Source organism: Prunus persica, chromosome G3 (assembly GCF_000346465.2).
Source record: "Prunus persica cultivar Lovell chromosome G3, Prunus_persica_NCBIv2, whole genome shotgun sequence".
Classification (NCBI taxonomy): domain Eukaryota; kingdom Viridiplantae; phylum Streptophyta; class Magnoliopsida; order Rosales; family Rosaceae; genus Prunus; species Prunus persica.
The window spans coordinates 1,313,868-1,384,285 of NC_034011.1; the positions used below are offsets into that span (position 1 = coordinate 1,313,868).

Consider the following 70,418-nt stretch of genomic DNA (forward strand, 5'->3'; position numbering starts at 1 on the left):
ATCATTATTTATGCATTCTTGGTCGAGAAAAATGGTGGTTGTCTATATTTATTATTTATTTAGAAAGCAAGGTTTGTTTCATACTTTTTCTTTTAGGATCTATCTATTTCTATCAGAAGCACATGGATAATGCCACTCCAACCACCTACAGTCGTCACTCTAATTTTTCCTTTTACAAATAAAACACAAAAAGTCGGGCCTTATGGTCAATAAAATATGAAAGCAGTGTTGCACTTTGGTGTATCACATGGAGGCAAAAAATGGAAACTAAAGTTTATGTTACAACTCTTATTTTGATATTTAATAATTATTTTAAAAAAGTTAGAATAGTTTAGATTATTACGTGTATAAAAAAAAATATTTATAATTAACAATTTTATCACAGTAATATCAGCGTATATTGTTATATATTTAATGTTCTTATTTTCCTATCTTTATTGATCTCATTCATTATAAGGATCTACATTTATTTGAAAATGTTTACTTTTTTAATCAATCAAATATGTTATGTTATTTGATAGTGAATCCGAAGTATTGATGAGTGAGATCACATTTGAAAATATGATAAAAACTGATGATCTGAGTAAACAAACAAAAATGCCAAGAACATTACTTTGGGAGGAATTTTCAGTATTAAATTTGGGCACTTCAATTTTTTTAATTTTTTTTTTCCCAAGTACCCAAAAAAGAAAAGAAAAACGGAAGCCCAAAAAGAAAAGAGAAAAAAAGGAGAAAGGAAAATGAGGAGTTGTAAGATTTAGGCAAGGTGTCATTATCTCAAGGAAAGTGTCGGTGCTGTAAGAAGGAAGACTTACAAAGCAGAGAGCATAATGAATTCTGAGTAACATATGATAGATATATGGCGTTGTATATCTGCGCTGGACAAATGTCTTTTGTCCACCTTTAAAGTTTTCTAATTTAACTTCAGAACGCAATCCCTCTCCTTCCCATCCCAACTATTTATTACCCAAGTACTTTGCTTGATTTTCTAGCAACACCGGTCACTAGGGTTCATTCCTCATCTCTCACTTTCCTGATTTTTTTTCTCTTCCTTGTAGGGGAGAGAGAGAGAGAGAGAGAGAGAGAGAGAGAGAGTGTGTGTGTGTGTGTGTGTGTGTGTGTGTTTGTGTGTTTTGTAGTAAGTAAGTAGGAACTCAGAGTGGAAAAGAGAGTTTTTTTGTTCAAAAGGAGAGATGGGTGTGGATTTGAGGCAGGTAGTGGCAGGTATTTTGACACTGGCAATGTTTGTGATGCTTGGGAACATGATTAAGAGAGACCATTTTGATTCTGTTGAAGTAAGTCCACCAAATCCCAGCATCACACACTCTCCACAATACTAAAGTTCATCACTTCATCGGATCTGTTTTACTGTTTCTTGTTTGATCTCTCTCTCTCTCTCTCTCTCTCTCTCTCTCTCATTTTGCAGAATAATCACATAAATGTCTTGTGAAATAGCAATATCTCTGTTTCTGGATTTTCTGTTTCATTTGATTTGTAATCTTTGATGGTTTGTGATTGATTTGTTGAAATTGAAGTGGAATAAGAACAAAAAGCATTGCTGAGAGGTTCCGTGTCTAATTCTTTTGGTTACTACAGATATGTTGCTTTAGATTTAGACCATTTTCTGTTAAGTTTAACAGTATCCTTCACCATCCTTTGTTTGTTCGAAACTGAGAAGCAAAATGGATTCAGAATTTGAGTTCTCTAATAGTTCAAGAAATATTTCTGGTCAACTAAGTCAAAATGGATTCAGTGACATTGATTGGATTCAGGACTCCTGTTTCTTTTCTCTATTGAATTCAGTGGTTTTAATTTCTCTACATTTTTCTTGGCACCCAAAAAGCGTTTCTATAGAAATTTTGTTTCCCCTCTCACCCATTTCCTTTTACGGGTACTTTTCACTTATCACTCTACAAATGTTGTATAGAGTTGTAATGGAGAGCTCATGTAATTTTATTTATTTATTTATGAAGTTTACATTGTTTATTTACGACAAATGAATTTGAGCTAGCACTGATTAACTGGGTTATTCTCTGCATTTTATTCTCTTCTGCTTACATAGGAGAAATTTCCGGGCAGCGAAAGGGATACCTTGGAAAATGCCAAGATTTCAAAGGAGGGCCTCAGCAAGAAGAATAGCGGGCCTTGGAAAGATGATGGTCAGGAGCTAAAACCATGTTGGTCTAAGCCATCTGGTAAGTTTTCTTTACATTTTGAAATCTTTGGTTATTTCATATGTTGTTTATTGCAATGATGCGTTGCCTAATTCCTTTTTATAAATTCTTACCTTGGTAGCAGATGATGTAGAGCAGACGGAGGGGTATGTCCTTTTCTCGTTAACAAATGGCCCTGAATACCATGTTTCACAGGTATTTAATCAACAGTTGATTTGGGTGAAAGAGTTATTTGTTCGGATCCTATAATTGATGTCAAATTCCCTTAATATAATTTATCAAAATATCTATAAATTCAGTCCTTTCATCCTTTTATCATTTTTCAGAGCATGCTACATTACGTGTGCATCTGTGTTTTCTCCTATGTCCACTTCATGGAAATGTTTGGCATTGATTCTCTAACATTCTTTTCAATACATCATGGGTGATCTTATGGTTACTTGTAGAGTATTCATATACACCAAACTTATGCCTGGGCATGTTTTAGCTACTTTATAATGTTGGATATCTTGTCAACTTCTGTAAAAGGTTTTCTATTGTACTTCTTAAATTAGCCATTTATTTTGCAATCCAATTCTTTTTCTCTCTGTAATTTGTTCCCTGTTATTCTTCAGATTGCGGATGCCGTTGTCGTGGCAAGGTATCTAGGGGCAACTCTTGTACTTCCTGACATTAGAGGGACCAAACCAGGGGATGAGAGGTTAGTCAGTTGCTAATGCTCTATTAAAAGCCAGCTTTCCCGTGATTATTTATAGTTTCAGACTTAGTAATACTCTTTCCTGTGTTGCTGCTGTCGTTGTGCTTGTGTTTGTTGCTGGTTGTAAAATAGCATACTGGTATACTTTATCTGCGTGAACGAGCCTTATGATGAAACTTTGCGATTATCTTTTCCAGTACGACCATAAAAGAAATTATTTGGTTGGATTTAAATAAAGTTTTTGGCAGGCCACTAATATAACTGAATTCCAGGAACTTTGAAGAGATTTACGATGTTGAGAAGTTTATAAGTAGCTTGGATGGCGTGGTTAGAGTAGCAAAAGAACGACCTGGTAAATTGTCAACAAAGAATCTTGCTGCTGTTAAGGTCCCTAATCGGGTTACAGAAGATTACATTGTAGAACACGTGGAACCGATTTATAGATCGAAGGGCAACATAAGGCTGGCAACTTACTTTCCTTCAGTTAATATGAAGAGGATAGAAAGAAAGAGTTCTAGTGATTCAGTTGCATGTTTGGCAATGTTTGGAACTCTAGAGTTGCAACCAGAGATTAACGAAGTGGTCGACTCAATGGTTGAGCGACTGAGAACTTTGAGTCGCAAGTCAAATGGCCAATTTGTAGCAGTGGATTTGAGGGTTGAGATATTGGAGCAGAATGGTTGCCAAGGAGGAGACGAATCCGGAACAAAAAGTTGCTATAATGCACAAGAGGTTGCTTTATTTCTGAGGAAAGTTGGATTTGGAAAGGGTACCACAATCTATTTGACTGAATCAAAATGGGACAGCAGCCTTGATGCTCTGAAAGACATCTTCCCAAAAACTTATATAAAGGTGCAGGCTTCCTCTGTTCTAGCTTGAATTTTTACTTTATTTATTATTTTATTTATGTTTGGCTGGCCATATTTCATTTTAATTTAGGATAACTACCTACCTTGGATCTCTTTAAAATCTTTGGTGTGCTTTCTGGTTATTCTTATAGAATGTTTGTGTTTTTCCAAGTAGAAACCACTAGCGTTGCTATTTCAGTTGTATATTTTGTACTTAATGCCTCTGGAATTTATTGCAGGATGGCATTATCCCTGCTGACAAGAAGTCAAAGTTCCTGGATTCAGAGGGTTCTGAATTTGAGAAGATCATTGACTTCTACGTATGTTCGCAGAGTGATGTTTTCGTACCAGCCATCTCTGGCTTGTTCTATGCAAATGTGGCGGGTAAGAGAATTGCTTCCAGTAAAACTCAAATACTTGTCCCAACCGACATCTCCGATTCCTCTGCATCTGCCTCCAATTTCATTACACATTATGTCTCAAAGAAGAACCATTTGGCGTATTCATGCCTTTGCTAGTGCCCGTGAGAAGAAACCCGGAAAAAGAAAAGCGTGACAGATGTATTGAAGCCTTCAAAGAGGGTGTTAGCTTTCCCTTAATTGAGCTTGATGCGGTTAAGCAGATGGACATGATAGCTTGTATAATGTATATTTTAAGCTGGCTTACAAGAACCCTAAACATAAGTTTTTCTGTTAAAATGATCTTTTAAGACACTCTTTGATAGGGCAGGAAGTTTTGAACCTATAACGGTTCATCTGTCGTTTGTTATATTTCAAAACATTTTTCCTATATTCTTTCCAATCACCTTGTCACATTTTCCGAATCTGGTTGCGCAGAAGGATTATTGTAGTACAACTATACATGCTATCCCTTGTTCAGAATACTCTCTCTCTCTCTCTCTCTCTCTCTCTCTCTCTCTCTCTCTCTCTCTCTCTCTCTCTCTCTCTCTCAATGTGTGACTGGTATAAAGATTCATTTTCTGGTATAAAGATTCATCTATATGCATGCAAGATGGCAGATGAAACAAATCTCATATGGGACTTATTGGGTTTGGATCTTAGAACCAGAAGAAAATAAGGAAATTTAAATATAAAAAAAAGAGTTGGATCAAGATCCAAGGTTGTTTTGTCTATAGTACTTCTGACACAATTAACGTATACAACTCTAGGTCATTTAGAAAGATATTAAAAAGAAACATTGATGTTTATAAGAATAATGGGATCTGATCTGTGTCACGTTTTTCTCTCACTTAGTCTTTTGTCTTTGACAGAGTGGTGTGGTGCCCTACTCCCACAAGCTACCTCAGAAACTTGTCTATAATTTCAGCTGTAATTCTAAACCCCTTCACAAAATCAATATCTGATAGATAGTGTTGAGCCAATGGTATTGCAGAACAAGAAATATGCCATCTTATTTGGCAGCCATTATTTTTCTCTTGCTATGATGTGGTGCTGTGCTGCTAATAACTTAGTTGGTGAAGTATACAGATCTATCTAACGGACGGTTGATATTGGCCAAACTGAGTTTCAACAGTTACTATGTGGTGCACCAAGATAGAATTCAGATTTTTGAGAGTGGGGGGGTGGCTAGGAGAAAATGTAACATTTGGTTGGTTCATGCAAACACCAACTTTTATCATGTATATTAGTTTTATAGTCGTGTATAATTTTACTTTTCGTACATCAATTGCAAAGCAAAGGATATGCAAGAAAAGAAGCGTATAAATAAAATAAAAAGATGGATCATGTCAAGTAGCCGTCTTAGCTCAGCTGGTAGAGCGCGTGGCTTTTAACCACGTGGTCGTGGGTTCGATTCCCACAGACGGCGTCCAATTGTTTCTATATTAATTTTTGCTTAACTCGCCTTGATTGGGATTTTTTATATTATATATATTTATTTATAGAGAAACCTTGATAGAGAAATTGATGGTCATGAGTTGGATATGTGCTTATCTTGCTATGATATTACATTTTAATGTTTTCAACTATAAAATTCTGTATCTATTTGCAATTCATAATCAAAGTATAGAAATCGTGTTCACCGGTTTTTATTTATTTATGTTGAACTGAAATCTGCACGCCATGCATATGCATTCACTCTTTTTGTTTCATCTAATCCAACTACTATATTGTGTGTAATATTTGTTTCCTCCTGCTAACTGCATAGTTGTATACTTTTCCCTTTTCTTTATATCTCGTCTTGCCTCAAACTTTTCATTGCTTTGGCAAACTTTTCATTGCTTTGGCAAACTTTTCATTGCTTATATTTGTGAGATCGATTATAAAGGTAATTAAAGATTATAAACTTGTTAGTGTAATGCTGTGTAAGTTGACTTTAGAATTGTTTTAGTGATGACATTATTAACTGTTGTCTTTTGTAGATTGCTGAGACTCCACCACAAGGAAACGTTGAGGAATTCATATCCATCAACGAGCACAATTTCCCAGCATTTTCACTAAATAACTATTAAGTTGGGGCGGGAGGGAGTAGTTAGTTTTGATTTGTGTATATGTAATTTAATTATTTTAATTATTTCAAGATATGAGTTTGTAACATGTACCAATTTGAAACGAAACCAAAAATTTGGGGTTTTCAATTCTAATATATTTTTAAGAATAATCATATAATCATAATCCTAGAAAGCACAAATGTCAAAGGCCCGTTGTAAAATCAGAGCATTGTACATATTATAATCATAATCATATAATCATACTATGAGAGACCATTGTACATACTTCCCTCGCCCAAATGACAATTTTACCAAAACTGCAACCACATTATATTATTAGGGCATAATGAACTCAAGTAGCAACAACATGTAAGGGCCTGGAAACTCATTCACGCTACGCTGGTAACAAACATCACCTCTCAGCATACAAAGGATCATTTGTCAGCATGTCATGGCTCATCCGAGATTCCATTAATAAGATCAGATTGACGCCCTCTAAATTTGGCCAAAACTGCAAAGTGGAAAGCCGATAAATTTCAAGAAGCCCAAAAAGATGAAATAGACAGAGAGAAGAGAACGAAGCATACCATTTATCAATCATCCAGGTAATAATAGGACCCTGCAGCTTTTTGTTCCCTATCCTTGGTTGACTCCAATTTGTTGATTCTTGGGCGGTAGTTGGTGGGGTCGCGTCTAAATGTGATATCAAGATGCTGCATGCATTATTTTGAAAAGTCAATCAAAATATTCGTGGAGAGAGAGAGAGAGTTCTCCCCCTCTGCATAGCTGAAGGCCAAAATAATTGAGTGAAATGAAGAAGTTGCAAGGCTTACAGATAGGAAGAGATTCATCCCAGTCAACAATGACTGGGGAGCATTTGCAGTACAATCAATCGAGGGCTTGCCCTCATAGACAATAACTCTATCTGCCAAGTAGGTAGCCATGATAAAGTCATGTTCAACCACAAATGCAGTTTTCTTAGCATGTAGGATAAACCTCTTTATCACTTTTGACGCAACAATACGCTGCTCAGAATCGAGATATGCACTTGGTTCATCTATAAGATAAATGTCTGCAGGCTGCATTAAGTAAATATAAGACAGAATAGAATGTGTCAGTCATAGGCAAAACTATAATTCATCGCCTTCCCAGCGTCAAACAATGGAAAGAAAAATGAATGAATCCATGTTTGTGAACATATAATCACATCTATATTTACATTGTTTACTTTGCAGGCAGAGCCCAGCAAGATTTCTACACGAGAAAAATCTATTTTACATCCCGGTAGATATAAGACTTTTATACTGAGAACACATGCTTATTCCTCAACAATTATATGCAGACCAAACATGAAAACCATAAACAATTGCTATCTACAAGAAAAAGTATATCTTCAATAGTAGCAAAAGAATCTGATGTGAAAAATCAGAATGAAGAAAAACATAGAACTATTAAGCCCTCAAGTCAATATCAAAGAACAATGTCTGGAGGCTCAGAACTTAGAACTCCTAGTGATCACAATATAATGCTCTTATCCTCTTGAGTGTCATGTCCATCAAGGCAAGAAACATGACCCGCGTCAGCAGATCTCATAACAATGGATCCACCATAGAACTGAAGCAACCCAGCATAAGAACACTTCAATGAAGATTAGAGCAACCGTGCAATGAAGGCCCATTTTATAAATTCAATCAACATCTATACTTGCACGGCTAAAAATATGAAAAAACCAACACTACTTCGGATTTTCCAAAAACAGAAATATATCATTCAACTAAACTACTAAACCAACTTGTTCTCCTTTTGTTGAAAGTCAAGAACCTACGAAACTGATAATAATGAATGCTTATTGAAGATTTTCAGGCGTCCAAAATTCATAACCAAGATATATGAAAAAGCTTAACCAATGATTTGTGAGAAGATAAATGAAAATAATTTACCCTCCCGAGGCATAGGCATAATGCAACCCTTTGCAGCTCTCCACCAGAGAGATTCACAACCTCTTGATCCATTAATTGTTCAATAAGAAGAGGCTTCATCACATCTGACATGAACTGGGGATGAGTATATGAATCACGGATTTTTGAATGTAACAAGTGTCTCACAGTGGACGCAAACTTTGGACTGATTTTCTGGGGCTTGTAAGAAACATTGAATTCGGGTATTTCGACATCAGAATCTTCTACAGTATCAGGTTTCAACAGGCCAGCCTGCAAATTGGACAAACATATGCTAACTCAACGTCTCAACCTGCAGTGCGATTATGATTGAAGAAATATAAAATGAAAAGGAAAGAATACCAGCATACGGATAAATGTTGTCTTCCCTGTTCCATTCTCCCCCAGCATTACAATAATCTGAGAATCAGTAAATTCACCCTCAACCACACGAATCCTGAAGTTTCCTTGAGTTTTAGTCATCGATGGGTATCTATATCGTGCATATGACTCAATTTCCTCGGCACTTTCCTGTGGAGTCTCAGCAACCTAGTAAAGGCAACAAAGTAAATCACAAAGTAATGATAAGTCAAAAGCGCATTTCACAGACAAAATTTATAATCTTGCCTTGAAGGTCAGAGATTCATCTCGGAACCTAAGATTTTCTGTAGGAACAAATCCGGCCAAGAAGATGTTGATTCCTTCTCTAACTGAGAAAGGAAGAGTTACAACTCCATATGCACCTGGTTTCCCATATAAGCAGCAAATGAAGTCTGATAAGTAATCCAAGACACTAAGATCATGCTCCACAACAATTACATAGCTGAAAATACAATGAAATATAATTATTAGCAAAACATACAGGAAGACAACCAACAAAAGGAACCCAACAAATCTGCATTGAAAATTTGAGGGAAGAAGATAAATATACAAAAATAAACCTATTAGCCCTGAGCAAAGATCGGACAACTTGGGCTGCTTTAAGCCTCTGTTTCACATCAAGATAACTTGAAGGTTCATCAAACATATATATCTCTGCATTCTGTATGGCAACGACGGCAATGGCAAATCTTTGAAGCTCCCCGCCTGATAAATCCCCTACATTACGCTCTATAACCTGATTTAGATCAAGATCAGCGCATAGTTTTTCCTTCATATCCCTCTCATCTTTCTGGTTGAGCACCTCACCAACATTCCCTTGAACTGCTTTTGGAATGTGATCAACGTACTGGGGCTTTATAATGGCCTGTTAAATACAAAAAATTACAAGTATGCATTTAGCAGGAAGAAAACTTTTTAAATGTCCAAAACCTAACCTAACTCAGCAGCTATAAAATAAACCTAGGACATAACGGACAAAATTTTATTAGTCTAGAAGCTAAACTCATTCCATATAAGTAAGAAAGGTTACAAGCATCAAAATCAAATGGTACCTTCAAATTATCTTCCAGGATACGGGTAAAATAATTCTGCAGCTCCGATCCTCGAAAGTGGGTTAAGATTTCCTGCCAATCTGGAGGATTCTGAAAGAAAAAAAGCCCGTCGAGATAAGAAAATCAAACAATGCACCAAAACGAGTTTGAAAAAATTATACACTTATCAGAGGAGGGGGAAGTTTTGTACGGAGTATTACATTGAAACGACCTAAATTTGGTTTCAACTTTCCCGCCAAAACTTTGAGGGCAGTTGACTTCCCAATGCCATTAGTTCCAACCAAACCAAGAACTTGACCTGGCCTTGGGACTGGTAACCTGAAATTGTAAATCTATGTTATCCCAAACCACATAAATGCTAAAGGGACCACTTGCTAATAATGTGGTTAGGAGCTAACCTGTGTAGTTTGAAAGTGTTAGGCCCATAGCGATGAGTCGTATCTCTGTCTAAATCCTTTGGCAAGTTGATGATTTGGATTGCTTCAAATGGGCATTTCTGCATCATCAGACAGGTTCAGAGTCCAAAGAATGCCTTTAAAAAACAACTACTGTAGAGAAGAAGAAAAATTACAGTAACAACACTTTTTACAGACCTTAACACAGATACCACACCCAATGCACAATTCTTCTGAGATATAAGCAATCTTGGATGCCGGGGTAACCTCGATACATAGTCTACCTTCAGATTGATTGATAAGTAAGACAGTGTATATTTGTAGCAATACAGTACAACCATATATATATATATATATATATATATACATATAAAGTCTGGTTCAAGAGAAGATAACACAAAAAACAGCTCATTTACGTAAAAGTAGTCATAGTCGCAATGATAATACATATCAGGAACTCACCAATACAGAAACATTAAACCTGTTTGGAGCTGCCTCACTATATGCAGGAGCTCATGCCTGTATTAGTAACCTTTATTAGAAGCTTTCCTTGCTTTTATATACCATGTCATCCCTTTGATTGACTAGCTTCGAGCTTAATAAAGTTTCTGGGTGTTTCTCCTCAAAAGAGGCATTCAATTTTCTTTAATTCCTTTCAGTTACTTGTCAAAATCATCAAGCCATGACCATTTGAACACAAATAATACATTTTATGATTAATAACAGTTCACATGATAAACAATCAGCTGAGGATTCCAAGTAATCAAGAATTTTGCATCAGACAAACCCTAAAGAAACATAAAAGCAAGATCATAATTCAAGAAACAAGAAAATGATTATCTTGAGTAAATCAACAAATCCTGATATTTTATTTTCTTTATGAACAGCAACAGATATATATATACATACACATACATATAAATATTATATAAAAAGGATAAGGGAATAATAAAAGGGGGGTAACTATATTATACCAGTCATGACAACAGGACAGCTCTTCTTGCATTCCTGGCGGCACTTCTTGGGTTTGCATCTGTCGGAGCTCACTATTGCTATACGGGTCAACCGGTCTGCCATCTCCTAATCTTCTTCTATCGACATAAAATCCATGGATCAAATTAAGCAAAGGATTAAATGCACACGGGCAGAGCTAGAATTTAGAGGCATCTGCTCTCTTTCTTTGTCTATATTTGCTAATGCATGTAGTGCACATGCACCTACAGTTTCCTTCTCTTCCTCAATTGAATGGATCAAACTAGGGTTGTTGATGGGCCCAAAGCTTTTAAATTTGGGCAAAACTAAATCCAATCCATGTTGGTCAGTTTGTTAAGTTTGCAATCCAATCCAACCTTAGATTGCATGGAAACTTTTTACACAAAGAATTAAAACGAGAAACCATTGTATTTGAACATACATCTCGCAAAAATTGATGTATTTGGAGACGTAAAATAATTTGGTGCAGTTTAAAAGTGCTCATTTCATTCATCCCCCAAAGGCTTGAAGAGAACATATTAATATGCTACGGAAACACAAATAAACTATAAAATATCGCGGAACTGAAAGTAAACAGAAAACCGGCAATTTATCAGAAAGCTAAAATTGATCCATATCCACACCACAAATGAGTTTCTGCCGTGCCAATTTTGAATTAAGACTAACAATCTTACTGAATTTCAAACAATAATCAAAACCCTTTTCAGCTATTCTTTGTTCTCGGAGAGAGATAATTTTCAATTTTTCACGAACCCAGATAACACAAGAAGAAAGTACATACAGTAAACACTTACTGAGAAAAAAGAAGCAGCAGATGAAATCGTAGTGGTGAGGGAGATTGAGAGGAAGGGAGCGCAGAGCAGCTGAGACTGAAAATACAAGCTAGAGATAAAGGGGCGCAGAGCAGAGAAGAGAAGATACTGAATGACTGTTGAGTATAGGGAGGGGGGTGTGGAGTTGCACGGGAGTATTGGACGGTGGAGGGGAGACGACTAGTTGACAAAATTAAACAAAAACCTTTTGTGAGAGGAGACCACTTGTGATTATATAAAGAAGTGATTCTTCATAAAAGTATTTTTATGCGTATTCAAAATCATTCTCAAACAAGTCTATAATATGGATGATAATTTGTTGTGTTTGTGTCGTATCATTCTCTTCGTGCTAAAAATTAGTTCATCTTATAAGTGAAATTGGCTAAAATAATCATTTTTCACAACTTCTATTCTAAAATAGCTCCTTTTGCACTAAAGAGTTCTATTAAAAAGGCGCTCTAGGGATAAATAAAAGGGAACTATATGAGCAATTATAAAATAAAAGTTGTGAAAAATGACTATTTTATTACAAACCCCAATTAAGACTTTGAGTCGTGTCGGTTCATTTGACAGTTTGAGTCGTATAATGTTTCACAGTTCGAGTTACTCAAGAGTTGTAAACGTAAAATTTTGTCTTTGAGATTAAAATTTGAATGGTAATTATCTTTTATATTTATAATTAATGAAGTATCAATTAAGCTCAATTTATGTTTTGTTCAGTTACGTGTGAAAGCTAGAGTACTTCAGAAATCATGTTTTTACAGTTTTGTACTAATTACCAAAACAAAAGGCATTTGGGCAAATACAATATTAGGCTATGTTAAATTAACTTCATTCATTAGGTCCCCGCATATGTGCCCGACAGTACCTTGGAGGATTAGGCCTGGGCCATGCCTGGGGATACCTTGGGAAACCAAAAAATAAATAAATTTAACTTCATTCATTCGAGTAGGGATTAATCCCACCCTTTAGGTGTGGGACACCTCATGGTATTTACCAAAAAAAAAAAACTTCATTCATTCCTCAAATAGCATTCTAGTCAAACACAAAAACAAAGCACTTAGTCAAAATACAATATTTGATGCCATGAGAGGCCACAAAACATAGAGGGAAAATGTACTGAATTTGGTCACATGGGCTGAACAACACTCATTCAAGTCCCAAAAAAAAAAAAACCGATCTCTTCACCAGGCAAAGGACTCTCTCCAATCATTTGTGAGTATGCTGGTAACTCAGCCTTGATGCTATATCAATGTCCTCTAAAAAGTTAGCAAAACTGCAATAAATATCAAGATGATTTCATAAGTATATAACATAAACAGAGGAATATTCGACATTGTTGGAATGAGTAGTGAACCATATATACCTTCTAGGATTATTATTGATATTGACTAGAGTGTATCTATCAATGCCCTGTCCTCTGAAAACTTGCAGAACTGCAAAGTACAAATGCAGCGAAGATCAAAATGTCATAAATACACAACATAAACAGATGAATTTTGGGCATTGTCGGAATGAGTGTACCCTACCTTTCCCGTTTGGTGGCTGGGGCTTAGTCGAGTCCTGTCCCATAGAGTCCAGCCCTTGGAGAGGGCACTTGTTGTCTTGAATATGTTGGACTGTGTTCCAGTTTAGTCGTCCAAGTAATAATAGGACCCAGCAGCTTTTTGCTCCCTATCCTTGATTGAGTTCAATTTGTTGATTCTTGGGCGATAGTTTGTAGGGTCACGTCTAAATGTGATATCCAGTTGCTGCAATGCCACATTGGAAAAACACAGAGAGAATCAGATCCTAGAACTTCAAAAATTACTTTCAATTGGAGGCCGAAGTATATGCAAGGGGTGACTTGAAAAAGTTGCAATACTTACAGATAAGAAGAGATTCATCCCACCCAGCAATGATTGTGGAGAATTTGCAATACAATCAACTGAAGGTTTTCCTTCATAGACAATAACTTTGTCTGCCAAGTAAGTAGCCATAATGAAATCATGCTCAACCACGAATGCGGTTTTCTTAGCATGGAGGATGAACCTCTTTATAACTTTTGCTGCAACAATTCGCTGCTCCGAATCAAGATATGCACTTGGTTCATCTACCAGATATATGTCTGCCGGCTGCAACATCAAGCAAAAATAAAGAGACATACGTTATTAGGCTGCATGACTTCAAAGCAGATGCATCATAAACATAAAGTAAAGTCAGTAACCTGTCCAAGGCATAGGCATAAAGCAACCCTTTGCTGCTCTCCACCAGAAAGATTTGTGACTTCGCGGTCCTTCAATTCTTCAATTTGAAGAGGCTTCATCACGTCTGTCACAAACTGAGGATGAGTACAGGAATCACGAATTTTCATATGAAGGCAGTCTCCGACAGTTGATGCAGGCAATCTAATTTTCTGAGCCTTGTACGAAACATGAAGCTTAGGTATCTCCACATTAGAATTATGTTTGAAGTGATTGGCCTACAATTTGAACCAATATATATCGTGACTCCACATATCAGCATTTTGAAAATATGATTGAACAAAAACAAAGTGGGAAATAAAGACATACCAGCATTTTGATAAACGTGGTCTTTCCTGTTCCATTCTCACCCAACATCACAATAATCTGAGAATCTGTAAACTCACCGTCAATCACTTGAAGCTTGAACTTTCCCAAAGTTCTAGCCATTGATGGGTATCTATACCGTGCGTACATCCCGATTTCGTCACCACTTTCTTGTGGAGTCTCAACAACCTAGACAAGGCAACAACACAATCAGAAAATACTGATCGAGTAAAAAACAGCATTTTCAATGACAAAATTTATAATCTTAAATACCTTGAAAGTCAGAGAGTCATCCCGGAACCGTAGATTTTCTGTAGGAATAAATCCAGACAAGAAGATGTTGATTCCTTCTCTAACTGAGAAAGGTAGAGTTACAACTCCATATGCGCGCGGTTTCCCATATAAACAACAAATGTGATCTGATAAGTAATCTAGAACGCTCAAATCATGCTCCACAACAATCACATAGCTGAAGAAACATAAAGAAATATACCTATGTAAGAAAGAAATGATCCAAAAAACATAAGCAATGGAAAATTGAAGCAAGAGGAGAGAGATGGAAACAAACCTATCAGGCCTGATCAAAGATCGGATAACTTTGGCTGCTTTAAGCCTTTGCTTCACATCAAGAAAACTTGAAGGTTCGTCAAAGATATATATATCTGCATTCTGCATTGCAAGAACAGCAATGGCAAATCTCTGAAGCTCTCCACCGGATAAATAGCCTATATTACTGTCCAGTACATTGTTCAGCTCGAGATCAACACACAGTTCTTCCTTCATCCCCTTCTCATCGATCTGTTCGAGCACCTCCCTTACTGATTTTCCATCATATTGTCTTTGGATGTCTTCGACGTCTTGGGGTTTGATAATTGCCTGTTGAAGCAAAAGAAATGCATGTAAGACAAGTATGCACTTAGCAAGAAGAAAAGGCACTAAACAAGTACATGAAGGAGAAATTTTAACATCATATGCTATTAAGGACATGAGCATCAAAATCAAAGTGTACCTTCAATTTATCTTCCAGGAGATGAATAAAATAACTCTGCAGCTCAGATCCTCGAAAGTAAGCCAAGATTTCCGGCCAAGCTGGAGGTTTCTGCAAAACAAGCATCCAGATATACAGTCATAAAAAAAATAATGCATCAAATAACAAAGCTTGAGAAAGTGATCACATAGTAATTAGCAAAGGGGGGAAAATGTTAATTAGAGGATTGAGATATAGGGAAAGAGTGTTACATTGAAACGACCCAAATTCGGTTTCAGCTGGCCAGCCAAAATTTTGAGGGCAGTTGACTTCCCAATGCCATTAGTCCCAACCAAACCAAGAACTTCCCCTGGCCTAGGGACTGGTAACCTGTAATTATGTACAATTTAATTGATATTAACTTCAAAACACTAAAACCTGAAACTGATCAAAGATCACAACAACGTGGTGAGGAATTAACTGACCTGTGTAATTTAAAAGAGTTCAAACCGTAACGATGGGTTGTATATTTGTCCAATGACTTTGGCAAGTTGATGATTTCAATTGCTCCAAATGGGCATTTCTGCAATATCACATCACATGATAGCCAGAGTCAAAAGAATGGCTCCCCTCAAAAACAACTTGAGTAGATAAAACACAGGAAATTTAAACCAAACCAAATACAATCTTCACTCACCTTAACACATATACCACAACCAATGCACAACTCTTCGGAGATACGAGCATCCTTGGACGTAGGTAAGACCTCAATGCATAATTTACCTGCACATTTATGGTTAGTAAGTAAGAAAGCATTTTCTTAAACAATGTAGGGAATCGAACCTTGACCGAGAGCTTAAGAAAGCAATTTCTGGTTTTGTTCAAGTTAGTTAAGAAGCAAAATCTTATAATATGAGAGGTGCGTAATAGACCAAATTTTGGTTACCAATTGACGTGACAATTTCTTATTTATGTATAATGTATATAAGCAATCATAGATGTAAACGTACAAATAGAAAGAAAGAAAAAAAAGTAACATAACATACCAGTACGTACAACTGGACAACTCCTTTTGCGTTCCTGCTTACATTTGTTAGGCTTGCACTTGTCAGGATTCAATATCGCTATGCCAGTCGACCGATTTTCCATCTGAAAGGTGAAAAGAATGTTTATGAACCCCACATACATACCTAAAGCAAATAATACTTACAAGGAAACTGCACCTGATCTAGTATAACACAATTGTGCGAAACTTTCAATGCCAAAAATGTAAGAGCAAATAAAATCCTCAATTCTATGATCAATTCAAGCAGAAACCAAAAAGCTCAGTCATTCATATTCAGTAAAAATTTATAATGTTTACCAGTTGGCTACACCATGAACGGTAAATGATTATATAAAGAAATTTAGCAGTGTGTTTAATTCAACTCAGTATATGATTATTATGGGAAGAATAAAAAAATAACTATATGATTTTCCAAAACAGAGAACGAGTTAAAACACTAAGAAGAAGCAGAGATAAGGATTGAAGAGGAGCTTACCGTGTGTTACTGCGGATGAAGATAGCTTTGGTAGCAGAGATTCAATGGCAGGCAGCAGATCAGATGGGAAGAGAGAGAGAGAGAGAGAGAGAGAGAGAGAGAGAGTTACAAATTACAAGTTTCTGTCTTCGTTTTTTATTTCTAACGTGTCAAACAAGTTGTCTTCTGTTTGGATTTCAAAATAAAGTTGGAAACTGATTGGGTTACCTGCATGCATGCACCTACACAAACTAGGAAAGCAAATGAAGAACAAACTAGGTTAATTAGTAAGTGTTAACAGGGATATAAACCCCAACAATCGAAGCTTTATTAATAAAATTACCAATACAATGGTAAATTAACAAGTTTTATTTGACCCGAGTACATATGCTAAAATAAAAACAAAAACAAAACGTTCACGTTTTTGTCCTACTAGGGTACAAATTGTAACACGCGTGATCAGAAACTGGTGTGTGTTGAGAGATTATTATAATTTGTTTGTTTTGGCCAAAGGATGATTTCTGAGAAAGATAAAAGAAATTTCCAAGAAAGACAAAGCCGCCCACATTTAATCTAAGTTTGCCAACTCAACATTTTGGTTTTTGGCGGCGCCATGATCCTGGTTTTTTTTTTTTTTTAAATAATAAAAAATAAGAATTTTTTTATATATATATTACTTCTTTTAATATAACTCATATGGAAAACTTCAAAATGATTGAATTTGTGCTTCCATTGCCTTCAATCAAATCTTTCCTAAAATGTGTGAAACTTTGACCAAAAGAAACTAGCCGTTGTGTTGTTTCCAATATTAGGCCTAATTATCTCCCTAAGAATTTGTGATTGTGTTCAATATATTCAAACGGATCCATGATCACCTAATCTATATATAAGGAACAAAATCTTTGACACATAACAAAATCATTCACACAAATTTGATTTCCTAGAAAATTTAGAGAAACAATCTTTGCGTAGATTCTAAAGTATCTGCTATAATCTAATGGCCAATCCAACAAGATGTGCAGGTTGCAAATTTTTGAGAAGAAAATGCGCTCAAGATTGTGTTCTGGCACCCTATTTCCCCTCATCCAATCCAGAGAGATTTGCTTGTGTTCATAAGATCTTCGGTGCCGGCAACATTACCAAAATGCTACAGGTAACAATTAATTAGGATGCACTGTCAAAAAACATCTTTCTTTTGAAAGCAAATATACTCAGAAATGTTTTGTTTTCTATCTACATTTGTATATCCTAGTTGGTAAGGTAACTGCTTAAGTATTGTTCATCATTTGGCTACACACAACTCAAACGAAACTAACATTTTTTTTTTTATACAAATGATAGTCTAAACTACTTTAAACTAATCTAATATACGGAAAGGGGGATTTGAACTTGGGTGCATGAAGGCGAGCTCATTGCCTTGGCCAGCTCGCCTAACTCACGTCTGCAATCCAAACCAACTTTGGAAGCATTACAAATGGCCACTAATAATGTAGATGTTTTTTTTTTATCCCTATGAATTTTTTTTTTGTTACTACTTTAACCCCAAATGTTTTTATTTTTTTATTTTTATAAATACATAAATAAATAAAAACAAAGAGAAATAGTTGAAAGCCTTGTTTGTGTTTGAAGATATTATGGAATTTACTGAATCTGCTAATGATTTTTAATCATGTAATTATATGTGAATTGCAGCAACTTCCAGTCCATGTAAGAGAAGCAGCAGCAGACTGCATGTTTTATGAAGCATCAATACGTGTTGAAGATCCAATATATGGGTGTGTCAAAATAATTTCTCAATTGCAACAAGATTTATTTCAGGCTCAATCTGAGATGGCCAAGACAAAAGCTCAAATAGCGTTCTACAATGCACAACAGCAACTAAATCAGCAGCAGCAAAATATGGTTGATGGTGTTGATGATAATTACCAACAAGACCAACACAGGGAATCTTCAAGGCTCGGTTTAGATGATCACTTTTACAGCTTGGGTTGATGTGACAAATCATCAAGTTTAACCCAATTGCTTTGATTTAAATTCTTTATTTGAATATTGACAAAAATTCTTTCAGGTCAAGAAATAGGTACCTTTTTCTTGTAGTTTTATAGGATTTTTATTGTAAGCCTCGTATTTTTCATCCTCTTTTTCCCTTCTTTTTTTTTTTTTTTAAATAAAAAAATTTAAATTAATTATTTTATTTTTATGCATAACGTCAATGTGGCATTTGGAGTACAATAATTTGGAAAACATCTCAAATCTAATGGTACGTACTTCTCTTCCCAAAATAAAAAAAGGTCTCAAATTGAATCCCCTTTCGCAAAGTCGAGATTGGCTTTTAGCTTATCGTATGCATGAGTTACTTATATCCATACAAGGTAACCTAAATTAATCAATCATTTAAATGGAACTGCAACACATTGTGAAGGCAGAACGGAATAATTTTCAAATGAGTGTTTCTATTTTGTGTAAAATCAATTTTCAAAGAAAAAGATTTTCGAGTGAATGAAGCTCCAAAAAAGTTACTCCAGAGCTGCACATTTAACAGCTTTCTATTTACACTTGGCTATGCATTACATAGCAATTTACTAGTTGAATACAAATCCGTGACGAGTCCACTCTTACACAGAAAAGCTATAGAGAAAAAGAATAGTGGTAAGGTCATGCCATAATGTAAGTTATGCAACCATAACGCTGGAGAAAGAAACTAGAGGCTTTCAGGCCAAAAATGAGCACTTTCTTTCTCTTGTCGGCCGGAGAAAGGGGGGAGGGGGAAGGATTCAATTCGTCCTGGCCAAATGTCAATCCACAGAAATCAAAAGATTGAGTTTTGAGAACGAGAATCATTGATTTTTCTCATAATTTCTTGTAGGATTCAATTCATCCTTCTCTCAAGTTCCAAAAAATCTTCTGAAACTGATGGTTTGATAGCATGTATACAGAACACAACTACAGAGGTGAGCATTAGGAGTTACGAGAATTTCTGCATCGCTTAATTGGCCGACTGAAGTACTCGCCCAATGGTGTCTTCGAGACCGGAATTAGTTTTCCAATAACAGCAAGAGGCCAACTGTCAGAAAATAAAGGCAGTTAAGTACCATGTAAAGAAGATGGATGCATGGTATATGACCATCAACCTGAATGAACTATGAAGAACCTTAAGGGACACAAGACACTACTAAGGTCCTATTTACAGGTGATGCTAAGAGACAAAGGTTATCATGTTCATGCCATCATATGTGAACATGGAGACCAAGGTAATTTGGTAGTTCTTTAATATCTATGCCAATTAAAATAAAATCAAAATTAGAGAAATTTAAATTGCAAAACAAAAATGACTGGCAACTAATTTCATTTTTTTGTCAACTGTGGTTCTCAAGGTGGTACAATAATGAGGATAAGACTCCCATGGTCTTCATTAGCCAAACTTGAGCCAGTTTAGAAAAATATAAGCAATATCATCAAGTTTACGTACCTGACAATGGCAATACCCAAGCATATAAGCCATTGCTGCCATGATAGTCTCACTGTTTTTGTAAACTTTCCGAGGAACATAATGATCAGTATCTGCAAATACAGTTAAAGTGAGTAATTGTATGATAGTAAAACTAAGAACCCTAAACCAAAACATAAATGTACTGGCCTCTCACCTGAAGTACTAATGTAATTCCTATTATTCCCATAAAGAGGTAGTTCTTAGTCACTCCACTGAAGATATTTATTTCCTCAGGCTTTCGAGCATTGAACTCGTTAAAAATCTGTACAAAAAAAACACAAGATAGGCGTCAGAACAAATACTAATAAGAGGTTAGGCTAATTGCATGATATGGCATGTCAATATCATCTGTTTAACTTCCGTATCTTCAGATACAATAAATGAGATAACTAACAAGCAAAATTGAAACCTTAAAACCAACTTAGCTAAACAATTAGAACGTAATTCCTAATTCGCATTATTTTCAAGTTCCTATACTTACTTGGCAGAAGACAAATGCATTAAATATGATAGTATTCTTCACACTAGTGGCCTGCTTCTGGGTCTCATTTTGCAGACCAAGAATGCTAGTTCCCAGAAAGTTGAGGACAAGGAGGACAGCAACTTGATACATAGCCTGTGGTAAGTAAAAGTTAATGACAGAAACAGAGTTGTACAAGGTAACTTATGTTTCTACTGTGATCTCAGTAATTTTCCAACAATAGTCTCATGGATATTAGGTACCTGAATGAGTAAGTTCCTCCACATGATGTTCGTTATAAGAGGTTCCCTAAACAAGCAAACATCAGATCATTACTTCCTTCATCTAAAACTAGAGGTGGTCCATTAAGGGAATGTGATATACAAGAATACCTGGCCTTGCAAATGCACCCAAAATAATATACAATCTCTCAATTTTAAGATGAGCGCAACTCAAGATAAAATATCAGAAGGGCAAAATAAATGCAAATAAATCCTACTTTCCCTTATCAGAAACTCATAAAAAGTTGACTAAGAGTGGGAAGAAGATTATAGACCATCCCATGTGATTGAAATATGGATCCAAGAAAACTAAATCAACAATATAAGGAACAGCAGACTTTCAATGCATAAGTTGTTCCTCCTCTTAATAATTGTGGGAGGGCAGTCGAGGAGGGGCGGGAGAGGGACAACCCCCATAGTATTCTTATAGATCCCATGGGATTTTAATGAATATGACAAAAGTATCAAATGAAAAGGCCAAGCAAGATCAACTTATTTTCTTCTGATATGCCCAGAATCCAGACGCTAGCTGAAACTCATCATCATCTTCAAATGTTAAACACTTAAATATCCAAAAATTATTGAAATATTTTTTTCTGTTGAAAGGTGACTAGAAGATCAAGACTTTAATATTTTGTTATTCAGAAAACAACAATAGACAGCCACCATATTTATAACAGCAAACAGCCACAAGAATTTAACTTTAACAGTATCGAATTTAGATACGTTATGAATACACCATTGCTAGCTAGCCACAGAATTTCACACCTTCGGCCAACTGGTGTTCTATGCATAAGGTTGTCTGTAGGTGGCTCAGTAGCCAATGCAAGTGCTCCTAGAGTATCCATGATCAAGTTAACCCACAGAAGCTGTACAAAGAACATGAAACACATTATAACAAGGAGGGTCCTTAAGTGTCCGGGCCCATCGCTATTTAGAACCACAATGTAAGAAAAAACAAATGACAGAAAACAAATGAGCAGTGACATTCTACAATGCCGAGGATTCTTTTACTCATTTTGTTCTGGCTTCATATTCCAGATTGTGCAGAATATGCAGTGCAATGTTGATTCATGATGGAATAATAGATATCCATAACCAATATATATATATATATATATATATATATATCTGGAGAGAGAGGGAGGGATCAACCTGTACAGCATTTAATGGGACACGACCAGAGGATATCGCTGCCACAACATTAATTACAAGAGCTGCAACATTAACAGTAAGTTGGAATTGGATAAATTTCTGAATATTTGCATACACAGAACGTCCCCAGCGAACAACCTACATAAAAACATTGCGAACAAATAAAATCACAACCTGAATCCTATCATTAGATGAATAAAGCTATATCAGAATTATATCACTCCTTATTTAACTTGGGTATATGCACTGAAAGTCAACCCATTAATTTAACCACAAAACTATATAATTTTTTTTTACCAATGATCTGAAAACCAGGGCAAAAGAAAAGGACTAAAGATTAAAATATTTACTATATATAAAGATAGTAATTGTATGATATGTTAAAAGATATGTCAAAATATTTACCAATGCCAGGAGTCAGGAAAAAAAGATATGTGGTGTTCCTTAAAAATAGATGTTCACAAATCTGACACGTTAAACAACAATAGATACGATGATGGGAGAAAAGCAGAAAGAAAAAAACAACATAATATGCATATTCAATTCAAATATAAGGCAGTCCTGCAAGAGAGATGATGTGCCTCAAACCTTGAGCAAGAACTATCAAGATTCAAGACCATTCCTAACCACAAACATTTTCATTAAGATCCACCACATAGATGCTAGTCCTATGGTCCGAGGTTTAAAAGCTTCAATGTATTATCTATTTTAACTTAAAGAAGCTAAATGCAAAAAAAGCAACAAAGTTACTTGAATTTTAAATAAACAAGTGAAGCAATATTTTTATAAGTTGTTTACTCACCTTTACAACAGAAGCAAAGTTATCATCCAAAATAATGATATCAGAACTTTCTTTTGCAACTTCAGTTCCTTGAATGCCCATAGAAAGACCAATATCTGCCTAAAATACAAAATGATAAAAATCTGATCAACTATAACTAGGAAACGTTCCAACAGTGGAAGTTGAACAGATAATGTTTTAGAGCATAAAAGTCAGAATCAAAACCATGACCAACAAGAGGCAGGAAAGAAAGGTCATCCAGCTAAAAACCACCCTTCTGAACCACGAAGATGTTTTTCCTTTTAATGTGTTAATATTGATACCAATGACCATTCAGTTTCAAAAGATGCTATTTCCTATCATATATAGGAAGAGAATTCTTATGAACAAGTGTTGTTTCTTAAATAATCTGCATCAAAACAATTGTGTTGACAAACCTTTGTGGCAGCATGGACATGAATGTGCATAGCAGATAATGATTATAGGCTTGTATTCTGATATTCAGACCATATCCATTAATATAAAAAATGACTGGATACTTCTTCAATTTTCAAAAGTAAATGTAAGGGTTTGGATATATCTGTGAGATACTTAATACATATAGGAAGTATCTATGAAGTATCAATATTCAAGATCAAAATACAGATATTGCTCCTTTAAAGAAGCATAAATGCTTATTCCATTATTTTCTATAGGAAAGAAAACTTTATTAAAAGATAGAAAACCAATTACAAAAGGAGATGGACAAGTCCACCTGAACCAAACCAGAAATAAAACAAATTTTTTTAAACCAAGCCAAATTAGGTTAAGGCCTAACCACCCACAGCCAGAATGCAATCACACTTAATACAAAACTCCAGATCGGTCAAGATTGTTGTAACTTGTACTCCATTAGAGTGCTAAACAAACCAAGCAGCATGGACTAGATTACAAGCATATTTTCTCAATTGCTTATATATATATATATATATATATATATATATATATATAGGGTCCACTAAGTTACTTCAATCATCCAAACTGTCTACTTTTCAATTCTTCATTCAAAAATCACCCTTACAAAAACTTAAACAAGTTGAAAACCATTAATACATCTACTAGTGATGAATAAAATAGATGAACAAGGTATTTCAAGAAAACACTAAAATGACAACCATTTAATTGAGTGGTTAAATGTTTTCAAATTCAAGTGATTTTATCATAGATGATCTTTGAGGGAATCCCTAAAAAAAGAGACGGTTCGGATCATTGAAATACAATGCGGAGTGGGTCATACAAGGGTGTCCCTTGAATAAGGTTATTTAAGGGATCCCTTAATTGACGCTCCCTCTATATATGGATATAGATATAATTTTATGTATTACTTCTAGTCATCCAAATATATACCTAATTGTTCATCATAGGACCTGATGCATCTCAAACTTCACATCTCATTAACATCAAGAAAAATACATTTATCAGGATTCTTATATGTCAACGTAGAATCTTAGCACATCCATCTTGAGATATCTTTTTAAAGCTTAAAAGACATGAAAACGCCAACCACATGAAATAATTTAATCCACGAAAATGACAAACCTCATGAAGTGCGGGAGCATCATTAGTGCCATCTCCTGTTACTGCGACAACATCACCACCCTTACGTAATGCTTGCACAAGCAACAACTTGTCATTAGGGGAAGATCTGCCCATTACCTAAGAAACACCATACAAAAATGTATATTGGCTTTAGGTACAAACAGAGCAACTCACATTTCTATGAATAACTAATATATTAAGCTGAACAGACTGAATATCAAAAGCTAATACATATTATCAGCATTTTCACAATGTAGGAGCCATACTGTTATTATCTTGGCAACTTGTTCCCTTTCTTTTTCAGATAATGCACGGAATGTTTTTCCTTCAATGATATTAGGCTCAGTAGCATCTTCGAGTGAAAGTAGTATTCCACACTCTAATGCGATTGCTTTTGCTGTCTGAAGATTGTCTCCAGTGACCATCCGTACCTATAGGTTCACAGAAATGTGATTCTTATGGTCATTTTTCAGATGCGTAAATCATAACATATGATATTGCATCATGTAAATAACTATACATCTCCCATCACTGTACACTTAAGAACAACCAAATGGAATATCATAATCATGAAACAAAATCCTCGAACACCCCTCTGTCTACCATGAAGACCATATCAAAGGTGCATTTGTTGGGATTTTTAAGGCATTTTAGCATACATTTGTTTGTGCTTGGCAAATAGGTACTTCATAGATAAATGCAACCTAATTTGAATTATTAAAACTTGCAGACTAATGTTTGAACCATATTCTTTCTTAACAGATTAGCATCAAAACAAAGATCACTTGTGGCATAAAATGAAGGTAGAACAGTATGAAAAGAATGCTGAAAAGAATGCTGAATATGAGAATTCTGAAGGCTGCTCACACAAACCACATTATAAATCCTTTACTAACGAACTCAGTCCAGCTTTCCAAGAGTTTCTCAGTAACATACGGATTAGCATAAATATTAGCCACAGAAAACACGACTCGATGATTTAGTTCCTACAAGCTAGGAACTTATCAGAATAACATAATCCCTCTAATCCTAAAGTTAAAAAGTATTTATCATCCTTAGTACATGTATAATACTGATTATATTACTTAACATTCATGAGAAGCAAAAAAGCTCTTTAGCATGATTATTTCCACCAAAGAATATTCCTCAAAGATCCAACAACAGAACATCAGATATTATAGACAAATAGAGCAATCCTAGAGGATTTTATATTCGATCCTACAAGCTGAAATAAAGGGTACATCAATAAGCCACAACATAGGCATCTCGAAACTAATCTGTCTTTTATATCCACCATTATACTTTGCAGTAATGTAACATAAATCAAGATGTTAATGAGTCATGACCATACAGATACAATAATATTAAGATATTGTCTAGAAAATGTGAGGGTTACCTTAACACCAGCTTCTGTGCATAGTCTCACTGCATCTTTAACACCAGGACGACAAGGATCCTACTCATGGACATACATATTAGCTTATAATGAAGTTAATACAAGGCCCAAATTTAAGTTCTTTTTATTGCAAGCAAGACCCAAGAGTACTTTCTATGCCATAGACTATCAAAAATAATAATGCAAAGCTCACTCTAAATCAATTACTGCAACATGGGGGCATACTTTGTTTACGTGTGTGTTTGGATCATTCTCATGAAAAATGGAAAGGCAAAAACCATAATTTAGTATCATGAGAAACTTGTTCTTGGGTGCACCTTTATACCAATAATACCAAGCAAAACAAGGTTATCTTCTGGTAAAGCCCATTGACTTAAATGCTCTTCCTCAGTTGGAACTTTGTCCAATTCATATGATCTGTATGCAATGGCAACACATCGCAAACTGCTTGCTGCCATGTCATCAATAGCTGCCTTGAAAAATTCCTGCAAAAGGATATAACAAGACATCACACCCAAATTTCACTGGAAAATTTCAAGAGACAAAAGAATATTTCTCAACTTTCTAAGAGAAACCTATTTTCTATATTAAAGTTGACCATATCCACCGGTACTAAAGGTCCATTTGGCTTGAAGGAATATGAAAATATTTAAGAAAATCCACATGTAAAGTGATTATTTTTTTAATAAATAAAAATATTGAGGAATTTCAAATAACAGTTTTTCTTGAAATCCCTCTTTTCTTAAAAGTCAAATTTACATGTGGATTTTAAACATAAGATTTTAAAATTTCTCAAATTACAATTAAGCAATCTTCATTCAAATCTTTCCATCCAAATGGACCATTAGAGTTTTGTGCAATCAATTCCCACATAATAGTGAAGAGAATTTAAAATTTGAAAAATAAATAAGTATATATATATATATATATATATATATATATATATAAACATCAACAAGCAAAGCCTTTTAACCAACATAAATAGAGAATGACAAATCATCCTCTCCGGGGTCATTTTATATCTTAAATACTATAAAAGCTTACATGCAGTCTCCAACCCACATTGTCGATATTGAACACATTTATGATTATATAAATTATTCAATCCTCTTACGGTACTCAAATAGAACATGAACAAATTTTCAACCATATATCTCTGACGAATTTTACATCAAAGACAGTGGCCAAACTTCCTTTTAAAGGATTATCTAAGACTTTTGTGACTATATTTTCCATTGTGTAAAAGTGTTACCTACCAAAATTAAGTTGTTCAGCAGTTTTGAAGGCTTGTCATTACCATGTGTAAAAGCGTTAGCTATAGCGCTTATTCATACACATAAAATGCTTTAATAGATTCTTCATCCATAACGTCCGGGATATATTTACCTAAATGGCTGATAAATGCCACTTGTTTCCAAGATTTTTATTTTCTCATAGATATTTCTGAATATGTTTTTATTTTATTTTTAAAATAATTGATAACTGATAAGACTTTCTGAATATGTATGGCTCACGTTCCCAACCTTATCTTCGTTAATATTCTGCGAGCAACCGTTTGAGTCAAGATACTCCGTACACGAGGCTAAAACTATCTCTGCTGCCCCTTTCCAATGTATATGAACTTTAGAGTCAGTCTGTCAATAAAAAATAAAAGTAAAGAAATCACATTATCATAGGATTAGGCAAACAAGAGAGAAGCTGTGCACAAAAAGTTTAAGTAGTTTATTGCTTCCTTATGTGTTTGCATCTATGGATGTATTATTATGTATGCCTCACTATATAAGTATAATATAATTACATGCAAAACATGCATATAGTGATATTTTCTAGATGAAAAATACAGAAGGTGAAGGTGGTGTGAGATATCCACAATGCACTATAGTTGACAATCTATATTTTTCGGCCACATTCCACAGGATAAGTTGAATTGAACAAGAAGAGGGAAATGGAGCATTTATTACACAGGATGATATACAATCGATGGAGAAAAGATAAGAAATGGCAAAATTATGACAATAGCATGCAGCCGAAATTATCAGAACACTGGATAGAGATGCAACACCACCACATCAAATAATTGAATAGAAAGGTCAGAATAACATAAGTTGGCCTCAGAAACATATGAAGCACTATAACTACTCCTCTGGGAAATAAGATACTTTAATTCACAAGTATAAACATATAAATACAGAATATATCATGTATCTGCCTGTCGCTATGTCTGTACTTATATGCATGTGTAATGTAAGGGTCCAATGACCCCACTGGTTGACATAAGTGAACCCTACCATGTGATAAAGAGGTTGATGCCAACCCAGTTGAAAACAAGTAGATCCGGGTTGGCTGACCAGTTTTGATTGAGAAGCCACTATAGTGCATTTTTCCTTGGAACCACTCAATTAAGTTAGGAGAACATGACATAGTATGTTTGGTTCAAGCTTATCTATAATGTGATGCACATGCAACTCCCATTAGGTCTCAAACTTGTGATTGACAAATTGAAATTTTACACCTTAAATGAATCAATTACCTGTTTTAGTGCAACACCACCTCGCTTTTTCTCTGAGTTGAAAGGGAAAACATGAAGAACTGTAGACTCTGATCTGATAAAATCAAACTTCATCCCCAACTGTGATACAAATTTTGATAATTAAGAAAATCTTCAATTATTGGAGACAAAAGAGTACCAGAATACACTAAAGCACATTTAAATGGAACCTTGACTGCCCATGAAAGTATAGCCTTTTCTGTAGGAGACCCAGAAATCTCTACTTCACCACCCTGCTAAAAAAATTTATTTTATGTTTAATTATCAATATTTTCAATTGAGAATAACCACCAAAGTTCAACAGTTGACAAAAACAATGTCCTCCCTCCCTTGATGATTCTGTGACACCTGAAAAGAAATATTACCTTTGGCTCAAATACGTTGCCAGTGGTATTTTGTGCAATGCCCTCACTTAGCAGAGTGGAAACTTGTGGATGCAACTGTGAGGAATCGTCTGGCAGATTTATCTTCTTTTTCCCAACATATGCTTCAACCACAGTCATCTGTAGTATCATTTTTTTTTTTTTTCATTATTTCTATTTTACCAAGATATTTTTCATATCATAACCACTAAAAGATCCTCATGTTTCACATGCTGCCCAGTATCATGTGTTTAAAAATTGATGGAAACCATAATTCAGTTTTGAAAATAGAACATACCTGGTTCAAAGTCAATGTCCCAGTTTTATCACTACATATTGTTGTTGCTGAGCCCATAGTTTCACAGGCTGACAGTCTACGCACCTGAACATGTCTGATGTTAGATCATTTATAAATGCATTCCTTGTAGAAGCAAAAATATTAGAAAAATGAAAACATAATGATGGTAAACCAGTCAAAGACGAGGGGAAAACAAGAGAGGAAATATACTTTCTTTTATTAAGAAACAGAAAAACTGGAAGAAGAAAAAAAAAAGAACAAAGATACTTACCAATGCCTTATCTGCCATCATTTTCTTCATCGAGTATGCTAGCCTGTCACAGAATTGAAGTACAGAGGCAAAGGTGATAACATAAATGAGAACTATAACGGTATATTAAACTAAACTCCATAACCTGAAACAAAAGTGGTAGATACTACATACGTCAGGGTAACAGCCAAAGGTAGCCCTTCAGGAACTGCAACAACCACAATGGTGACCTGAATGGTTCTAAAATTTGTTATAAAAAAAAAAGACAACATATAACAATAAACCTAACGAGCATCAAGAAACTTCGCTTACGGCAATGGTAAACACTTTTACTGCTCCATCTATAGCTTTGCCAGTGCTAGTCTGGCCAGCTATAAATTGGACGGTTCCATCTGCATCTCTTGAATTTCCAGTGAAGTATCTAAAATTTCAAATAAGAGTGCAACTGATAAGATGATAAATAATTCATGTAATAGGATATACGTTATGAATGATCACAATGTTACCTGCCCCACAGGACAGCAAGCACCAAAACAGCTACTGAAAGCCCAACTATGCCAATAAAAGTTGCAACTCCATTCAAGCGCACCTATCACACATCACCAAAAGAAAACCTTGAGCTGTAAATAATGGATTTTCATCGTTGAAGCAACAATATTTGAGAAAAAAGCAAAAACCTGTAAAGGAGTTTCTTCGCCGTTATCCTCTGAGATACTTGCCATCAACAATCCCCATTCAGTGTTGATTCCAACACCAGTTACCTACAGATAAACATAAGGGTGAAGCAACATGGTGATACTGATAGAACACATCTTAGTTTAAAAGAAATTTGGAACATGATTGTGCCAATTATAGCATTGTAGGACAAATTCCATAAATATGAGTTACTCCGGCATCAAAATAAATAAAATCAACACGCAGAAGTTAGCAGACTCTTAGTAATGTGTTCGTGACACACAATTCAAAAAAATTGATAGTACATAGCAAGAAAAGGGACAGATTCTGTGAAATTGGAATATAAATACATATAGCAACCATGCATCAACATCATACTTGTTAATATTCAATGAATAAGAAATTGGTAGTGTAACAAGATTTTCCTATCGTTGGAGTAAGACATGATACTAAATATTGTCTAAAATCAAAAACCCGTATTCTTAATTTTTCTGAGATCAACAGTAGGAACTGATATTCACCAAAGAAAAAAAGAAATACATAATGAATGAGGGTAAGGAATAAAACAAAAGTTCACAACTGATCACTATCTCCCCAAGCAAAAAAAAAAAAAAAAAAAAAAAAGAGGAAAAACTAAAAGGAAGTAAAACAATAAACATTAAGTGTGTGATTCTTTCAGTCATGTTATGAAAAGTGCAGCACAATAAATTAATTGAAAGTCCTTTACCAGCATAGTACCCACTCCATCAGCCACTTTGCAACCTGACATTAAGAAAGGTGTCTTCTGATCCTTGTGAACCTAAAAGAGATGGCGCTTAGGAATTATATGGATAACAGTCATAATTAATTACTACAGGGAACCACTACAGGGAACCGTTTAACCACTCACAATCTTGCTTTCACCAGTCATGCTAGATTCATCAATGGCAAGAGAATGACCAGTTATTAAGATTCCATCAGCAGGGACCTAAGTACAAACAAAATAAAATTGGTTACATGATATACAAATCATTTCCAGTAGAGCAAACTAAAACAGTCAATACACTTACCTGATCGCCTATTCTGAGAGGTATAACATCACCAACCACAATATCAAATATCGAAATCTTTACTATTCTACCACCTCTCATGACCTGCAGAAAATTTCAATATATAGTTAATTTAGCATCCAAAGAGTGAGTTTTAATACTACAATGATGTAAGAGTGCACACCTCCAGTTGTATATTTTCCTTTTCCGCATTTAAATTTTGAAACTGAAGAGATTGCCGATAATCACTAATAGCTGGCAAAACAAAAAAAATTAATGAACAGGAGAAAAGTACCTAACTGAAACAAAATGAAAACACAGGTACAAAATCAATTCCAATACCTGTAACAACTATAACAAGGAAAACAGCAAAGAAAATGCTTGATCCATCATACCATCCTTCAGCAAGACCCTATGAGGATTATCAGAAGTAAAAAAGTGGGGAACGGTAAACACTACTAGAGAAACCTTAGAAAAAAGAAAGAAAGAATGGAAAAACAAACCATGATGAGATAATTAGACGAACCAGTTATAGGTTAAATGAGAGACTAGAGGATGCAAAATTGAGTAGATTTCAACTATTCCAAATAAAAATTAATGATATAAAATGAAGGGAGTAGGATCAGATGGTTTTTCTTTGCAAAAATATCAAAGAGGTTAAGATATATTCTTTGAGTGGATATTTGGGTGTTTCGTATGGTTAGGTGTTGGAGAGTGTATTAAATTTATAAATTATAATTGTACAAAATGAGGACATGTATAAAATATTTACTATAAACAAGATAAAAATTTGCACTATTTTGGATGGGCAGGTGTTCTGAGTGTTTTAAGAATTTTTTAATCGGAAAATCAAAATATTGAGAATTCCAAAATACCTTCTGTTTTCCATTTCCAATCCAATGTTTTCTGGAACTTCTATAATTCTGAAGTTTGGATTTGGATTTAATTGTATTATGTCAAAATCAGAAACTTTTGGATCAGTTTCAGTCAATTTAGAATCCAACTTGCACCCATAGTTCCTAATATTGCTTATTGCTTAGCTCCTAAGCTAGTTTAATTTTTCAGAATTTATGTGCAATGTTTTATCATTGTTGTCTTATCATAAAGAGCTTAATCATATCTAGAGAGACAATTATAGTCCATGAGAAATAAGTTTAAAATCATGTTATCCTGAGACCTAATTTCTCACAGAGAAAAAAGTGTTTTCCTTGAAGAAAACAAAGCCAATCTAGGTTAACAATGCATAACCAACTGATGGGACAAAATGACGAGTTAATTTGAAAGGCCAAGAATACCTCAGTTTTTATTCCAAGAACCAATGACACCACTGCAGCTATGATCAAGATTATTAGAGTTAAGTCTTGCCAAGCTTCCCAAAGAAACCCCTGCAGGACAGAATGAAAATGAATTGCAGTTATTGCAACAACTTCATAACTTAAAACAGTAAATAACAAAAAAGTAACACCTTGTACTAAGATAATATACCAAGAAACTCCGCCCTTTTTTCCGAGGATATGTATTGGATCCAAAAACATTCTTTCTTCTTTCTACATCCATCTCGTCCTCATCAACTCCCTTCTCCAAGTTTGTTTTTAGCAATGCTGATATGCCTTTAGCCTGATGAAATGACGATTACATTATGTAAGCAGAGCACAAAGAACAATAAAAAAACAAGGAGAAAATACATTTGCAGTTGGCTGACCCCTCCATATTGCTGTAGAGCGTTAAAATTGTTCTCCCTGGTCAATGAAACAAGTTGTTCTAGTGCAATTCCATAATCACCACTTGAAGTTGGGGGTGCAACTGTTGTGCCTAACCCTGTATCATCCAGAAAAAATAAATAAATCAAGTTCATAAGCCTAACAATATTAGACACATGATATGGACCCAACGTATACTGAGCCTGCGAAAACACAACATGCAATAATGCTTCCTATTGAGTGTAGCATGGGCCTAGCATGCGCACGGAAATTACAGAAACAAGGTAAGATAAGAAATCAACATGATTCAAACTATGGACCAGTAACAGCCCAACTTTGAATACCATGTCAAGTGACCATAAAATGAAAAAGCTTAGGCTTCAATGAAACAAGCCCAACAATATATATTACATGTAAAATCTAACACAAATTAACATTGACACTGTAAAACCATTTCAACCTAGACAACAAGTAGCACTGATGCCGCAATGAAAGATGAAAATATTGGTGTCGGGTGAAAATATCAACGGTGCGAGTCCACTGTCTGAAAATTGTAATATTGGTAGAAATTATGGACAAGGCGAAAACTTACTTACAGCCTAAAGACATGAAAACTAAAATAAATGCTAAACAAATAAAAAACGAAGATGTGTAAGCTTCATAAAATAGTATAGTAATTATAAATAATTGACAGGTAGGGTGAACATACCGTGCTCCCTTTCTCCAGCCAATCTGAATAGCAGTGCTGCCTAATATGACAAGTAATCATCAGTTGAACTGATCAAAAACAGTACCAATCACCAGAGTGAAAATTTCATCATTGTTAAAAAAAAACATTACTCTTATGACTTGTGCATGGGATCTAATCATCCTCCTCCTATTTTCTTTTTCTTCCTCTTTCTTTAAGTCCATGGTGTACCGGAATCGTCGGGAAGCATTTAGCACGAGTGCCGCTTGCTGCCAAGAAAATGATTAGGAAATGTAATAAACAATAGTAATATCCCATTTCCAAACCTCGTCATTCCTCATTAAATTCATAGCATTTGACAGTAATTTCCAGAATTGAAAAAGAAAAACAGAACAAATTTGATTTGATTTGAATCCCAATCCAAATTCCAATACCAAACCAACAATGCCGATTCATTTCCTCTTTGAAATCAGCCAAACACAATGCTAGCTATTGTTATAGCTACAAATTCTACGGCATTGCCAAGAATTAATTAATGTGAAAGAATTTGAATCCCAAAAAAAAGAATTCAAAAACAAAAACAAAGGACATTGCGCATTGGCATAGGCATAGCCATTGCAGGCATTGTAATGTGTTTGAATTGGAATGTCGTATTTGATAACAAACGTACCCTCCATCTCTTGAGCGTCTCGGGAGGCGCGTTCTTGGTGTTGGCAATGTCGAAGGGATCGGTGGTGGACGGCACGTCGTTTGCTGCGGCGGCGTCGTCGTCGAACTCAGTCTCGAGGCCGACGCGTGCCCCTGCCTCCATGTCTGGGTGGTTCCTCCCTGACAACGAGGCCGGCAACAAGCCGTTCGTAGAAGACGACGAACCACGGGACGCGGCCATGGCTCTCAATCTCAGTCGTCGTTTGGCAACAAAAGATCAATTGGCTCTCCTCCTACGCTTTCTTCCCTAAGCTCGGCCCCAGATGCGCTGCTACTGCCTGCAAACACTTATGTTGGGGCCCACCCGCCTCCCAAAAACACCAGCCAAAAAGAAGAAAAAAAAATCCCCAATCAACAACCTTGGCAAAACTAAGCCGTACAACAAAAGAATTAATGTCCTTTTTTTTCATTAATTTGTTTATGGCTATTTTCATGGTTTTTTTTAGTAAAAATTTGGTATTTTCCGGCGAACAGCTGTACAAATTTTACCGGTTTTTCAGGAGGATAATTCGGGGGCGAGAGAGCTTACCTGTAAACGACTTGCACGTCCCATTGCAGCTTCGTGGATAAGGGGAGCCGGAGGATGAAGAGAGATTTGGCATTTTTCTTCTTGTTCATTTATTTATTTATTTTTATGTTATTTGTTTTGGTTCCGTTTGGAAAGCGAAAATGGAGGGAAGCTTCGACGAAATTTCTCTCATGCATGTGCATGGCATGAGAGATACTCCCTTGTTTTCGGGCGGGTCAAGGTGGTTTTGGTGCGAAAAATAAAAGGCTTAATTACACCAATGCCCCTGAAAATTCAATCGAATTTTTCTCCGCCCTTTCAAACTTAAAATGACTCATGTCCATCTCTTGATCGAGATTTGATGGCCCATTTTATACCTGCTATTAACTCCATAAAAAAATATGTTAAATCTAATGACATGACAAAGGTGTTTTTGTAATTTCATACACATGAATCGTTACAACAATTGAATTAGTGATATGGCAAGCAAATAGAGCCCACCTCTACATAGATAAAAAATAATTAAATATTCTAATAACCAAAAAAATAAAATAAAACAAACAAATTTATAACTAAATTGACCATAGAAGAAAAATAACAACAACAAAAAATTACATATTCCATCCAAAAAATAACGGCGAACCCAACTGCCACCTCCGTCTTAATCTCTCTCTCTCTCGCATCTGGACATGGTGGGGTTGGATCTGGTATTGTTGGCCATGAATATGGTGGCGTAGCCTTGGACTTTGGGGGTTGGACAGTAGCGGAGCCAGGATTGTATGTGTGGAGGGGCCGAACCGTAATACAAGTATAGAAAAAAAAAATTTCAATCTTACATCAATAATATATATATAAGAAAAAATGGACATTTTTTAGAATTTTGTACTTAATTTCATGTATTAAAACGGAAAAGTCTACTGATAAAATCTCATTTCCCTTTAAACTATTTATTTTCTATTCCCCTTTTTTTTTGTCAAACTATTTTCTATTCCCTTGGCTCATCGATTTGGTTATTAGAGGATTACTACTTCCTTTTTTTATGTCAGTTGTGTAATGGCCCTACAAACAATTTACATATAATTATAAATGAAGTTATTTATGGATTGCAAATTGGGGGGCCATTAGAATGGTTATATGGTTCGCATTGTTAAATATATGAACTAAAACTCAAGCTTTACTGCGTTGAGAACAAATTGTGGAGGGGCCAGGGCTACCTCAGGCCCTAGAGTACCTCCGCCCCTGGGGTTGGATATGGTATTACGACTAGGTTGTATGCTCGACGGATCTAGAGTTTATTTCTCAACGGATCTGGAGTTTGTGGCTTGCCGGATTTGTGTCGGATCTATGTCGTAGTGATGGGTTGTGTCTCTCATTTTGATATGCTGGGTTCGTTGAAGTTTTATTATATGGAAGTTGGAGTTTTATTGTTGGGATTGTTTATTTTATTTTTTTATATGCCAATTTGCTGGAGTTTTATTAATATGAAAGTTTTGGGTAGGGGTGGGCACGGTTTGATTTGGACCGATTTTTGTTTCCAATTAGAACTGATTCGGTACTATTCATCTGGTTTGGTTCGGTTTGGTTTTAATTAAAAAAATTCAAAAACTATATGGTTTGGGTTGAATTGATTCCGGTCCAATTTTGGTCTAGTTCGGTTTTAACCGGATTATTGAAATTATTAAAATTTAATTATTTTTAATACAATTTTCAACTGAAATTTTATTTTTTTCACTTGAAAATTAATAAATTATTCAATTTCATATAAAAATAAATATTAAAGTTAGAAGAGAGAAATGTTTTGAAATTGAACTTGAATGAATATTAGTTATGAGATTAAAAAGATAGCAATGAATATAAATAAATATTAAAATTATATATTTTTTAATTTAACCGGTTCGATTATGCCTTGATTCGGTTTTTGAAGACATAGAACAGGAACCAAAATCGGTCCAAACCGATCCGATTCGATTTTTAACCAGTTGTTGACTTTTTGGTCAACTCGATTTTTTTTCGATTTTTTTCAGTGCGGTTCGGCTCGGCTTTCTGGTTTGCCGACTCGAATGCCCACCCTTAGTTTTGGGTGTAAGGAGATTTTTTTTTTTGGACAAATGGGTGTAAGGAGATGGATTAATGGTGTGCCTGGGTTTTCTTGTCCACCTTTTTTTAATTTTCAGTTATTAGAATATTTAATTATTTTTATCTATGTTGAGGTGGATTTCACTTGTCATGTCACCAACTTAATTGTTGTAATGATACATATAAATTACAAAAACATCATTGTCATGTCATTAGATTTAATAGATTTTTGAATAAGAGTTAACGGCATGGGCAAAATGGGTCACCGAATTTCGGTTAATGGATGAAAATGGATCATTTTAAATTTGAAGGGTCAAAGTGAAATTTGACAGTAGTTTTAAAGGGATTGATATAATTAAATCAAAATAAAATAACAACCCAAAAAAAAAAAAAAAGTGTTATAATCATAAGACTACAACATCCTTTCCTTTCCATCAAAATATAAATGTGCAACACATTGATTGGCAATTGCCAATTACCAATATTTCATTCTTCTAGTGCTGATTTCAGGAATTTTCTTTCGTTGGGGCATAAAAACATTACTATAAAGTCCTAAAGTTAAGATCATTTGAATCTTCAATATTTTTTATAAAGAAAACATAATTTTATAAATATACATATATGCACAAATTAGTAACACAAACTCTATATATTTTATGTAATCTCTCAATTGCACGGCACAATAAGAAGAATAACATAAGCATAGGAGAAGAGTACGTGCCTCCTTGTCCTACCTTATGTCCCATTTCATTTGCGGAAAGGATTTGATGTGAAATAATTTCGTATTATGTCATTTCCCAAGCAAGGGATGGGCCATTTTCCATGTTTGGTAATGCTAGAAAATTAACCATGAAATACCACTTTATTTCCTTTATCATGTTTGGGTTGTGTAGAAATGGAAAACAAAGTTTGTTTTTTCATTTACATTCACATTAGAAATATGAAATTAAAAATAAAAATAAAAATAATGCATTACCTATATTGTAATTCTAAATTGTTAATGGACAAAATAATCATGAAAAATGTACATTTATTGCTGACCTTAGTTTCAGATGGAAATGGAAAATGAAACCCAAGGAGGGTTTCATTTCCTCCTATTTTTCAACGTGTCAAACAACCATTTTCCATATCTGAATACCAAAATATCAAACCCTATTTCCCATGAACCAAACGCACCATCAATTAATCTTCTTTGAAGCATTTTATCAAACAAACTGCTCCTATTCAATACAAAATTCATGAAAGCTTGACACCTTCATAGGTAAAGATCAACACTGGACTCGCCAATACATTCATCCCACAGAATTTTTATACAGTGTTCTGACTCTGAGTAACAAAAGAGATATTGGATTTTAAAAAAAGCTTCATACAAAAGCACTTCTAAATATATGCCTTACAATTTTCTTCTTGTATTTTTTAACTCGGGGGAAATGGGATAACAGTACCGATCATTGCTGCACCTGCACATGAACAATCGAGAGGTAAGTTGAAAGTTCATGGCATGCATGCATGCGATGCACATGCCATTGTCACTATTCTTGTTGTATTTTTAAAAGTACAAATGATGACGTAAATTATAATTATAATCTTCTTCAATATTGCACCTTCGTGATTAATTTTATATTTATCACAGTTTCCAATGAAAGCTCAGGAGACAAATATTACAAGCGGTATAAGATATAGTTTTTAATTGAGAATGATTCCCTAAACTTTTAAGCCTAGCTTTAGTGGGAATTTTTATGAAGATTGCTTTTATATGTATATTAATTAAGTGGGTAATTTTGTACTGTATATGCAAATATAAATCACTATAATATATTTAAATCAATTTATAATTTACAATAAGAAAAGTGCATATATAGACATTTTTTTTATAAAACCAATGTGGTAGCCAGGTGTTTGAGTAATTGAGTTAAATAATGGGTTGGATTTGGCCCCAGTACAATATTATAGGTTTTTAGTGAAAATTCCATTTTTACATCTATATATAGCAAAAAGTAGAACATGGTAAAATATATAAAACACCAGAAAATGTTATTGGTTAATGTAAACATTAAAAATTAAAATTATTAATTAAATAAAGATAATATAATAAGTTTATACTTTTATATTTTTTAATATTTAAAAAAATTAATTTAAAAACAAATAATGAGTCCTATTTTTATAGAACACAACTACCCATTACCTTTTAATTCAAAAACAAAACAAAAAAATTTGGCATACGCGTGAGCGTGTGCCAAAGGGATGGTAATATATTATACAAATACCCATATAGAGCTTATTTGAAGAGAAAAACTCAAAACTACCCACTTGTTATTTTTTAATTAGTTCTTAGTGTGTTAAAATTTTCTAAGAACTTTTCACCAAATTTTTTTTAAAAAAAAAACTAATTATAAAATTACAAGTAACTAATTTGAGATTTTTCTCTCTAAATAAACTCTATATAAATACTTGTATACTATATCATGTTAAAATTGGCCTATTCATGGAAAGTCCAACACAATATCTTTCTTTTTTGGGGAGTGCTAGCAACTTTCTCTCTAACATTCTCCTTTGGACCTTCTCTCTTCTTCTCATGACAAGTGTCACTTTCCTTACACTTAAAACAATGTCATTAATGCACTACACAAACTAATTTTTGTTTTTCAAGTTTACCCTTATTAAATATATTAATTTGTTTTAATAACAAGCTAATTTTTTTACAACTTTCTTATCACCTTGTTAAAAAATTAAATAAGAAAATAAAAACTGAAGTTTTTTATTTATTTATTTATTTTCCCAAAGAGAACGTGTGTTTTGTTAAAAATAAAATAAACATGATAACAATGTCATGTAACAAAATTTTTTTTAAAAATAAATTCTAAAAAATGACGTTTTTCTTATTTAATTTTTAATAATGTGCTAAAGAAGTTGTAACAAAATTTGAATAAATGAAAGGAAATATAAAAGCTAATACATTTTTAAAGGGTAAACTTAAAAAACAAAAACTAATTTGTGTGATGCATTAATGACATTGTCTTAAGTATAAGAAAAATAACATTTATCATAAGTAGAAGGAAGAATGTCCAAAAGAAAAGATTAGACAACAGGTTGCTAGCATTTCTCTTCTTTTTCTGATGTGAGTGAGTGAGACAAAAGACACTCGAAACTTTTTGCTGTCCACTAAAAATAAACTTTTTGCTAACAAAAAGTATCTTTTTACGGAGTGGGAGGCAATGGCTTTTTGGTGGGCTGAGTGTGTTCTTGACTGGATTTTTTTTCTTTCACGTTAAACGATGTGAGATTGGACTTGGCACACACTTCAATATATACATGTATAAATTAAAGGGTCAACTAAACTTTGCACCCCTATTATGTTATCAATTAATTGATAAAGAAATAACTTTAAAGTTAATTACAAGTTGTTATACTATCGGTCCCGTACATATCCGTCAAACTATCAACTTAGTAGCGGTGTGCCGCTTAATGGGTTCATTTTTAGCATATCGATTCACTCAGTGTAGAGGAATTTAAATATGCTTTTATTCATTTCATCATCCATATTACCACAAATTATTTGTCAACGAGATCTAATCTATAAGAAAATGGCATTTATTTACATATCAGTAGTTTCATATTCAAATTTTCATAACATTTTGATAATATATGTGTGAGATAAACTCATCTTTTTACTATAATTTAGACTATCACTTGTATTAAAAATAATAATAATTTAATACACCGAATATTTACATGTCAAAGTCATGTAGAAGATTGTACACACACTAATTTTTCAATGCGAGAGCGACATCCCACTAAGTCCATATTGGCTATATATGTAGACTATAGTTAGTGAGATACACGTACATATAAGCTCAGCTATGACGATATGGATCTGCAATAACCAAATTATTTAGATATTTTTATCAGTCCCGATCTTGGATTACAGAGGTTCAAAAGATTTATGGTCACTTACCGTTGGATGTAAATTCAACGGTTCACTCACTCTTGCACTCATTTTAAGAAACTTTTTTGAACCGTTGGATGTTACTTTTTGAGAAACTTTTTTGAACCGTTAAATTAACATCAAACAGTGGGTGACTATAATTTCTTAAATTCTTGTGGTCCAAGATATCGGAGCTGATACTTTAATATATAAAAGGATAATGCTTACCTCATTGCCCATAAGGAGGAACTCCTTCTTACCTACTAATATGGCTCAACCATAAATTAACACTTGCTCTTTTTTTAGAGTATTGTATTTTCACCCCCTGTCTTATTTCTCCACTCATTTTATTTTGAAAATTTAAAAAACAAAATTACCTGTTTGTAAAATGAATTCTGACATCCTATCTTATTTCCCATAACCCACCTATTCTGCCCTCATTCCTGTCAAACACCACCCCACGAACCAAACTCGAAGCTCAGTTTGCAGTCCCTTTAGTACCATTGACCCGCAAAGAAGTTGTCGCAATTGATATTAGGGTTGATAGAATGGAAGAAATGAAAACTCAAATTGAACTTTTCAATGACAAAAGTACCACCCTCCTCTGCACCATAAACTGAATCGCATGCTGGGCTAGTTTGTTTCTTTCCAAATCTAACTGCAACATTAACACATACAAATGAACTACGAATCTGTTTTAATATTTTTGTGAAACTAAAAATAAATAATTTTAAAGGAAATAAAAAATTGAGTCAGGAATAATTCTTAGTGCCAAGTTGTCTACTCTCAGCCATGGAAGCCAATATATATATATATATATATATATATATAGTCTCCTTTTATTGAGGGATTCTTCAAATAATTTTATATGAGGGACGTCCTTTAAGGTACCCTATAATTTTTTTCAATGATCCAAACTATTTATTCTTTAGGTCTTCATTCATAAATTATCTTTACAAAAAATTAGACAAATTAGAAATCATTTCGATATCCAATTGTGTCTTATAAAATCAATGAACATGGTGCTTCAAGAAAGTACTAAAATTTCAATAACTCAATTGAATAGTCAAATAATATCGGATTCAAGTGATTTTTTGTAGAGATGATATTTGAATGTGTATCTACAAAATAGACGGTTTTGATTAGTAAAATACAATATGTAGTGGGCCCTACAAGAGATGTCTCTCAAATAATTATTTGAGGGATCTCTCAATGGAAGAATATATATATGTAATTATTCTATGTTTTTAGTAAGAATTCTGTTTAGTGTCTGGGTAATGAGATTTGACGATAGTGCACAACCATATTTTTAGGTGGAGATGGTATGTCTAGTTACAAGCTGGCCTGTCCAACTTCACATGTTTTTTGGGAATTTTTCTGGAATTGTGTTTGAAGAAAAGAATTGGAAGAAGAATAGGAAGAGGTTGATGTGTTTGTTTGGGTTATTTTTTTAAATTTTTTGCTTGATTTCTATGTTTTACTTGATTTAATAATTAAATGATATTTTAGGAATAATGATGGGTGGGAAGATAAGTTGTATTTTTTCAAATTTACATGGTGGGTGAGAAGATAAGGTGGGTGGAGAAGGAAAAAAAAGAGGCAATTCTCATGACTTTTTCTCCATCTGTCATATCTCAACAATAATTGAGTCGGCCGATGCATATGCATGAACCGCTCTAATTAAATTTGCGGCAGCTGCATGCATCATGCTTGTGATTTGAAAGAGAGAGAGAGAGAGCACAGTAAACACCTACAGAGCCATTAGCATGGGTCTCACACTTGACACAGCATTATTATTGCTTCAATGGAGGGGGGCGCCGGATTTAGACAATACAAGTGGCTTTCGGTGTAAAGGTACGGCATGCCTAAGAAAATGAGGTTATAGGACAATGCGTGCAGTACTCTTTCGGCGGTGCTTTTCATGTTGTGGATCATGATGGGGCCATAGCTAGCCGTGTGCCTCTTACACATGCAATAAATTTTTTAGTATTTACAGCAACTGAAATATGTAGTAAAATTAGCTACAGATCTGCAGAAAGCCACCGTCCAAAGGTGTGTTTGCTTTAAGGAGAGACGGCTAGCTGCCCTATTGTACATGGGCCTGAGTCTGACCATGATCTGAGCTTAGCGAGCTAGGCCACTATGGTTAGAGAAGTTAAACTAGTTGGACATGTTCTTCATCAGTTTCAGAAACTCCAACAATATTTGAAAAGCTGAGTTTTTTTGGTTCATAGCAAATTAAGGCCCGGTTTGGTTTCGAAATTAAAAACAGTAAACTAAAAAATTATGATTCTTTTCAAACACGTGAGTTTTTATATAGTAATTTTAAGATCTAAAAATTTATTTGGTATTGAACTCCAAATTATTTTTAAGATCCATAAAAAATTAAAATTAAAATCAGAAAAACAGAAACCCTAATCCCCAATTTGAGATTAATAAAAGAAAAGGAAAAATATGTGAGACATAAATCCTATCAATTTTGGTCGTGTGCAACAACTCCAACTCACCAACGCCGCTTGAACTTGCTTTGGTGATTTTGGTGGTTATTGGTTCACAAAGACAAACCCGATTGGGTGCCATACGAGAGAAAAAGAGATATATATATATATATATAAACTGTAAAACTTCATCTTTTTTGTTTTTAATGCTAGGGGTGTTTTTGAATTTTTATGGGTTTGAGTTTTTAAAAATGAGCCTACCAAACAAGGTTTTTGGATTTTGTACTTAAAATATGTTTTTGAGTTTATAAAATTGAATTCAAGTGGGATATCAAACGGCCCTAAACTTCTTGGCATGCAAAGAAACATGTTTGGGTTTGCGTCCTTATTTTGAATTAATGCAATTTCTGTGAAAAAACTAGGGTTCCACTGATGTTCCAAGCATTGCCATGCACGCCCTGCTGCATGGCCCGTTTGTAGTGAACTAGTGTTTAACTTTCCGCTAAACCAGCGTGGAATGTTTACAGCAAAGAAGATTGTGACACATTTGGAAAGACTTTTAGGTATAAAAAGTCGAAATCAAAAGAAAAATGTCCTCTTTTAGCTTTATTATAAATGATTCTGTAGCGCCCAGCAAAATCTTAACACACTGAATGTGATTCAGAGTTGAGATTGCAAAGGCAAATTCTGCATGGAGAAAAGGACCAAAGGTGGGGCAATGTTAGTCTTCGTCCCCTTCCGACGAGTCCACCAAACAAAGTCTTGGTCTTCTGCACTGCTTGTATACTATTAGTCATTGTCAAGGCATAGTTACAGGCCACAACCCTAAGTCAACTAATAAATCACCCAATTTTTTACTTTTTATTTTAAACAAATTGGAAATATGTGGAGTGCTTGCTTGGTCATGACTTCTGGTCACCACACGATTGGATTGTGCGAACCATTAGATAGGAACTAAAGAATATTATATATCTAAATTCCATTCATATGCCACCCACCACTTACAAATATTTGGTAATTAACAACCTAACTTGCTGAGATGGGTTAGGATAGTTGGTAAGGAGAGTGAACCCATTACCTTCGCAGACAGATTAGCTAACTGGAGCTATAACGTGAACATGTGTTATTTTGATTTTGCTCCAAGTTGGATAGGTTTATTAGTTATTGATGACTTTATTAGAGCGTCTCGTTTAAGTCTTGTTTGTGTTGATTTTATGTAGCTGTGTTGTTTTTTCTCCAAATTCACAAAAAAATAAAATAAATAATAATAATAATAATGTTAGTAGTTAGTTAGGTTCTAAATTTGAATTTCCCTCTATTTATCTCGATCTTATTCATTGTTGTTTATTATTATTTATTTGAAGATTAATTTGGAACAATGATGCCTTTTGTTTCAATCTTTTCGATTTTGCATCAATCCTTTCATCTCCCACCCTGTGAATTCAATGACCTGAAACCCTTTTCTAATAGGTATTCACTCAATTCATAGTGGATCCCAGAAAGTCCCTCAAATAAATTAGTTTTGCTTTTTCATTGTCGAATTTACATATGAAGTGCATGCATGACTAAAAAGAAATATCAAGACAATTTGAACTTCTCTTTTGACAAATGCAATACAAAAGTTTCTCCATCCGTCTAACTTTCCAACACAAATGCAAAACATATTCTCTTTTTCTTTTGGACCATTCTACAATCACTAGAATATATACAACACGAGGTAGACCGCAGATGCATTTTCTCAAAAGTGTTTGGAATCTTAAATTTTTTGATGAATACACAGGGAATGTATAAACCATTTGGTAAATTGAAAATGAAATCCACCACAGAGATACTATGGTGAGGGGTACACTGAAATCATGCTGGCCAAGTATTAAGAATCTCTAGCTTGAGGTACCGTAAAGAGGGCCTATAGTGAGGGGTTACAAGTTGACTCAAAATTTGACACTATGCAATTAGATTGGGGGACTATGGAAATGTTATAACGAGGGGGTTGTGGCAGGGTTCAATCCCACTATTCAATAAGTTAGAGAAAATATTGAACTTAAATTTTTTTAATGATTGAATTGTTGGATTGAACCCTTCATTCCAACCCCCATTGTAGCATCTCCTAAGGACTATGAAACTCTTATAGGTTCATTTTGAACCTCTAGAGATCTAAGCCATTCAATTCAATACAAGTTTGAGTTCAATTCGAACGTGGAGTCATTTTATAAGGCCCTTATATGAGGTCATACTCATATCTTTTAACTATTGGGTCAAACTAATTCATTTGATATAATGATTAATTAATTTGAATCAACGATTAAGAGATAGGGCATCATCTAAGGTCCTTAGATAAGGCCCTCACGATAGAATTATTGTTCAAGCCTGTGAGCATCAATCTTTGGGCCAAGTTTCCATCAAACCAATCTTTTGGCTCCTTCTGACAAGTTGGGCCTTTACCATGTTGCCTCCAAAAAATTCTGCACGTTTGAAACTAAGTCCTTGGCTTAAGATCATTTCGGTCTTCGACCCAAAAACAAAGATCATTTGGGTCGCTAAATAGAAGCCCTAATTGCAATTAAATTTCGGATAAAATTCTTAACTCAAACCTTCCCGAAATGGGTCAGCCCAATTCATCTTAGTTTCGAGTGGACTGAAATATCCCAACCCAGTTTCCAGCCCACGATAACCCTTAAAATCAACGGATGAGATCTATCCAAGTCCTTCAGCAAATCAAAGCCGTCCACCGTGTCATCACGAAGCACATATAAATCCTATAAAACCCTAAACTTTCACTCCCGACCTCCTTCTTAGTAGCCCGCCGAGAACCCTAACCCTAGCCAGCGTCCTCCAAACCACAGAGGCATAAACTCGGTGAGTAGCTTCCGGATCCCAGTCTTCATTTTCGTTTACATTTGGATTTCATGCCATTCGATCTGCAAATTTAGGGCATCAAACGAGTGATTTGGCGATTTATTTTCGTAATTTTGAATACTATTTTTGTTGCTTCTGTATACTGTTACTTAATTTTGATTTGGTTGCTGAGAAAATGGAGCATAGAATAGCATTTTGCTAGCGTGGTTTGCGTAGCTGTGTTTGACAGCTGGGGAAGGGATCACTTTGAATGAAGAGCATTTGGTTTTTATGGTTATTTGTTTTTTAATCTAGAACATAAAGTGTTTGCTGGTATATTCAGGAAAACAATGATGTTTATGTGCATATTTTCGTTGCTTTGTGTTTCAGCTGGAATTCTTTTTTCTCACTTTGTTGCTGGTACAGTTAGGAAAATGTTCACAATAGTGTTTTGAGCCTTGTATGTTTGGGTATTTTTTTTCCAGAGTGTACTCATTGTTGTTAATGTTAGTTTTTGAGAAAATTAGGGTTGCAATGACGTTGGTAGAGGCCTGGAATCGGCTATTTTAATTTCTTCTCATTTGTATTTTTCATATGGCTATTTTTTAAAATTGTAATTATGATTTTTAACTATGTGCCTCTATCAATTTTTCGATATTTATGACTCGTTTGAGTTTTGTTGAATTTATCTCTGTTTCCTTTGTTTTATTTTGTGGGTGATACAAATGTGTTTCTCAGGCAATATTTTTATACCTACTGTTAAATTAGGTTTTTATTGAATGTGCTTGTTCTCTAACTGTTCTTCACTTTTCAATTTTATAGAGATGGGTGAAGAAGTCAAGGTAGTGGTTCCAGAGTCAGTGTTGAAAAAGAGGAAGAGGGAAGAGGAGTGGGCTTTGGCAAAGAAACAGGGGCTTGAAGCTGCCAAAAAAAAGAATGCTGACAATCGGAAGCTAATTTACAACCGAGCAAAGCAATATTCTGAGGAGTACAAGGAACAGGTGCATGTTGGAATTTGATATATTTTAGTAACCTGTAATGTTTGTCATCTTGGGCTGATTTTTTTTATTGTTAACAATAATTTGTTTAATCCATACAGGAAAAGGAGTTGATCCGGTTGAAGCGTGAGGCTAAGTTGAAAGGTGGATTTTATGTTGATCCAGAGGCTAAGCTGTTGTTCATCATTCGAATTCGTGGGTATGTCCTTATCTGTATTTAATTTGAAACATAACTCCAAAGATTAGTGTTCTTTCTCTTCTTTCTCTTATGCGTTAATCTGTGAATTTTCAGTATCAATGCAATTGACCCAAAGACCAAGAAGATTTTGCAACTCTTGCGTTTGAGACAGGTAGCGTACTAAACCCTTTCACCTAGTTGTACTAATGTTGGCCTTCTTATGAAGGTCTTGTTGTCATTGCCTTGCCTTATTTATGGTTGTCTGGTATTTCTCCTTTGTATCAACTGTAACTTTTCTTTTTTGTAGTTTGTTTGTTCATTAGGCAGTAGATGATGTCTTAAACATTTTAGGGGTTTTAGTCACAGTGAGTAACTAATTTTCATGTTCGAATGTGTATCCCTTGGACCGTTGAAATTGTAGCATGGGGTGGTTCAGTTCATTTTGTATGAGAGCCTGTATATGAATCATCTTCTAAATTCAACGTTTTTGTTGCATTTTTTTTTATTTTTAATTTTATTCTGTTCTTAAACAGATCTTTAATGGTGTCTTCCTGAAAGTTAACAAGGCCACCCTCAACATGCTTCACAGGGTTGAACCTTATGTCACTTATGGGTAGGAACGTCTTTATATTTCTCTGTCACCTGTAGATATGCCTTGTAGATATGCCTAGAATGTTATGAGTAACTGGAGTTGCCAAATTTCAGGTATCCCAACTTGAAGAGTGTAAAAGAGCTGATATACAAGAGAGGTTATGGAAAGCTTAACAAGCAGAGAACTGCCTTGACCGACAACTCTATTGTCGAGCAGGTTTGTGGCTGATTGCTAGTGCAGTGTACAAGGTTTAGCAACATTTGCTGCATCTTTTTAACATGTTGTAATTTTCTCACAGGCTTTGGGCAAGCACGGCATTATCTGCACGGAAGATCTTATTCATGAGATCTTGACAGTTGGACCTCACTTTAAGGAAGCAAACAACTTTCTATGGCCATTCAAGCTGAAGGCACCACTGGGTGGCCTTAAGAAGAAGAGGAACCACTATGTTGAAGGTGGAGATGCCGGAAACCGTGAGAATTACATCAACGAGCTTATTAGAAGAATGAATTAGATTGGCAGAGTGTTTACTCATTCCAGTGGTTCAAGGTTTTTTGTGTTGTCGGTAGAGGGGATCTGATATTATTCCTCTATTAAGTTGAACACAGTTTTCCGTTTAAGGTTCAAGACTTGTGATGTTAAAAATTTTATTCACTTTTTGGAGACTTAATGCTAGAAAGTTTTGTTGTCTTACATTATCTTCGTGCCACTGTTGCTTGAGTTATTTGTGCCGTCATACATAATTGCCTTGCCACTCGTGCAAAATTCAAAAGAACGAAGGAAAGAACAAGGTCTTGTTCATCACTAATTTAATGGTTTTGTCGTGGTGTTGCCATCGAAACTGCAAGATACTTCTCTACGACAGATCTTTTAAATAATACTCTCCCCAAAAAAATTAGTTGTGTAACACAGCATGAAATCTATGTTAGATGAGTGGTTTTTAGTGATTTTATGGAGAAGATGTTTTGTCTTTAGAATTGCTTAAAATCACTTCATGTGTGATTCAAAATTTCTAGTCAATAGAATTATGAATTCCTAGTTTATAGGAATATGGGAATGAGAGGAATTTTAAGACAATTAGAGAAACAAAAGGAAAAAGTTAAGGAACTGCTTTGAGTTCTACTTGTCTATTTCATTCGTCAAATAGGGTTTAGGGAGGTGATTTTCTCACTCCCCTTTTGTCCACTTACACTTCCTTTTGTTTTTTAATAGTTTTTACTATAACAAAAAAGAGAGTGTAAGTGGACAAAAGAGGAGTGGGAACATACAATTTCTAACAAAGAGAGTGTAAGTGGATAAAAGAGTAGTGAGAAAATCAACTCTCATTATTTATGATTTAAATAATTAAATAATGATATAATAGTATATGATTATTTAATTATTTGTCTGCAATCAAAGAGCCTCTAATTCAAATGTTGAGAAAGCGCATAAAAAAAAGACCTGTCCAAGTTCAAATGCGGAGAAAGAATGGTAGGACTCAATGTCCGAATATTTGGCAAATTTGGGTTATGCCATTTGGCCAAATCAATGTTTTCACCCGTTGCACGCGAGTTCAATCACCTTTATCATAAGTAGAGTAATTATAATATCACTTTGTCAAAAAAGAAAATTTCTAATATTCGAAAAATAGCAAATCTTGGCATGATTTAAGAGCCTTTGGGCATCTCCCTTCACTATCTGATTTTCAAGGGCAAGTTTTATCCACGGGCTCTTAGCAATTGGTATTGTAGGCTAGGTTCATCAAGCAATCAAGACCATAATCCACGAAAGGGGCTTATAAGATGATTGGTATTATGTATCGGTATGTTATCGAGTTATTGCATATTGGTTGTCATGTACTCTTTCCAAAGCGGGTTCGTAAGTAGTAGAAGTGGTTACATGGTTATTAGTTGCTGCATAATTGTAGGAGTCTGTATTTCTCTAGACTTTAGTTGTTGAGTAGTTGTAGGAGTCATGTTATCCACTTCGATAGTGGAGGCGTCATGTTCCCCTCTTTCTATTCTTTCAGTTAAGAGTCCTTGTTTGTATAAATTTCAGTGGCTTTTTATTAATGAAATATCAGATATTATCCTTTACTGTTAGCTTGTCTAACTCGGAGGTTTTGGGTTCCCTCGAGGTAACCCTTATCGTCTAATTGTTATCCTATCGAGCCTTCTAAATATTACTGCAGCCATAGGTGGCCGTAAGAAGAAAACTACATACCAACTCCTTGTACCTAATCGCCCAATCACACGAGCCCTGTCCCAAGCACACAACATTGGCTCAAAGAAAGGAAAGCGCTACCATCCGGGCAGTCTCAACAAAGTGAGCGGAATTGAAGACGTTGGGTACATAAGCTTGGTCAGAAGGCCTCCTTTCATCCTCCTGCAGCTCTCATTACAAGTTGCTGTGATTTGATGCGGCAAATCCCCTAGCTGTGAAGTTGGCCACATATACAGAGAAGAATTCTGTTGCTGATTGCTTGCAGAGCTGAGCTGATGTTGAGGCCTAATTATAACTAGCAAGTTAAGTTAGAAGAATTTCTGCTATTGTTTCCTCCAAATTTCTTGGACCAATAATAGCGGGAAGAGAAGACGAATAAGCTCTTTTAGCTCCTTGTTTACGCAGCTTTTTGGTCAAATTAATGTTTTCTTGACCATCTCAAACGTTGACTTGACTTGGCCTGGCCATATTTTTCTACACTTGACATTCGTGGTCGTGGGTGGCAATTGGTGCATCGTCCAATTACGTTCACGAGGGTGGGAAACCATTCTTAGATTAGGCTGAGCTCCACTCAGCGCAATTTATTTTTGCAAAACTGCAAGCTTTGTGCTATTTTTTAAGAGATTCACACTACTCTCCAGCAAAAAATTGGCCACACCTTCACCTTGGCTGATCCAAACAAAATGGAGTGAGCTTTGCTCGTGTTTCATTCATGGTTCCACCTTTTTGCTTCTTTTGGTTGAAAGAAAGAAAAAGGCAGGGCTGGGAGTCAACTGAAGATTTGTGAATCATGTGGGTGTGTGCATTGCATTGCATGGACTATGTATATTATAGTTTTTCTATTTAAACTCCGTACTTTTAGGTTCACCTTATATTATAAGTTCACTCTAATTTCTAAGTTGGCTTGGCGAAACTTACTACTAATGCATCTTTATATATAAATAAAAGCTTAACAAAAACAAAAACCACAAATAAATGCAATGCAATACAAAACAATACTATTTAAATATAAAATTTTACCCTACGAGCAGAGACGGACCCAGGATTTTAAAATAGGGTGGGCAACATTTACCTTGCATATAAACCTATTAAGTCCATCTCTAATGCTAGATAACTCAAATCCAAAATTTTCCCCTCTAAAACAGAACAATTCATGTATCTCATGCTTAAATAATTTTAAAAAATTCGTTTTGATGTTAATTTTACAATATTAAACAAAAAATTATTACAATTTTAAAGCTGAGGAATGGGTTGTGGTTTTAATTTAAACAGAAATTTAACGGGGAAGTGTGGTTTTTAATGTTAATTGTTTCTGTATGTGAAGATTTTTTTGTTTGTTTTTATGTATGTGAAGTGTTAAATGTTAATAAAATTGGGAAAGTGTGGTGCAACATGGGATGAACTTAGGGGAGGTGTGCTGAGTTTGCTATTTTAGACTAGAAAAAAAAAAAATAAAATTGCCTGGGCTATAGTCCAGGTTAGTCATAGGGACCATCCGCCCCTGCTTATGAGAAGCTTAGAAGTCTTATGACTTGTTTGGTATTCAACTTGAATCCAATTTTTTAAATTCAAAAATAGAATTTGAATCCAAAACAAAGAAAACATGTTTGGTAGCCCTATTTTTAAAAACTCAAACTCAAGAACAACTAAAAAATACCCTAATTATTAAAAACAAAAAAATCTATTTTTTTAGTTTTTTTTCTAACAACCCACAAGTTCTCAAATTTTTAAGATTTGAAAACAGTTTTCAAGTTGCATACCACACAAGTTTTTGAATCTTAAAAATAGATTTAAGAATTCCTTGTTTTTAAGAAAAATCAAAGTTTTTGAGTTCCTTATTTGAATAGAATACCAAACGCCCCCTTAAATTCTTCAATTATTGCTGCATTATTATTATTCTTAGTAAATTCTCTTTCATATATGTTAAGTATATTTGTACCTATGTTTTTCAGAAAAATCACAGCCAGGCAGCGGCCTAATTGAAAAAGGGCTAGATCCACCCCTGCACCCCCCACTCTACACCCAAATGTTCGTGATATGAATCTACATTAGGCTTCTTAATATAATGCCCACATCTCTCACAACCTAAAATAACTCTAGTTCGCCTCTTTATATTTTTCCTAGCTCCATCAAACCTCACACCCCACACCATTGATGAATTAAAAAACTCATCAACTTTATGTCCTTTTTATCACAAGTAAACGTCACATAGACTCTGTTCTGTTGTATGATTGCTCTACTGAGCTATATACTCCATTGATTAATATAATTGCTCTACTCAGCTATTTACTTCATTGATTATTCACTCCAATCCAATCAAAACAGATCGTGTTGTGTTGCTCTTTCAGATTGAGTTGCCCTGGTCCGTCAGCACAAGTTTCAGGAAGCTACAAGCTACATCCAGTTGCTTATGTCTTTTTTTTTCTTTTCTTCTTTTGGTCTCTGAACTGAATCCCGAAGGTCAAGGAAGATAATTCTGAGAGAAGTCCCAAACCAAGAAATAATATGGGTGGAGTCCCAGACTAAGAAATAATCTCCTCGATAATTCCGGAAGGAGTCCCAAACCAAGAAATAATGTCACATTACATACCTCAATTGATAACCCACAAACTACAATTTGCATACCATATTTAGGGTTTGTGAAGAAAAGATGAGAGTGTAGTAGGTTTCTTGGATTGAAAGAGAAGAGTAATCTGACAATAGAGTGTAGAGGAGTTTGTGTTTTTCTAAAACTTAATATGAAGAGTGGTGGGTGTGTGTATAGATGTACTAGGGTTAAGTATTAAGTTGGAGTATGTTCGAACTCCCATGACATTGTGTGTGTGCAGGGACGGACCCAGGATTTGAAAATGACGTAAGCTAAATTTACTTTACGTACAAACTTATTGAAAATTCGACGATACGAATGAATTTCATTGATAACAAAAAAAAAAAAAATACAAGATACATAATGAGCCTTACCTCTCAAAAACCCCGTATCCAAGATCACTATTAAAATAACATATATTTTAAATAATATATATTCAAAAGAGTCATTTTCCAAATTGGCATAATTTTTACTAGAATTCCCCAAAAAACAATAGCCCAATACAAAGGTGAAGGAAAAAGACCTTTGTAGAGTTGAGAAGAAGTAGCCTTGGAACTGGTGCAGCCGATCGATAAGAGTGTTGGTTATGTTTTTTGTTCGGTTAGCCAGCCCAGCGGGGATTAGTTAATAAGATTAGCCTAGGCTTATTTTAGTCTTTTAAAAAAACAAGTCCCCTGGGCCATTGCCCAAGTTAGCTAGTTAGTAATACCATCCCTGATGACATGTTTTATCTTTTTTATACAATAATAAAATTTAAAACTTAATAATTTAAATATTGGGTTGAACAAAAAAAAAGTGTGAGGTTTAAATAGAAAATTCTTTGAAAGGTTTTTTCTTTTGAGTAAATTCTTTGTTGTAGTTGTTGGTCTCAACGCGTCTGTCAAAGTTAACTTGTCAAATGAAACTTCCAGCTTATTAACTCGTCAAAGAAAAGGAGGAATGCAATACTTCATGGCGCTGACAGAGGAGGCTCCAATCAAGTATTTTTTGTTGCTTTGCACCGACGTCAATTTCCCTTGCTTTCTTCTTTCTTTCCTTAATGTGTTTGAGCTTTTTAACTATTTTATTTAACGGGAGTATTTTTGCTCACCACCCTTAATCGATGGTGCACATTACCATCAGCTGAATTTTTTTGGAAATGAAAGGTGGTTGAACTAAGCAAAATGAACACAAAAAGGCAAAAAATCAAATAAACCGACTCTCTCTCTGTTTTTGTTTTGGGGTTTTAGTACAAGGGTTTTATAGTGTTACACTCCTCCTTTGAGGCCATAGAGGCTTAAACCATAAGGGGGAAATATAAGGGCATACAACAATGCTGGCACTTGTATCTCAAGTGACTTATTTTACCATATTTTGTAGAAATATGAGGACCCAACGCAATCAATCAAGAAGCAGGAACTAGGCGCCTGGAGCAAATGGTGCAGTAAAACTTCCTCTTGGTTTTGTGGGAAATGGAAATGAAACAAAAGAGCAAGTGAGCATCAAAGTCCCATGCCAAAACTGGCCCTCCACAGTAAGGGCATACTGCTGGTGCCCCTCTCTTCCCTACCACCTTTTCTCGCAGATCAAACACTGATAAAACACTCATTTCTCTCTCTCTGTCTTCCCTCTCTTTTACCAATTTGAATTTTCAAATTACTTAGTTGAACAAGTCTCTGCTTCCCTCTTAATGCTTCGGCGTGCATTCAAATATGATGCGCAAGAAAACCCAGGCTTATATAGATATAGGCAAAGCAATTACAAGAACCTTGAAAGTTGTCTGGAAATTGTGTTTCTTGAACCCGTAAAGAAGTTTCTTTTCTTGTAAAATACTACTCCTCCTCGTGTTTGTCCCGTCGTCTTTTCAAAAGTCAAACAACGACGAAAACATTGACTGTCTCTGAGCTGCCTCATGGGGTCCACGCGTTATCCACCGACCCAAAAAAAAGACTCACAAAACTCTTTTTGTTTTTGTTTTTAAATATAGACGATATTGGGGAGGGTTATATTTAGCTTCGGGTTACATTTAGCTTAAATTTTTTTTTTATAAAGAATAGTGTCAGATTATATTTTAATAGTCTTCAAAAGTAAATGGTTAAATTTAATATTTTTTAGTATATTATGTAAATTTATTAGTTAATTTAATTAAATTACTATTTATATCCTATTTAAAATACATTTTAGAAGAGAAAAATATTTTGGGATAGGATTTTTGACATCCACGTGCCGGCATGTGATTAGCCCTATAGATTTATGATAAGATTTTTTCTAGTTCTAAAAACAACTTAAAAATTAAGTTAAATAGAAAAAGATGAAGGAAAGTTTGTAAACGAATGAAGAGATTGTGGGAAATTATGTAAAAGGATAAAATTGAGGAAGGATAATATGTAAAATGATGAAGATCTGAGAAATTATGTAAGAATGCTGTAGGTATTTTTACAAAAAAAATTAGAAATTTTTTAGATTTTTTAATTAAAAAAATTCATTTTTTTTCCGAATTAAAAGAAAAAAGGTTAGGTGATGTCAACTAGGCCCCATCTAATTATTTAGCTCGGGCTAGCAAAAGGGTACCCTCATTTAGGAATTGGTCATTTGTGTAGCTCTCTCGTTTTTTGTGGCCCTTTGTGTAGCACACTCTTGAAGATGAGTTTTGAGAATTTTGGACTATATTTGAGAATATAGCCCCCTCTTGAAGATGACGTTACAACTCACAAAACTCTTAATATCTACTCAAGAAATGGTCTCCTGTTCAAATGTAAGTCTTGTAGTATTAATTTTGGTAAAGATACATTCAGACCAAATTTTTTTTTGGTAAAGATACATGATTTTGATTCCTCATTTTCAAGGACGAACATACATGGAATCAAATAGTTCATAATTCAATACCTTAAAAACCGGAATTAGATTGATTAGAGGAAAGTAGTTGATCTAATATCCATTCTTTTTGTCCCCTATTCCAAATGAGAAACATAGAAATTGGAGATGGATTAAGACTAAGTAAACATTCTTGAGTAGATATGACTTGCCTTAACATCTAGGTAAACTGCATGAGCCATTTCCAATTTTAGCCCTACAAAATACGCAGTAGTTTCCTCGAGCTATCATGATACATCTGAAACGAAGAATTGTTCTCGGTTACAAGAATCTTTTGTAACAATTGCACTGAAACAATCAGGAGATTCCTTAGAATAGCACAAGGTTTTTTCGGATAAGACACGGTTTCACAAAAGCAACATATATAAGAAGCTCTGTCCACAAAAGCATATATATATATATATGGCTATGTTAATTGCCAAGGGACGTGAGCATAGCTTTCCCTCTCCCTCTCTCTTCTCCACTTTCAAAACCAAAACTTCGAAAGCAGTTCTATGTTCAAAACTTTTCTGTCAACTGCAAAAATGGGGGCTTCATTTTTGTTATTAAATTCTCTTTTCTTTTTCTTCTGTCAACTTCTAACTTTCTTATTTCCTACGTGTAGATGTATTGAGACTTGAGAAGCAAGATCTCACAAGGTATGGGTTTGAAACATCAGTTTTTGTTTTGACGGGTGGCATTTGATTAAAATTTTATACATCAGCTTTGTATTGAAGTTGACTGAATGAGGACAACATGAATACACAATCAGCACAAAACCAGTCTGAGCAGAACCAGCTAAACAGGCATTGCTAGAGCCGAACAAATTTGAACACAACAAAGGCTTGTTGGGCGCTCTTAAAAGGAGCACTAAAAGTTTTAATATTCAGAAAAAAAATATACATAACTTAGCACAGTCAACAAATAATGCCCTCAAAGAATGCTGGCTATCCTTGTCGGGCGGAAGAGAAAAAAGCTGTGACTATCATGACACTGGAAAAATCTCTTAAACCAAGCATTGACAAATCGCATGCAAGCAAATTTTGACAGATACATTGTTATATATCTGTGGGATCTTTTACTTAACTATTGACAGTTGATATATACGTTTCTATATCCCGCCTAAAGAAGCAAGAAGCCGCTCATGTCATTAATCAAATGATAGCACATGCAGATTTTCTGAAAAGAATGATCAAGCATTACTGCATACATAAATAAATATGTAAATCATGGGGAAAGGTCTATTGGATTGTGTGCCTCAATGTCGACATGCCGTATACCGGGAACAAGCTCTTGGATCTCCTTTTCCAACCTATCAACTTCACTTCCTAAGGCTGTCACTACCTCTTCACCTGCAACAGGAAAGATACGTCCTAATATATTGCAATGCAAGTTCAACTCAATCACCAAAATAATACAATTTTGAATAAATATAAAAATCATAACACATACCATAATTTGACATGATTTTAAGCAACGCAGTATCATCCTTCTCCTTTGCAGCATCACGAAACTGTAGCAAATCAACATTATTCATATATGACACTCGGCAATCAGCAAGTACACCAAGGAATTACTTACTACAAAGAAGGTTTGTAGATCCAGAAAAAGAAATGAAAAAACAATAGAGATCTATAGAGATAATTAACCTGCTTAGCCCATTCTTCACGCCCAGTCCTGTGGAGATAATTTTGAACTACCACCACTCCATTGAAATCTGTCACATTGATATTCCAATAATGCCAGATGCAAACTAATAGAAATAACAGACTTCTAAAGAGAGAGACAATAGAGTTTAAATAGTAAACTAAAGTTTTAGTAATAATCAAATTACAAAAGAAAATACTGCTGCAACGTCTGCATGTTAATAGTGCCAATAAGTTGCTAAGCTACTGATAATGATTGACTTTTGATTTATCAATATCTGCCAAACCTATGAATACTAGAACAGTAGTGATTTGTCAGAACCTAGGTTTAACTGGAAACCTAACCCAAGAATAATCGAGAAAAGAAAGAATAGGAGATGAAAAGAGAGTCACCTATTTCAGCCTTAAATCGGAAGAACCCAGGACCAATCACCTCACTTTTGCAATCATATAGGGAATCCACAACCTATTAAAAAAAATCAGCGATATTTAATAACCTTAAAAACATGAGGGTACATCAATTACCAAAAAAAACATCATTGAACATAATGATACCGGGTCATTTTTCAAGAACTGGAGAACCTTCTCCATATCATGGTCGTCCATTGCCCTACCAATCAAAGCATGCCTATTCCTTTGGATCAGAAAAATAGCCACCTGCATGTTAGATTCAATTCAGTTGTACAATCATAGTTTTACCAAGTGACGGAGTCACAATCTGTAGTGTATTTGGTTCGTTTATTATTATCATGGGATACCCAACATTTGGTAATCCACAACTTCAAGATTAGCATTGTATTGCAGATATTCACATCATCTTCCTTAGACAGCAATATGGTATTCTATTGCAGTTCCTGTATAACTTTAGAAGAAGTATTACATACCATTCCAAGTAGGTTGCCAACTACAATTGATCCTATGGGATCATAAATTGCATTTCCTGTTCTATTCACTGCAACCAATGATGCCGCAGCAATAGCAAGACCAGTTACAGCCGCGCCATCCTGCATATATGAGATCATTTACAAAGGGTTATAGCTTGTTATCATACCAGAAAAACTGTATTCAATGGCCTACTGAAAAGTAACTTGACAACTACTGCCACACAGAGAATGAACTACACAATGCTAAACAAGACGTGTGGCTTCATGTTTTCTCAATTAACTCTAAGTTTAGGCTTCGGTTAGTGAAGGTTTTCAATGAAGTTGCATGTTGGGTTTGGTTGTTTAAGATAGTTTCTTGCTCCAACACCTTAGCATAGAACGCACTAGAAATTTGGATTGGCCACGATCAGATGGAAGGTCTACAAGGTTTAAGTAGATGAGCTCATTTTCAAAGTTTAGCAATTAAGCATACTCTAATGTACTCATTGGTACTACTGAAATTATCATTCTTCCCCTTTTTCTCTACTAATCATTTCTTCCTTTCTAACAATTCAATTCTGATCCATTCACCTGCAATCATGTAAACAAACAAGTTCTAACAACCTTAAGGGAATAAAGGAACAGTGACTCAGTGGATTACCTCTGTCATGACAGCAACAGATGTGGGATCATGGCCACGCCAAATGTAGTCTCTCAATTTCATGCCCTCAGCAGCTGCACCTTTCTTGACAGCTTGTATGGCAACAAGAAGAGAAGCACCTGAGGAATGGATTCAAAGTCATGAGAAAGAAAAAAAGTAAAAAATAATCCCCCAATCATCCTTAAAAGATAATGCATTGAGTTGTACCTTCAATAATAAATGAGCCACCAATCACAAGAGCTGCATACTGAATATTTGGAGGGGGCTGAGGAAGAGGCAGACAAATTCAATAAAAACCACAATTGAATTTACAAACACAACAGAGAAGAATGAAAAATTAAAAAGAAAAGAGCACACAGAAGTTTGGGTAACAAATTTTCCACGTAAAAACTCAATTAGTCAATAACCTGTGAAGTCCACAAGTTTTGAAATCCATGAACAATAGTCGCACCAGAACCAAGACAAAAGATACCAACAGCAGATATCAAAGACCAGACAAATCTTTCCTTGGAGTATCCATAACTGCCAGAATCAAAGATATCGCATGATAATTAGAACGAATTCTCTTCATGAACAAAGAATAATATAAATGCAAGTAGTTAGTTTCTAATCACAGCTCTTGACTTCTATGTTATGCACTTTTACCATCGAATTCAACTTGTTTCCTAGAATCATCAAAGTACTTCAACCAATCTAATTCATGGCTAAATTTTATTTTAGATCCTAGATTTCTTCCTTATGAAGCTTTTCTTTAGAAACATCTGGTATCTTAAATTACCAGTTAGAGACTGTTACATAATGTAAAACTTGTCTTGAGAAAAGAAAAAAAGGAAAGAATGAGAGCTAACGAAGGTTTTATCAATGATGCAAAAAGGTGGTCATGATATTGAAAGACTCACGGGTGGAGAGCATCCGGTGCACGCCTTGAGCTACTCAAACCATAAGCAAGAAGCGCCTACAATATCAACACGGATTAGTTTCTTTGCATTAAATGTACAATGAATCGAGTTAATCGTAAAATGAGAAACCACAACAATATTGATTTAGAATAGACATCAGCCAGCATGAACCCAATACCTGATTTGCAAAATCTGCAACTGAGTGAACAACTTCAGCAAACATAACATGACTGGCGGTTGATAACCAGACACCAAATTTGAGAGAAAACACAAGGAAGTTGCACCACAATGCAGTTGTGACTGCCCTTTGACTAGCATTATAGATTTGGTGCAAAAACAGAGGGGTTTAATGAAATTCCCAGTAATTAAAGAAATTAACAATAAATGTACAAACTTGGAAAATTTCAAACATTTTTGTGCTGGGTACCTGTGCTCGTCATTGAATTGAATCTTGACCTGTTTAGCTCTAGTAAAGAAATCTGCAAATCAATGCATACCCAGTTACCCATATACACAAAGCTCTCAGCTAAATTGAGCTACTGACCACTTTCCCAATAAAAATTTACAAATTCTCAAAAAAATCAAAAGGACCTACTGCGATGGAACAAGTGCTGCTGCTGATGTTGATGGTGAACAACACTACCAGAAGAAACCAAGTCGAGCAGAACGAGCCGTTTTGAGCAAGCAGATGACGAAACCAGACCGCGCAGCAGAGTGTGAGCGGAGGAGCTAAACGGAGCGTTCTGGGAGAAGCTGCAGTCGTTATTTTGTGTGAGCTTTGGGTCTGAGTAGTGAAAGAGCAGAAATTGGGATTGGCAGCGCGAATTGAAGCGATGGGTATGGCGGAGGCGAGAGAGCAGAGTATAAGAGGACGATCTCATCTCATCTCATCACATCAAAGCAATGCAAGTCTTTGCCTTTCTCTGTTTCTTCATGCTCTTCTTCTGTGTATATTCACGCATTCTTAGAAAGATGGTGCATTTCGATTGCTTTTGAGGTTTTGAGGTAAGACTGGTTTAGGGTTTTTCTGGGGCTAAAGAGAAAAGAGTGAATAATCACACACACAGAGATTGAAGAAGGTGAAAGCTACTATGCCCTCTTTCCCTTGTGTTTGCTTGTAGAAGGCTAGGCATTAACCCTCACTCCCCTGTCCCGGAGTCCCAACAAATAAAAACTGTAGAAAATAAAAATTTTATTAGAAAATGGTAAGATATTGGGCCATGAAATGGAAAATTCTTGGCTGTCACATCTACACCAATTGCAGCCTAGAAATTTGGCCCTTAGAACATTTCCACCCATAGCCTAAAGGCCATGGCAAAAAGCCCTTTGGACTCAAAAAATCTCTCCACTAATTCATTCTAGCCCAGACAGGATGTGGGCTCCACTAAGAATGAGCAGGTCCGAAGGTAAGATCAGCCCTAGCTGCCGTTTGAGAGCGTTGATGTTAGCGAATAAATTTTTAAAATTTTTTTTAAATAGAAATTTTTAAAAAAAATTATGATTTATTTATTTATTAATCTCATACATATTTAAAAAAATTAATACCATGTGAATAGTTATTGCTCGGGTTGCAATGGCAATGGGTGGAAAAATACCCAAAAATTTACCAGGGAGATAATATTCATGTGAACAGTAACCGCCCTTACTTGCCCTTGTCATTTGCCATGACAAATGGATGAAAATGCTCTTATTATTGCAAGTTGTAAAGTCCACTACTAAATATTGCAGCACTTATGCCCATAGCGTTTTTGCTATAAACCCTACAAAAGGTGTTTCTCAATAAATATCCTAGAAATGTTTTTTTTAACACATACCCCTTCAAATGATATTTTGAAAAAAATTGTGGGCTAGATGCTTATCATTAGAATTACAACATCTTGGCCTTTAGTTTGTAATTCTTTTGTGCCACACTGTAATTACTCATGATTATGAGGTAAAATAAAGTTTAAGAGTCAATACATATATAAAGGCAGAAGAGGGAAAAAAAGGCAGAGAGGATGAGCTCCTCACTCTACACTCGAATTTGAATTCTCATTCTCGTAGTTTATATTAGATTAAGGTCGAATATCGTTTGTATTTTTAAAAGAAGAAGGCAGAATGCCTTAAAAGTGAAACATTCATAACCCCCAAAATATCATTGGTGAGTAAAAGATTACGTTGTACTAATCCAATATTGAGATGAAAACCTTAATTGTATAGCCCTAAGTCAAGTTACATGAGTATCCAAGCTAAATCGAGTCCTAAGTGCCACGCAGTAGGTTTAAGGTTAAGGATCGACCTTGTGAACGGTGTTGGAACAACTTCGGAAGCTAGGATTTTTGGTTCAAGACTTGGATTTAGGGTTTGGAGGGTAAAATTTTTGGAATAACTACAATAATTTTCTAGGATTTTGTAATAATTGAAACTATTTTTAAAATAATTTTAAAGTCCACAAAAATATTTTAGATAATTAAATATAATTCATTACTATTTATTAAGTAATTTATGAAATTAATTAAAAAATTAAATACTAATTATTCACTAAATAAATATTAATTAAAACATAGATATTAATTAAAGTAATTAAATAAGGCTAAGATATTACTTAATTACAAAGATTAAACTAAACAAAATAATTTTGTATAAAAAAATCCACAAAAATAATTTAAAAATAATTAATTACTATTAATTAAGTAATTTATTAAATTAATTAACATATTTAAATACTTACTATTTATTAAGTAATTTATGACATTAATTAAATATTTATATACTAATTATTCACTAAATCAATAATAATTAAATAAGTATTACCTTCAAGAATGTGCGTCTTGTTAATTGTCTTTGAACCTTGAAGTCCTAATATGGAGTTTTTATCAAAAATAGCCAAAATTTAACCTTCAAATTCATAAATGTCAGTTTTTCAAAAAACTTTCAAATATAGCCAAAAACTCATTTAAATTGACCCAAATGCCCTCTAAATTAAAACCTAACCAAAAAGCATGCTCTTCCAAGCCGTAACCTACTGAGCACAAGCCTCACCCTCCACCCAGCCTACCCTCAAACACAAGGACACTGCCTCTCGCCAATCACCCTTAATGGAAAGCAAAGTTAATATAGACAAGTTTGTGTTGTGGGAAGATAGTCTATGAACAGCGAGGGCCTTGCAATTTTTCTTGACCTTTTGTGCTGAGGGAAGGCAGCAACACATATGATGGTTTGCAAGAAAGTTTAACCCCTGATATCATATGCAGACTAGCAGTATTTATGATACGAATTTTGCAAGAAAGTTCAACTTTTTTTTCAATTAAAAATTATTATGTCAAGAAACTGACTTCAACTTTTTTTATTGTAAAAAACTCCCAAACCCACCGAATCAAGCCATAGCCGCAGAGATGATTTTTATTGCTTGGATTTATGAAAACATCGGCTGTTCCTATTATTCTTCTTTTTGGTAATTACATTGTCATTTTTATGATAGGATTCATAGGCATGATTAAGTTGACGAAGCCAATCTTGTTTTTGTGCTCCTGCTAGTTTCGGTTTTAGCTTTTAGGTGTAATTGAGTTATAATTTAGAGGGCATTTGGGTCAATTTAAGTGAGTTTTTTGCTATATTTGAAAGGATTTTAAAAAACTGACATTTATGAATTTGGGGGTTAAATTTTGGCTATTTTTGATAAAAACTCCCTAATATGAAGTCCTAATTTTTTTAATTAAAAAAAAAAAGGGAACTAGCAAATATTAGCGAATCAACAAAACTTATGAATTTAGCAAATAAAGAACCTGAAGCCAGTTTCAAGCAGAAAAAACTTACTTGTGTAATATGAAAAGCCTGCTCAACTCGCTGAATTTGAATCCATTGTTCTGTAACAATGTCAGCCATCTGAAAGCAAAGAGAAAGAAGCCAATGGGAAAATGACCACCACACTAACAACATCACACACTCATAGCCATAGACCATAGATGGATTGAGTACATCAGTGCATGACCTTTTGAGGCTGAGAAGGCAACAGTTTCGACTTCGAGTCTATCCTCAGCATATTGTGCTTTAGACTCTAAAACATGAAGATCGAAGTTGTACTTTCTTGATGCAGCCCACAAAACAGAAGCCGTCACTAAAAAGCATTGCAAAGCCTATTTCTCAAATCCAACAAACTCTTTCTACCACTTTTTCATTGAATTCGAAATTGCAAAACAGAAATTGAAAAAAATATGAAGCTCTCGCTTTTTTTTTAGAGTATAGCCGCGCGGCTATACTATTTCTTTTTTAAAAAATTAGAAAAAATCCGACTATACCCACCCGGCTATACTATTTATTTTTAAACAATTGTAAGATACCCATTATAGCTGCGCGACTATACCATTTCTTTTTAAAAATACTGGAAAAACTGAATATTGCCGCACGCTCATACTATTTCTTTAAAAAAGTTTGAAAAATCCGAGTATCGCCGCTCGACTATATTATTTATTTTAAAAAATTGAAAAAAAATAAGTATTGCCGCATGGCTATACTATTTTTTATTATAAAAAACTGTATTATAGACAAGCGGCTGTACTATTTAAATACATTCTATTTAAATGGTATAGCCGCTCGGCTATACTATTTAATAAAAAAATTATGAAAAAGGGTCTCTCCTAGTTACATTAGTTTGTACTTTATTGATAATAATTTGGTATAGCCGCGTAGCTATACGAATAAAATACATACATGTTTAGTATTAGTACAAGTATTGTACATTTGCTTTTTAAAAAGCATGAATTTTACCGAGTTTTTAAGACATGTACAAAACACGGATATATTATTGAAATATAGATACGTACGTGTATAATAGAGTACTATACGTGAAATTGTTAAATTCTTTATACAGGTAATAAGTCTTAAAAAGTAATAGATAATGCTCTAAACAACTCTAATCTGGGAAAAAATATAAAAGAAAAAGAGGATCCAGTATATATATATATATATATATATATACAGTCCCCTTCTATTGAGGGATCCCTCAAATAAAATTATTTGAGGGATGCCCTTTAGGGTACCCTACAATTTTTTTCTCAATGATCCAAACATCTATTTTTTAGGTCTTCATTCATAGATCATCCTTACAAAAAATTAAACAAATCGGAAACCGTTTCGACATCCAATTGTGTCTTACAAAACCAATGAACACGGTGCTTCAAGAAAATGCTAAAATTTCAATAACTTAATTGAGTGGTCAAATGATATCGGATTCAAGTGATTTTTTGTATAGATGATCTTTGAATGAGTATCTACAAAATAGACAGTTTGAATTAGTGAAATACAATCCAGAGTGGGTAAAGAGTATAGTTGCTCGACTATACTATTTATTTAAAAAAACCGAATAAAGCCATGCCGCTACCGTTCTCTTGGACCCTGTGATCCAAGAGACTTATGATCACTCACCCTTAGATCTAATCTAAGGGCTAAAAAAAAAACTAATTAAAAAAATCTATTTTGTTTTACTTTTTTCTGACATATTAAATTAACTTAAACAAAGACCAAAAAGTTACTCATAGTAAAACAAGTTCTCAGCCCAAAGCCCAAAAATTAAGACGTGTTCATCTTCCTCCCACCGCTCGCCGACACAGCACCCATCCCAGCACTTCTGATTTATCCATGGAGAAAATTTGTTTTCATTTTGATTTAGTTTGATTTGATCCATTGGATTAGTGATTGCATTTGGTTCTGATTTTCTGTATGCTTTCGAATCCGGAGTTAATATGTAAACCTAAAAAGTGTTTAATTTGATCATTCAGATGCTATGGCTTGATTGCCTGTACATGCCATTCATGAATGTTTTGGATTAGAATACTAAGTTTAAAGTTTTAACTGTGGTTATTCATCAAAATATAGTATGCATAAATATTCATTCAAATCGAATAAAAGTGCCCAAAATAAAAATTGAAAATTTCCCTGGGTTCATGAGCCACTCAGATTTTGGATTTCAAATCAGAAAATTGAGTGCAAAAGGGAAGAATAGCAAGAGAATGAGCTTGGTTGTCGGAGCCTCGAAGTTCAATCCTGTTGAAGTGCGAGGGGAAGGGTGGCTCTGGAATTTTGTTTGTGACGTGGGAGTCGGAGGTGCTGTGACGGCGAGCAATGAGAGGAAGAACACGTTCTCAGAAGAACGTGTTTAAGTTAAATTAATATATCATGCTGTGAAAAAATAAAACAAAATGTAGTCTTTTTGAGCCTTTAGATTAAATCTAAGGGTGGGTCTTTTGGAGGGATCCAAGAGAACGGACTCTTTAAAAATATTAGAAAAAAAGGGCTATGCTATTTCTTAAAAAAATTGAAAAAACGAGTATAGCCGCACGGCTATACAATTGATTAATTAGTTGAAAAATTTATAAAAAACCGAGTACAGCCCCCGTGTATAGCCGGGCGGCTATACCATTTCTTTTTAACACAAACGGAAGCATAGGCTAAAAATTCTCCAACCAAGTTACCTCGTTTTTTTGGGTGAATCATAAAGATTTTCAGGATAGACTAAAAATTATATGTTTTTCAAAATGAATCAATGTGAAACCTCAAATGCACCCGGAAACCCAGTGTCATAGAAACTCTTGATCGGCTTTGGAACATCACGGCCTTCAATGGTAATTTCCCTCCGTTGCCTATACTCCTCAACCTCCTTCTCTGACATTCTTTCCACTTCAACAGGTGACTCAACATAGAAATTCTTCTCGAAAGGTGTCAATCCATCCAAATCAAATTTCCTCGGTGACTTTAGCACCATCATAATCCTTCTTGCTTGACGAAGACCGTGCTGAGCCACCGTAGCCGGTCACACCAAACCCCGAATCACTAAAACACCGCAGAATTTACACAAATTTGAGAAAACCAGGTAAATGTAAATGAAACTCAGAAACAAAATCAGTTTTGTCTTGGGGCCACTGGAGAAACACAACCATGTAGCATTGGCAAATACATAAACACATTGTGCAAAGTAACCTATAACTATACGCATTCATAGATATACAAGTATACATACATATATGAGAGAATCAAAGAGGGTTTACCTTTTCCGGTCACGGTACGAAGTGGGGTCGCCGGAGCGGCTGTCATAGCGGCTCATGACGATGTGGTGCTGCTGCTGTGCTTCATCCGCTGGGTGAGAATATCACAGGGAATTTTTGAGGGTTTTGAGAGCAGGTTTTCGAACAAGCTAACATATACCGAGCAGGTTTTAAGAAATAGTATAGCCGTGCGGCTATACTCATTTCCCTATTTTTCCTCCAAAAGAAGTACAGCCGGCCCGGCTTTACTCATTTTGACACGTGGCACCTGGGCCCTGGCGCGTCCCTTTTATATGTATAAATCGTAGAGTTGTGCAGCTATACTTTTTGAAATGAAAATTACATTCGGGAATTTTTTTTAAAATTTTTTTTATTAAAAGATATAAAATTAGTTTCTTAACTTTTGTTTTTTTGGCCTACTTCTTTAAATTAATATATTTAAATAAGTAATATGTTAGCCTTTTTTAATTACTTTAATTAGTAATTATATTTTAAACAACAAATAGAATAATGAAATTAAATATGGCGCTTGCTCCACTAGGATACAACTTTCTAAATCAAAGTCCTAGCGCTAGCGCTTTCATTTCTAGCGAAATTTTTGGGTTTATCTATGTGTCTATACAACAATGATGATATGAGTGTTCTCTGCAAATTTATAGGACAAACTTAAAATATTATTTAAAAAAATTAATTAACTAATCGGGTTTAATTTAAATCACAGAGCCCAAGAACCCCAAGGCCCAAGGCTAACCTTTTGATTAGTTATATATACATATATCAACCATTGAACACATAAAAATGATATATACTAAATAAAAAATAGTATAGCCGCCCGGCTATACTCTATTTGCCTTAATTGCTTTTAAAAATAGTATAGCCGTGCGGCTATACTGTTTTTTGTAAAAAAAAACGGTTCTGCTCGTTTGACGCGTGGCGAATGAGCGCTGGGCGGGACTGTATACATACGTATACAATATAGCCGCCCGGCTATAGTGGATTCTGTTTGAAATTTTTTAAGAAATAGTATAGCCGTGCGGCTATACTCATTTTCCCTTTTTTCCCAAAAAATAGTACAGCCTGACACGTGGCACCCAGGCCCCGGCGCGTTCCTTTTATATGTAGTATAGCCGTGCGGCTATACTTCTTGAAATGAAAATTACTTTTGGGAAATTTTTAAATATATATATATTAAAAGATATAAACTTGCTTTCTTAACTTTTTTTTTTTGGGCCTACTTCTTTAATTTAATATGTGTAATTAAGTGATATGTTAGCCTTTTTTAATTACTTTAATTAGTAATTATATTTTAAACAACAAATAGAATAATGAAATTAAATATGGCGCTTCCTCCACTTGGATACAACTTTCTAAATCAAAGTCCTAGCGCTAGCGCTTTCATATTTAGCGAAATTTTTGGGTTTATCTATGCGCTATATAAGAATAATGATATGAGTGTTCTCTGCGAATTTATAGGACAAACTCAAAATATTATTTAAAAATAATTAATTAACTAATCGGGTTTAATTTAAATCACATAGCCCAAGAGCCCCAAGGCCCAAGGCAAACCTTTCGATTAGTTATATATACATATATCAACCATCGAACGCATAAAAATGATATATACCAAAAAAAAAAAATTACTATAGCCGCCCGGCTATACTCTGTTTGCCCCTTAATTGGATTAAAAAATAGTATAGCCGTACGGCTATACTTTTTTTTTAAAAAAAGGGGGGGTTCTGCTTGTTTGACGCGTGGCGAATGAGCACTGGGCGGGTCTGTATACATACGTATACAGTATAGCCGCGCGGCTATACTGGATTCTGTGTGAAATTTTTTAAGAAATAGTATTGCCGTTCGGCTATACGCATTTTCCCTTTTAAAAAAAAAAAAAAATAGTACAGCCAGACACGTGGCACCTAGGCCCTGGCACGTTCCTTTCATATGTAGTATAGCCGTGCGGCTATACGTTTTGAAATGAAAATTACTTTTGGGAAATTTTTAAATATGTATATATATTAAAAGATATAAAATTGCTTTCTTAACTTTTTTTTTTTGGGCCTACTTCTTTAATTTAATATGTGTAATTAAGTAATATGTTAGCCTTTTTTAATTACTTTAATTAGTAATTATATTTTAAATAACAAATAGAATAATGAAATTAAATATGGCGCTTCCTCCACTTGGATACAACTTTCTAAATCAAAGTCCTAGCGCTAGCGCTTTCATTTTTAGCGAAATTTTTGGGTTTATCTATGCGGCTATATAAGAATGATGATATGAGTGTTCTCTGCGAATTTATAGGACAAACTCAAAACATTATTTTAAAATAATTAATTAACTAATCGGATTTAATTTAAATCACATAGCCCAAGAGCCCCAAGGCCCAAGGCAAACCTTTCGATTAGTTATATATACATATATCAACCATCGAACACATAAAAATGATATATACTAAAAAAAATTAGTATCGCCGCCCGGCTATACTATGTTTGCCCCTTAATTGCTTTTAAAAATAGCATAGCCGTGCGGCTATACTTTTTTTTTATTTTAAAAAAGGGGGTTCTACTCGTTTGACGCGTGGCGAATGAACGCTGGGCGGGTCTGTATACATTCGTATACAGTATAGCCGCGCGGCTATACTGGATTCTGTGTGAAATTTTTAAAAAAAATAGTATAGCCGTGCGGCTATACTCATTTTCCCTTTTTTAAAAAATATAGTACAGCCTGACACGTGGCACCTAGGCCCTGGTGCGTTCCTTTTATATGTAGTATAGCCGTGCGGCTATACGTTTTGAAATGAAAATTACTTCTGGGAAATTTTTAAATATATCTATATATATAAAGCAAAAGGCAGAGAATGGTGAAACATTCAAAATACCAGAAAATGCCATTGGTTAATGCAACATTAAGAATTGAAATTATTAATTAAATGAGGATAATATGGTAAATTTACAATTTTTCGTATTAAAAAAATTAAAATTAAAAAAAAATTCAGATAATGGGTCCTATTTTTATGGAACACAAATATCCATTATCTTTTTTAATTCTAAAATAAATTTAAAATTTTTTTTAAAAAAACCTCTCGCATGCGCGGAAGCGCGTGCAGAAAAGCTAGTATATATTAAAAGATATAAAATTGCTTTCTTAACTTTTTTTTTGGGCCTACTTCTTTAATTTAATATGTGTAATTAAGTAATATCTTAGCCTTTTTTAATTACTTTAATTAGTAATTATATTTTAAACAACAAATAGAATAATGAAATTAAATATGGCGCTTCTTCCACTTGGATACAACTTTCTAAATCAAAGTCCTAGCGCTAGCGCTTTCATTTTTAGAGAAATTTTTGGGTTTATCTATGCGGCTATATAAGAATGATGATATGAGTGTTCTCTGCGAATTTATAGGACAAACTCAAAATATTATTTTAAAATAATTAATTAACTAATCGGGTTTAATTTAAATCACATAGCCCAAGAGCCCCAAGGCCCAAGGCAAACCTTTCGATTAGTTATATATACATATATCAACCATCGAACACATAAAAATGATATATAATAAATAAAAAATTAGTATAGCCGCCTGGCTATACTCTGTTTGCCCTTAATTGCTTTTAAAAATAGTATAGCCGGTCGGCTATACTGTTTTTTAAAAAAAAGGGGGTTCTGCTCGTTTGACGCGTGGCGAATGAGCGCTGGGCGGGTCTGTATACATACGTATGCATTATAGCCGCGCGGCTCTACTGGATTCTGTGTGAAATTTGTTAAGAAATAGTATAGCTGTGCGGCTATACTCATTTTCCCTTTTTTATTTATAAATATATTTAATTTTTTTTTTAAAAAATTAAAATATAAAATTTGTTTCTTTGCTTTTGCTTTTGGGCCAACTTCTTCAATTCAATACATGTAATTAGGTATACCTTAGCCCTTTTTTAATTACTTTAATTAGTGATTATGTTTTAATTATTATTTCTTTAGTGAATATTTAAA

General features: G+C 34.6%; 7 protein-coding genes and 1 non-coding gene across 12 annotated transcripts; 4 read left to right on the forward strand and 4 right to left on the reverse strand.

Annotated features, from left to right (window-relative positions):
- LOC18781647 (uncharacterized protein At1g04910) lies at positions 845-4,602 on the forward strand. Its single transcript, XM_007215384.2, has 6 exons — positions 845-1,295; positions 2,063-2,195; positions 2,299-2,369; positions 2,789-2,874; positions 3,144-3,723; positions 3,959-4,602. The coding sequence occupies exons 1-6, from the start codon at positions 1,194-1,196 to the stop codon at positions 4,235-4,237; spliced, it is 1,251 nt and encodes a 416-aa protein (XP_007215446.1). The 5' UTR covers positions 845-1,193; the 3' UTR covers positions 4,238-4,602.
- On the forward strand, positions 5,474-5,546 carry TRNAK-UUU. The gene has a single exon. It is a non-coding gene; the product is annotated as a tRNA-Lys (tRNA).
- LOC18782144 (ABC transporter E family member 2) lies at positions 6,302-12,004 on the reverse strand. Of its 2 annotated transcripts, none has more exons than XM_007216908.2 (13): positions 11,721-12,004; positions 10,908-11,024; positions 10,132-10,217; positions 9,937-10,034; positions 9,739-9,856; positions 9,539-9,628; positions 9,047-9,351; positions 8,733-8,928; positions 8,469-8,654; positions 8,109-8,378; positions 7,002-7,247; positions 6,756-6,881; positions 6,302-6,679 (listed from the first exon to the last, which is right to left on the reverse strand). In XM_007216908.2, exons 2-12 carry the CDS (start codon positions 11,008-11,010, stop codon positions 6,762-6,764), a joined length of 1,818 nt encoding a protein of 605 aa, XP_007216970.1. In that variant the 5' UTR covers positions 11,011-11,024; positions 11,721-12,004; the 3' UTR covers positions 6,302-6,679; positions 6,756-6,761. The 2 variants fall into 2 exon arrangements, with proteins under 2 accessions (XP_007216970.1, XP_020415952.1); XM_020560363.1 differs by having other exon boundaries at positions 10,908-11,021; positions 11,721-11,983.
- On the reverse strand, positions 12,731-16,864 carry LOC18783614 (ABC transporter E family member 2). The gene is made up of 14 exons (XM_007216608.2): positions 16,796-16,864; positions 16,301-16,403; positions 15,952-16,037; positions 15,740-15,837; positions 15,527-15,644; positions 15,297-15,386; positions 14,856-15,163; positions 14,561-14,756; positions 14,291-14,476; positions 13,945-14,199; positions 13,607-13,852; positions 13,268-13,489; positions 13,105-13,174; positions 12,731-13,014 (listed from the first exon to the last, which is right to left on the reverse strand). Exons 2-12 carry the CDS (start codon positions 16,401-16,403, stop codon positions 13,370-13,372), a joined length of 1,806 nt encoding a protein of 601 aa, XP_007216670.1. The 5' UTR covers positions 16,796-16,864; the 3' UTR covers positions 12,731-13,014; positions 13,105-13,174; positions 13,268-13,369.
- Positions 17,772-19,128, forward strand: LOC18783316 (LOB domain-containing protein 24). Its single transcript, XM_007217308.2, has 2 exons — positions 17,772-17,927; positions 18,467-19,128. The coding sequence occupies exons 1-2, from the start codon at positions 17,772-17,774 to the stop codon at positions 18,764-18,766; spliced, it is 456 nt and encodes a 151-aa protein (XP_007217370.1). The 3' UTR covers positions 18,767-19,128.
- Positions 19,275-34,924, reverse strand: LOC18784003 (calcium-transporting ATPase 9, plasma membrane-type). 4 transcript variants are annotated; one of them, XM_020559435.1, is made up of 34 exons: positions 34,702-34,924; positions 34,135-34,480; positions 33,617-33,733; positions 33,486-33,525; positions 32,779-32,894; positions 32,562-32,693; positions 32,372-32,461; positions 31,419-31,488; positions 31,261-31,331; positions 31,098-31,181; positions 30,938-31,015; positions 30,776-30,847; positions 30,051-30,134; positions 29,880-29,962; positions 29,686-29,794; positions 29,548-29,603; positions 29,395-29,437; positions 29,124-29,207; positions 28,829-28,966; positions 28,634-28,699; positions 28,446-28,544; positions 27,439-27,549; positions 26,233-26,400; positions 25,916-25,975; positions 24,786-24,950; positions 24,520-24,636; positions 22,963-23,061; positions 22,161-22,298; positions 21,774-21,874; positions 20,988-21,033; positions 20,746-20,880; positions 20,419-20,526; positions 20,244-20,335; positions 19,275-19,838 (listed from the first exon to the last, which is right to left on the reverse strand). In XM_020559435.1, the coding sequence occupies exons 2-34, from the start codon at positions 34,351-34,353 to the stop codon at positions 19,733-19,735; spliced, it is 3,297 nt and encodes a 1,098-aa protein (XP_020415024.1). In that variant the 5' UTR covers positions 34,354-34,480; positions 34,702-34,924; the 3' UTR covers positions 19,275-19,732. The 4 variants fall into 4 exon arrangements, with proteins under 4 accessions (XP_020415024.1, XP_020415026.1, XP_020415025.1 ...); XM_020559437.1 differs by having other exon boundaries at positions 28,634-28,696; positions 34,702-34,912; XM_020559436.1 differs by lacking the exon at positions 34,702-34,924 and having other exon boundaries at positions 34,135-34,682.
- Positions 45,854-48,417, forward strand: LOC18781943 (60S ribosomal protein L7-2). The gene is made up of 7 exons (XM_007217692.2): positions 45,854-45,975; positions 46,777-46,955; positions 47,054-47,151; positions 47,245-47,302; positions 47,664-47,743; positions 47,836-47,938; positions 48,021-48,417. Exons 2-7 carry the CDS (start codon positions 46,779-46,781, stop codon positions 48,234-48,236), a joined length of 732 nt encoding a protein of 243 aa, XP_007217754.1. The 5' UTR covers positions 45,854-45,975; positions 46,777-46,778; the 3' UTR covers positions 48,237-48,417.
- LOC18784181 (metal tolerance protein C4) lies at positions 56,157-60,605 on the reverse strand. The gene is made up of 13 exons (XM_007215657.2): positions 60,008-60,605; positions 59,840-59,891; positions 59,591-59,723; positions 59,413-59,468; positions 58,921-59,035; positions 58,721-58,778; positions 58,514-58,632; positions 57,874-57,993; positions 57,545-57,646; positions 57,383-57,455; positions 56,993-57,060; positions 56,796-56,856; positions 56,157-56,695 (listed from the first exon to the last, which is right to left on the reverse strand). Exons 1-13 carry the CDS (start codon positions 60,291-60,293, stop codon positions 56,571-56,573), a joined length of 1,368 nt encoding a protein of 455 aa, XP_007215719.2. The 5' UTR covers positions 60,294-60,605; the 3' UTR covers positions 56,157-56,570.

Excerpts from the sequence above, each read along its gene's own strand:
- LOC18781647 (XM_007215384.2), top strand. The coding sequence starts at position 1,194 with ATGGGTGTGGATTTGAGGCAGGTAGTGGCAGGTATTTTGACACTGGCA. Across the intron at positions 1,296-2,062 it reads ACCATTTTGATTCTGTTGAA|GAGAAATTTCCGGGCAGCGA; the intron begins GTAAGTCCACCA and ends CTGCTTACATAG. Across the intron at positions 2,370-2,788 it reads CTGAATACCATGTTTCACAG|ATTGCGGATGCCGTTGTCGT; the intron begins GTATTTAATCAA and ends GTTATTCTTCAG.
- LOC18782144 (XM_007216908.2), bottom strand. The coding sequence starts at position 11,010 with ATGGCAGACCGGTTGACCCGTATAGCAATAGTGAGCTCCGACAGATGC. Across the intron at positions 10,218-10,907 it reads CTGTCCTGTTGTCATGACTG|GTAGACTATGTATCGAGGTT; the intron begins GTATAATATAGT and ends ATCAATCTGAAG. Across the intron at positions 7,248-8,108 it reads TATGCCTATGCCTCGGGAGG|CCTGCAGACATTTATCTTAT; the intron begins GTAAATTATTTT and ends TACTTAATGCAG.
- LOC18783614 (XM_007216608.2), bottom strand. The coding sequence starts at position 16,403 with ATGGAAAATCGGTCGACTGGCATAGCGATATTGAATCCTGACAAGTGC. Across the intron at positions 15,838-15,951 it reads GTTGTGGTATATGTGTTAAG|AAATGCCCATTTGGAGCAAT; the intron begins GTGAGTGAAGAT and ends GTGATATTGCAG. Across the intron at positions 15,387-15,526 it reads CGAATTTGGGTCGTTTCAAT|AAACCTCCAGCTTGGCCGGA; the intron begins GTAACACTCTTT and ends CTTGTTTTGCAG.
- LOC18783316 (XM_007217308.2), top strand. The coding sequence starts at position 17,772 with ATGGCCAATCCAACAAGATGTGCAGGTTGCAAATTTTTGAGAAGAAAA. Across the intron at positions 17,928-18,466 it reads ACATTACCAAAATGCTACAG|CAACTTCCAGTCCATGTAAG; the intron begins GTAACAATTAAT and ends TGTGAATTGCAG.
- LOC18784003 (XM_020559435.1), bottom strand. The coding sequence starts at position 34,353 with ATGGCCGCGTCCCGTGGTTCGTCGTCTTCTACGAACGGCTTGTTGCCG. Across the intron at positions 28,967-29,123 it reads GGACATTGACTTTGAACCAG|ATGACTGTGGTTGAAGCATA; the intron begins GTATGTTCTATT and ends ATGATACTACAG. Across the intron at positions 27,550-28,445 it reads GTGGTGTTGCACTAAAACAG|ACTGACTCTAAAGTTCATAT; the intron begins GTAATTGATTCA and ends TTTTATTGACAG.
- LOC18781943 (XM_007217692.2), top strand. The coding sequence starts at position 46,779 with ATGGGTGAAGAAGTCAAGGTAGTGGTTCCAGAGTCAGTGTTGAAAAAG. Across the intron at positions 46,956-47,053 it reads CTGAGGAGTACAAGGAACAG|GAAAAGGAGTTGATCCGGTT; the intron begins GTGCATGTTGGA and ends TAATCCATACAG. Across the intron at positions 47,152-47,244 it reads TTCATCATTCGAATTCGTGG|TATCAATGCAATTGACCCAA; the intron begins GTATGTCCTTAT and ends GTGAATTTTCAG.
- LOC18784181 (XM_007215657.2), bottom strand. The coding sequence starts at position 60,293 with ATGAGATCGTCCTCTTATACTCTGCTCTCTCGCCTCCGCCATACCCAT. Across the intron at positions 58,633-58,720 it reads TGGCTCATTTATTATTGAAG|GTGCTTCTCTTCTTGTTGCC; the intron begins GTACAACTCAAT and ends TCCATTCCTCAG. Across the intron at positions 56,696-56,795 it reads TAAAATCATGTCAAATTATG|GTGAAGAGGTAGTGACAGCC; the intron begins GTATGTGTTATG and ends TTCCTGTTGCAG.